The sequence below is a fragment of the Grampus griseus genome, assembly GCF_964374135.1.
Source record: "Grampus griseus genome assembly, chromosome: 5".
Lineage (NCBI taxonomy): Eukaryota > Metazoa > Chordata > Mammalia > Artiodactyla > Delphinidae > Grampus > Grampus griseus.
The window spans coordinates 133,316,104-133,388,192 of NC_138998.1; the positions used below are offsets into that span (position 1 = coordinate 133,316,104).

At 45.9% G+C, this 72,089-nt stretch overlaps 1 protein-coding gene across 1 annotated transcript; it reads left to right on the forward strand.

Annotated features, from left to right (window-relative positions):
* Nucleotides 1–11,884: 11,884 nt before the first annotated feature.
* On the forward strand, nt 11,885–52,858 carry CLIC6 (chloride intracellular channel 6; the record flags this gene model as incomplete). The annotated part of the gene is made up of 7 exons (XM_082655015.1): nt 11,885–12,454; nt 12,695–13,234; nt 44,611–44,720; nt 45,570–45,695; nt 46,298–46,404; nt 46,965–47,146; nt 52,697–52,858. The coding sequence occupies 7 exons, from the start codon at nt 11,885–11,887 to the stop codon at nt 52,856–52,858; spliced, it is 1,797 nt and encodes a 598-aa protein (XP_082511141.1).
* Between the last annotated feature and the right edge of the window lie 19,231 nt (nt 52,859–72,089).

Here is a 72,089-nt window from a genome sequence, read left to right on the forward strand (position 1 = left end):
CAGCTGGGGTTGGACACCATTGCCTTCGTGGACTGAAGGTCTAACGAAGATGTCTTACCTTTGTGTGTCCACAGTTTATGGGTTCTGTTCACACATATGTCTTTTTTAGTCCCAAATAACCTTGCAAGAGCAGGACAGCAATCACTTCCCGAAAGTACAGGTTGGGAAGCCAAGGACTGAAAATGTTAAGGGTTGCATCCAAAGACACCCAGATGCCCAGTGCAAGGAAAAGAGGGGGAAGGAAGGTCTGGGTCTGCCTTTGGATTGTTTTGAAATTTTGTTTAAAGGCAAAATCCTATATATTCATAAATGTCATGAGTGGCATCTGTGAAATCAGGGACTTAAATATGAAATGCAGTTTTTAAAAGAGCTGGCTTTCGTTTACACATGTAGCTGGGAGCCTTCCAGAGGGGTGCCGCGCTGGATGTTAAGGGTGTGTTTCTTTTATTTTTCTTGGTGAGAGAAGCTGCCATCTACGTGTCAGCAGAGGAAGGGCTGGTCACTTATCTTGGACTCACCGAAAGACAGGTGCAGGGGGGTTGCCCTGGGTTACTGAGGAAGGGTAGAGTTGGGCTGTTTTTGTTTTGAGGGTAAAGAAGAATTTAGCCCACCCTAGGGGATGTAGAGTGGTGCTGGACTGCACCCTAACCTCAGGGTCTCGGGACCAGCTTGGGCCCCGGGTAGGGGAAGGGAGTGAAACCTGCTTGGGGTGGAACCGAGGGGGGACTTGCTGAGAGCTGTGATGTGGGAACTCCCCTGGGGGGAACTTGGAGTCTAGGAATGGGGTTGTTGACCCGCGAAGCTTTAGCCCCTGGGGCTGTGTGGGGACTGGTATCAGGCGTCCCTGCAGAGGGGAGAAGGGCCCCTGGCTTGAGCATCAGCATTTGGTGAAGATGGGAAACCAGAAGAGTGTCTCACCCCTTTGGCATGAAGAAACTTCTGCGGTTCTTGGGCAAATCAAATGAGGGAGAGAGGCCCAAGAGGAAGATACTCGACTTCCTTTCAATGAGGCAAGTGAGTCTGTGAAAAGGAAGAAGAGGTGGCTGCATTTCAATGTTGACTCTATAGACAGTTCACATCCACCTGGGCAGGAACTGCAGAGTAACATTGCTAGTTAAAACACATTTGATGGCCCACTGACTGACCGAGGAGGACATTTGCTCCCTAAGAAAAAGCACTGGCTGTGCAAACAATCTGAAAACATTCGGTGGACTTGGATGGCAAGTCAAGCCAGTTCAGTCAAAATAGCATTCATTCATATAACACACCACTATCAAGAGTCTCCTGTATGCCAGGAGCTGTTCTAGGTGCTGACGAGGCACCAGGAGATGAGAGGTAGGCTCCCTGCCCTCTTGGAGCTTCCTGTCTAGGGGGGAGACAGAAGTCCAACAAATAGAACAGAGCTGAGTAAGAGAATGAGAGAGGGAGGGAAGGGAGGGAAGCTGTTTTGCACAGGACAATCAGGGAAGGTGACCTTGAGGAGGTGACTTCAGTAGGGATGTAAAAGAAGTCAGAGAGTGAGCTATGGAGAGACGGGCGTAGAGAGTTTCAGGCAGGGGGCCTGGTTTAGATCGTGTGGGACAGTGATGGGGAACAGTGAGGCAGGAGACAGAGGTCATAGAAAGACTGAGAGATAACACCAGCTTACATAGACCTTCAGAGCTTCTAGAAGAGTTTCAGATTTAGTCCTACGTGTAAAGTGAAGCCATTGGAGGGATTTGAGGGGAGTGGTATTATCCAGTTAACATTTTTAAAGGGTGACTCAAATTGCCAAGTTGAGAATTCACCTGAGAGACAATCCTGGAATCAGGGAGAAGTGTTAGGAGGCTACTGTAGTGGTCCACGCTACAGATGGAGGTGGTCCGAACTATCACGTGATGAAGGTGAAACCAATTCATTCTTTCATTGACATACAGACAACAAATTTCCATGGGGCTCCTACAACTAATAATCTCTGTTAACACCAAAACACTGACTATAAGAATTTACAAATAATAATTAATTTTTAATTATTTAAAATTAATTTGCAAATATTAATTTTCAAATAATAATGGTTAAGTGGAGATGTTCATGAGGCTTTAGTCTGTGTCGGGCATCCTTCTAAGTGCAGTTGATTCTTGTTATTCTCGGTAGTTCTATAAAGTTGCTGTGAACACTGAATTAGCAAATACAGAGCCGTTGATCCTGGAGAAACACAGGGTTAGGTCCCTGCAAGTCTTTGGTCACAGCTCTTTCATCAACTGATCAATATATAACCTTGTTTAATGTGTGTTTCTTTCTAAAACACATTATTGTGCCTGAGCAAATCTTATTTAATGCATATATTTTCTCCAGCACATCTGTAGCCTTCTTGCAAGTAAGAACACTAGACAGCACGTCAGCACTGCGCTTGGGGGCCATTTTAAACAGTGATGTCAGCAAAAAAGTGCAAAAACCTTGGCATTGAATAGACTGTGAAAAAGACACTTGTTTACAGCATGAGAGCTGAAATAAGGCAGAGTGCAGCCTTATTCAACTTCAGATGGATGTGTATTAGATCATTGTAATTGTACACCTTAAACTTACACAATGTTATATGTCAATGATATCTCAGTAAAGCAGGGAAAAGAAGTGGAGCACACAATCTTATGTCATGACTGTCATGACATGGGAACCTACGCGTTGGGCGACTTTTTTTTTGTTTTTTTTGCTGCTTAGCACATGTCTGCAGATGCCCACAAAAACCCCTGGAGTATTGATTTTGGGGTTACCAATATTTACAATGTAAATGGGGTTACAAATGCATACCAATAAAAAGATTTTTATCAAATCTTTGAATCTTCAAAGAATGCAGGTTGACTATGCTTTATACCCATTGACTCATAACATCCTTGCTAGTGGGAAAGAGGAGTCCAAGGCACAGAGGGGTGAAGTAACTTGCCCCAGTTACTCAGCAGCTCGTAAGAAAGAAGCCAGATTACACTCAGGTGCCCTGTGCTCCCCAAAACTCCACCTGCTCTTTTGACATGTTAAGAGCGCCAGGCATCACAGAGGCCTCCCCATCACTTGTTCTTCAAATTCTCCTGCCAAGAATATCTCTGGCATTGGCGTCTTTCCAGAACATCTTTTTATTGTTTTTAGGGCTGCAGTGCAGGGTCTGGGGAAGGCACCGGGGCCTCTCATCACTGCTCACGGTGGGACAATTGTTAACAAGCTGAAGAACAGGACCTCAGATTCTGGGGCTACCAGTGGAAATAAACAAACAACAATAAAAGGAAAGCCAATTGAAAAGAGAACAAAATTTAGCAGCAGTATTTGGAAGGCTGGCAGCGGCGGGGCTGGGATTTGGGCGGTAGCCATCATGGTCAACCTGCGTGATGGCTCTGACCCAAAGCCAGCCGTCTGCACAGAGACGGAGGCAGGCTCCCAAGACAGAGCTCGAGGTAAAAGTGGAGCCCAATCTCACTTATATGAGGAATCTAAAGAAGTGAACTCAGAGAAACAGAGAGTAGGTTGGTGGTTGCCAGGGGCTGGGGGTGAGGGAAACGGGGAGGTGTTGGTCAAAGGGTACTTTCAGTTATAAGATGAAAATGTTCTTCAGAGCTAAGGTACAGCGTGGTGATTATAATTAACAATACCGTATTGTTATACTTCAAAGCTGCTAAAAGAGTAGATCTTAAATGTTCCCACCATACCAGAAAACAGTAGTTATATGAGAGAATAGCAGGGTTAAGTAACCTCATTGTCGTAATCATTTCACAATATGGATGTGCATTAGATCATTGTAAGTGTACACCTTCAACTTACACAATGTTATATGTCAATGATATCTCAGTAAAGCAGGGAAAAGAAGTGGAGCGCACAATCTTACGTCATGACTGTCAGGGATTATTAGCATGACTGTTATCTTTTTTTTTTTTTTTTTTTTTTGCCTGTGCTGGCAGCTTGTGGGATCTAAGTTCTCCGACCAGGGCTCAAACCAGTGTCGCCTGCAGTGGAAGCACAGAGTCCTAACCACTGGACAGCCAGGGAAGTCCCATGACTGTTATTTTTCTACAAGGTCCAAAAGTGATCAAGCTGTCCTCATGGGAAATATTTCAGAAGAAAAGCCATATTACAGAGTCAGTTTTTCACAACTCTTAATTTGATCCAGTTCAATTCCATGTTATTTCACTCTGTGGCATCCCCTGTTTCTACTGCAGGACAGTGACCACCTCCCAGGGTTGTTGAGAGTGTTAAATGATTTAAAAAGGAATACCTATGTGTTGAGAGCTTTCTTTATAGTGGCAAAATGCAAAACATTCTATTTGCAAGAGGGAGCTGGACAGAACAACCTTTAAGGTCCTTTCAATATTTAATATTCTAAGAGAGGGTGAGATCTTTACTGAGCACTTGTTGTGGATATGACATGTGCTTATCCAGCAGAGCACACCTGCATAGAAAGTGTCAGGTGGAAGTTTAAGTGCTATCCCTAGGGACAGGGGATCTCTTCCCTTCCAGTGCCCTTTCGTCTCAGCGTTGGGATCTACTCATTGCCTTTCTTCTGTTTGACTCCATTGACAAGGAGTCTGCTCCCTGCCATTCCTGAGAAACCAACTTTAAATGAACAAGAACTTTGATCTTATTTCTGGCAACCACACCAGCAATAGACTTATGGAAGAATTTGAAACCTAATTTAGACTGCAGTAAAGAAGTATAAGGAGGATAAATTACTGGGCCACGTAAATTTCTAATCTATGCAATTATGCCTTATTTTCAAGATGGGTTATTATAATATATAAGAAATAGTTACGTATAATTTGTTTACGTTAGGTTACTCTACCTGAAATATTTACATTTGGGGTTTTGCCTCAATAATATTGTGCTAATTAGTAAGTAAATATGATAAAATAAAGCCAAATATCTTTATTGTTTTTTCCCCAACATGCATAGTCATCAGTCTGCTTTTAAGACTTTTGTTTCTTGTTGCCAGGCATATAGCGCTCTTTATTTTCTTTCTTTCCTCCCTCCCTCCCTCCCTCCTCCCCTCCTTCCTTCCCTCCCTCCCTCTCTCTGTCTTCCTTCCTTCCTTCCTTTTTTCTTTCTTTCAATCAATAAGTCATTTTCTTGGTTCATTTGAGATGAAGAAGTAAACCTTATCAATAACTGAAGCTTGACTTCCCTCTTTGCTTTTAATGTAATCATTTGTTTCTAATGTATTCTGGATTAAGACACCAGAAAATAGGTTAGATTGAATTTAGAATAAAGTCGTGGGCTCTGAATGAGAGTTCTGTGGCTCAGCCTTGAGGAAAACACTCACGCTTTAAGAGGCCAACTCAGTTATATTGTTTCTGGCTCTGGGAGACCTTCTTTGCTCAATTCCTGATTCCAAGCTTTGTTCTGCTCTGATTAGTGACTTCTAAATACGTGAGATGTTAGATCATAGATTACAGAGCTTGAGTGTTGAAGGAACCCCAAGATCATTTCATCCAAGATGATGCCCATCAAATGAAAGGGATTTCCCAAGGTCACTGAACTCATAACTCACCCATTAAACATATGCATCCCCAGGGAGAATGTGCCAACAGGGCTGAGGCTCTCACCCAGGCAGGCCCTCCTTTTCGGCCCTTATCTCCTTCAAGTCCAATCAGATTAAACCCAACCAAATTATAAAGGAAAATCCAGATGTTAGTAGTATTTTGGAGTGTAAAAATCATGAGCTAGATGATTTTTTTAAACTGTGTTAAATCAACAAATTTCAAACATTTGACTCCAGGTTTTTAAGAAATGTATTTCAATATATGAGCAGCAAAAATATTTTTACAAAGCATGGCCTTGGCATATTTGGGCTTTGAGGGTGTAGTTAAGGATCTTCAGAGTAAACAAATGTATAATCAAAGTTATTGATGAAACATGGCGTGGTACACCAGCAAGAACCAGCGTGAATATGAAAAACTCTATAGCTTAGTAAGCTTTTTCCACTCTGCAGAATTACACAGCAGGGAAGGAACCTTGTTTTGTTTACGTTTATTTTTACAACACTAGCTGAGGCTGTGTCACAAGAAATGTCCTCAGAAAAAGTTTGTGTGGTGATGGACGAATGGATAAATGATGGGTGGGTGGATAGAAGGATGATGGATGGATAGATTTGGTGATGGATAGGTGGATGGATGGGTAGATTTTCTCAGTTCTGTGAGTAAAATGGAGATAGCTTCTCTAGATGACAGTTTTCATGACTACATCACATAGAGATGATAACCCAATTTTGAGATGTGGTACATGTTTTCTTTGTGGATCTGTAGTTACAGGTAGAAGGAAAAAAACAAAGGATTGGAAAGTCTAACAATGGGCAGCTTGTGTTTCTCCTGGCTGCTTAGAACTTACCTAGCTCCTGGCAGGTGACAGGTATTTTTTGGGTATTTAGGAACAAGACGTACTCCAGTGCATCCTTTCTCCTTAGCTTCACCTATCGTTTTCTTTTTTGCGGTACGCGGGCCTCTCACCGTTGTGGCCTCTCCCAGTGCGGAGCGCAGGCTCCGGATGCGCAGGCTCAGCGGCCACGGCTCACGGGCCCAGCCGCTCCGCGGCATGTGGGATCTTCCCGGACCGGGGCACGAACCCTTGTCCCCTACATCGGCAGGCGGACTCTCAACCACTGCGCCACCAGGGAAGCCCCATTTTCATTTTTTAAAAATTGAAGTATAGCTGATTTGCAATGTTGTGTCAGTTTCTGGTGTACAGCAGAGTTGATTCAGTTATATATATATATACGTATATGTATACATATATATTCTTTTTCATATTCTTTTCCATTATGGTTTGTTACAGAATATTGAATATAGTTCCCTGTGCTATACAGTAGGACGTTGTTGTTCATCTATATCTATTTTATATACAGTAGCTTGTATCTGCTAATCCCAAACTCCTAATTTATCCCTCCCCCCCTTTCCCCCTTGGTAACCATAAGTTTGTTTTCTATGTCTGTGAGTCTGTTTCTGTTTTGTAAATAAGTTCATTTGTACCATATTTTAGATTCCACATATAAGTGATATCATATGATATTTGTCTTTCTCTGTCTGACCTACTTCACTTAGTATGACAATCTCTAGGTCCATCCATGTTGCTGCAAATGGCATTATTTCATTCTTTTTTATGGCTGAGTATGTTTTTTGTTCTGATAAATTTTTTCCGTTTCTGGTAAGGAATAGAAGTTTAGAAAATTGAATTTCCTAAATTCAGTCAATGTATCAATGGATGCCCAGGGCCATGAAAGCTGGCTTCCTGTCAAGTGCCAAGGGATTAACATTTTAGAAAAATGTCCTGTGTTCTGCAAGAGTGAGGTGGATTCCAATATCTGGGCAGTACAAAACAATAGGACCAATCATTACCTGAAGGCAAATTAATAATATTAGTTGACTATTGTGCAGAAATTTCATGGCTTACGAAACACTTTACATATTATCTCTTTCAATGCTCAGAAGAATCCAATGCAGTAAGTGTATCACCAATGGCCAGTAAGCAGCAGAATCATGATTTGAAGCTAGATTTCTAGACACGAATCTTATAACCTCTCCATCATTTCAAAAAGCTTCTCATTAGGACTCAGTAAAATGTAGGAGATGCTTTAAGGGGTGGAAGCCCACCCCAACACAGCATAGACCCCCTCATCCACTGCTCCAAGTTCCTGGTGGAGTCAACAAATTGGATTAAGGCATTTTCTATGGCAGATCTTGTAATTAGGGGGCTGGAGGGAGGCTGGATTTCCTCTAACACAACGAGTGACATTATGGGCTGGTTAATTCTTTGTTGTGACGACTGTCCTGCGTGTTGGAGGAGGTTTAGTAGCAGCCCTCACCTCTACCCACTAGACGCCAGTAGCACCCTCCCATCATGACAACCAGAAAATGTGTCCCAGACGTTATCAAATATCCCATGACAAAATTGCCCCTAGCCAAAACCCAGTGTTCAAGATTAAGCTCTGTTCCGTCAGGTCAGCATCCATCACTATAGATTACAGGGTTCTGGAGGACTGGAGAGAAATGATCACAAACTCAGGGTTTAAAAAACTAAAAAGAAACCCAAGTTTCTAAAACTTGTAGGGAGCAAATACAGGAGATTGGACATTTTTAGAAAAACACCAACATGCTAAGAAAAAACTTTACAGATAGAGGTGAAAGGTTTAAAATTGACTTTCAGTCTTAATTTCTGGTATTGTTTCCATCTCCCCCAGGATTGTTACTGATGCTGCTGGTGTCAGAAGGAAAGGAAACAGAATAAGAAGCTCAAACTCCAGTCTCCAGGACCCAGAAACCAGCTTGGCAGGAGGTTTCCATACCCTTCCTCCCCTGCCCTTCTCCCTGGGCTGAACGTGTTCTATCAACACTCCTTCCAGGTTATGGGCTACCTTTCCAGAAAGGCTTTCAGCAGGTGGTTTGTCATAAAAATTTGGGGACTCCTCCCTCTGTCCCTCCTTCTCCTCCTTCACCCCTCCCTCCTCCTCTTTTTCTTGCTTTTTAAAATCTCTTCTATCATCCAAAAAAGCATTTGTTCAAAATCTAGTTTGTTTTGAGAACAGTGCAAAATCACATGGAAAGAAAACAGAAGAAACGCTCACTAGCTAGATGAGTTCGTGGTGGAGTGACCATATAATTCACTGACCAAACTAGGACACTTTCGAGAGCGGCAGAGGATGCTCTTATGATCATGCTGCCGAGACAGAAGGCATAACCTGGACCATCCCATGCTAAGTGGGACAAAGTGTCACCCTAGTTCTCCATGGCTCTTCCAGCCCTGTAATACCCCGTTCTGTCAATATGTGACCGCTCTGTCCCCTGGGACAAGTACAACAGGGAGGCTGTAATGTTAACAAGAAGCGGCGCTGTGCTGAGTATGACACATACGTTTTTTGATTTAAAACGCACAATTACAATGATCCTATTATAACACTCACTGTTCCAGATGAAAAACTTACTCAAGATCACACAGTTAATACATGATAAAGTGGGATTTAAGTCAGGCAATCTGACCAGAGAACCTCCTCGTTTCACACGACATTATTTGTGTTGGTTTGTGTGATGTTCTTATCGGCTTGCAAGACGCTCTATCCATGCACAATCCCTGCCTCCTAGTTGAGGACTATTCTGTGCTGATATCCTTCTCTTAACTGAACTATACCTTTACAGATAACAAAGCCAGGTTTGGGGCCATTCTTAGGTGGGGAGGAAGAGCTTGAAGAGAAATCAGTGCAAGGGGGACTTCTGTTTGGTCATAAGTGCAGCCAGTGATCTGAATGTTCTAGACACATCATCATCCCAAGGGCTCTTCTGAAAGGAGCAGAGATCTGCCAGAGAAAGAGGGGATCTCTGTGGAAATGAGTCTGTTTGTTCTGGGAAAACAGCAAAAACAACAAACCTTTAAAACATTTATTTATAAGAATTTGAGAGATTTTCTTTGTAATCCTCGAGTTACCCTGCTTCATGTTTCCTCGTAAAATATGGTAGGAAAACTCTAAAATTACTAAAATCGACTTAATTATCAGCAGTTTTGACTCCCATCCCTGAATTTGTCACCTCTGTTTAACCCTCCGTGGTATTTAAATAGCTAATCTGGTGCTGGCTGCCCAGTCAACACTGTGCAAATCTCCAAGTGACTTCACAGTGACCTTCGCAACTCGATTTATTTGGTATTTCCTTTGTGTTCCTTTATAGCAATTGACCGGCCTTTGCTAATTATTAAAAGTATTTGCTGAAGTATTCACCACCGTCAGTAGATAAGAATTTCTGGGAACAGCCTGTCTTGTGACATTAGCTTGTCCCCCACAGTATAAAACCAACTGAGAAAAGTCTTTTTGAAAACTGGTTCAGGTTGATATATACCTATATGAAAGCACGCATGCATTCGTTCATTCAGCATATATTTATTGAGTGCCTACTATATGCCTGGTCCTGTTCTAGGCAGTAACACACAAAAACTCCTGCCTTCACAGAACTGCCATCCTAGTGGGGTGGGATGAGGGAGATAGATAATGAGTACATAGAATATATTACATGTCAGATGGAAATACCTGCTATGGAGAAAAATAAGGCAGAAGACGGTGACTGAGAATAAAAGCTGTGTTTTAAAATAGAGTGCCATCCATGTTCATTGCAGCTTTACTCACATGCGTCCCCTACATTGGAAGGCGGACTCTTAACCACTGAACCACCAGGGAAGCCCCTCCCCCCTTTTCTAAGGCTGAATAATATTCCATTGTAAGTACTGGGTTGGCCAAAAAGATCGTTCGGGTTTTTCGTAAGATGTTATGGAAAACCCCGAACGAACTTTTTGGCCAACCCAATACCTACCATGTTTGTTTCATCCACTCCTCCATGGAAGAACATTCAGGTTGTTTCCATGTCTTGAGACATCCTGGTGATTGGCCAAATGTGTGACTCACACACTGTGATTGGCCCTATCACAGATACTCCCTGATTTTTTAGTGATAATAGAACTCTCTGTGGACATGATAGACAAATGAGTCTCAGGGCAGTATCAAAGCTTTTGAGAGCCTGACAAGTTCAATCAGTCTTGATTTGGGAACCCTGCTCGCTCACATTTAGGCTGTGCCACCCTGGGCAACCAGCCCCTTACTGTCGCCCACATGATCCAGCCTGACACATAAACTGACTACATAATTTTCATCATAACTTCTCCTTCTCGTTCCCCTTCTCCCCCTCCTCCCCCCTCCCCTCCCCTTCTTCTCCTTCTCCTCCTTCTCCTCCTTCTTCTCCTTCTTCTTCTTCTTTCTTCTTCTTCTCCTTCTTCTTCTAAGAGGAAAGGTCTGTGATCCTGGGAGATTTCTAATCCAGTGATTTCCATAGCTCCCTTTCTTCAAATCTTCCATTTTCATCTCCCCACCTTCAGCTCCCCAAGCCCTTAACACACAACTTTAAGGCGAAAGCCTTGAACATGGGTTTAGAAAATCTAGGAGAATCAGAAAGATAAGCAGGTTCTTGGCATCTTCAGGGACAAGGGAGATGCAGAATATCACCCCAGAGGGCAGAACCCCCAGTACTTGTCATGGAGAGAGTACAGGACCCATCCCTGGTCCAAGAAGGTCACCTGGCTCCACTTGCTCCTATATCGGGGCCTCTGGAACTTCTCAGCAGGACCCTGGAGAAATTGGAAGGAGGCGGTGTGGCCTCCCCTTCTTTCTTTCAGGATTTACCCCTCTTGCTCTAGGACACTGAGGCACTACAGGGGCATCCGCAGTTGCACAGCTGCTGAGCTTAACCCCTGACCCCTGGGAAGGTGGGAATTAGGTGTTTGGGTGTTGTGTGTGTTTGGGGGTGATTTTAATGGCTCTGGAACTTGAAGCCGTTCCAGAAAACACCGAAGCGGTCAGTAGAATCAGGATCTTTTCACTGAAACCCACAAAGGTCACAAGAAAGACTGTCATTGGCCAGGCTCTCAGGCCACTCAAATAGGCAGAGAAGAGGGGATGCAAACCCCGCCCAAGTCCCAGTGGGGATGGAGTTGGCACCGGGGACTTCTGGTCAACCCCTGGACAGAGGGCCAGGCATTTCAAAGGGTGCAGCAGCTAAGCACCCTCCCCAGCAGCGCACTGCACCTCCGCGAGCGCGTTTCCAGGGAACCAAGGTCGGAATTAGGGTCCAGGTGGGAATCAGGCGCGCAACCAGCGAGAAGCACGAGCGGAGGAGGAATAGCGCAGAGAGCTTAAGCCCGGGAGAAGGGGCGCAGCGTTTTGGAGCGGGAGGATTTCGCCCCGCGCGCCCAGCGTACCGCCCAGGCGCCTCCAGAGTCCCGGGCAGGGGGTCCTCTCGCAGCTGGCGCAGCGGCCCCTGGCACCGCGCCCTTCGCCCAGCGCCACCTGGCTCCTCAGCAGCGTCCAGGAAGGGTCTCTGGTCAAAGACAGGGATCTGCGGCCATGACCGAGGTCGCGGAGCCGGACGGGGGCTCCCCGGGTCCCCAGAGCCAGCCCGAGGGCTCGGCGCTTCAGGCGGAGAGACGGGGCGAGCCGGGGGCTTCCGGCCCTGAGGCGCAGAGGCAGGAGGCGAGAGAGGGCGCCGCGGAGGCGCCGAGGGGCGGGGGACCGGGCGCAGCCGCGACGGCCGAGGTGACGGAAGGAGAAGGGCCTGGGCCGGACGGAGGGCGCGCGGGCGAGGTGGCGCCGGACGCAGGCGGTGGCCCGGGGGCTGAGACGCGGGGCGCGAGCGGAGAGCAGGGCGAGGCCGAGGCGGAGAAGGGCTCCCGGGAGGGAGAGGAGCGGGCGAGCGGCGCGGAGCTGGCGGAGGAGGCGAGCCCGGGGTGCGGCGCGCAGGGCGAGGCCCCGGGGGAGGCCCCGGGGGAGGCTCAGGTGGAGCCTGGGGATCCCGCGGCCCCCGGGGCGAAGGAAGAGGCGGAGAGCGGGCCGGAGGAGCCGGGAGGCAGCGCGCCTGGGCCGGCGGGGGCCCGCATGGACGCCGACGGGCTGACGGGGGACAGCACGGCCGCCGAGGCGCCGGCGGGGGACAGCACGGTCACCGAGGGGCCGGCGGGGGACAGCACGGTCGCCGAGGGGCCAGCGGGGGACAGCACGGTCGCCGAGGGGCTGGCGGGGGACAGCATGGTCCCCGAAGGACCGGCGGGGCTCCGCGTGGACGCCGAGGGGCCGACGGGGGTCAGCACTGTCGCCGAGGGGCCGGCGGGGGTCAGCACGGATGTCGGGGGGCCGACGGGAGAGGCGCACAGGGCCCAGGGTGAGCCCCGGGATGAAGGGGACAGCAGCCCGCAGACCCAGGCCGAGGCGACTGAGGCCGCAGCGTCGGAGAGCGCGGAATGCAGCCCTGGGGAGTGCAGCCCTGGGGAGCTTGCGGGGGAGCCTCCGGGTGCAGCGGCGGGGGCCGCGGAAGAGACAGGGGGCCGGGAGGGAGAGGAGTCGCAGGAAGCGGCCCCCGGGGGCGCGAGGGCAGATGCTGGCGAGGACGAGGACCAGGGTGCGCCCCTGGGGCAGAGAGAGGAGGCAGAGGAGGAGAGGCGAGAGCGGGGTCCAGAGGGGCCAGGAGAGGAGGCCACAGCCGGGGGCGCGGACGAGCCCCTCGACGGCAGCGCGGATGGGGAGGTGGCCCAGCCGACGGAGGCCCGGGAACCCGAGGCCGAGCTGAGCAACCACCTGGCGGAGGGGGACAGCACCGAGCGCGGCGACGAGACCGCGCCGGTGAACGGTGGCCAGGAGGACGGCGAGGTGTCCGAGGAGGGGGCCCCGGGACAGGAGCACGACATCACCCTCTTCGTGAAGGTAAATCTGGCTTCTTGCAACTCCCAGGACGCCCCCTCCCATCCTTAGTCTTGGTCTGTTGAGATCTGATCCCAGAGGGACGCGCAGGGATGAAGCTCTTGGCGCCCTGATGGTCACCGAGCACTTCTATCCGCGGGGTGGGGGTGGGGGGTGCGGGTGGGGGGAGAGGCGGGACAGCTTGGGTTTCAGGGAGAAGAGGTAAAGGAGCGTTACAAAGAAGAACTGAGGGTTTGGAAGCAAAAAGTTTGGGGTGAGAGTGGTGGGAGATGGGGATGCGGGTCCAGCGTCCCCCTGTCCTTTGTACTGAAAATCCTAACTAGCCCTTCTAGTCAGGAGGTTATTAAAGAATTCACTTTAAAAAACAAAAACAAAACCCCACCCAGCCCTGCTGATGTTCAAAGCAATTTCTGCCAAAGGAAACGTTAATACCTAAAGTGAATAAATGCAAACAGGTAGGTTGTCATGTGAGAAGTTATCTCCGGACTCAAACCTCAGAGACCCAGAGCGGGCCCAAATTTTCAGCTCCAGAAAGGTCTTCCATTTCTGTAGAATTGATAAGGTATGTTTGGGAGGAAAGTGGAAGTTTATTTAAATACTGTAATATTTATTGAACATTTAACATTTACTTTGGAAGAATGCAAGATGCTGACGACTTGAACATCGTCTGCCTTTATGTTCTAGTTTCAGCCTTACTTCAAAGGTTCAAAGAGGACAAGGATTCTGTAGCGACACAAGTGAGGAAGTTTTAGGTTGAAATAAACATTCCTACAAGACATCACAAATGAGGAACTAGGTTCCGGGGGCAGCTCACAGGAGGATCTTTGTTGAAAAAGCCCTTCCCAAAGACCTTTGGCCAGATGGGGAAAACAGCAGATAATAAGGTCAAGAATGTGCATTGTATGTTGAATCATAATCCTTCCAAAATACTTTCAGGCTTATAGAGGCCGGTTATGACCTAAACCTCCTTGGGAGAAATATAAGCAAATTTTAATAAGCCAAAAAAAAAAAAAAAAAAAAGAAAGAAAAACAGTTCCCAAAGTGATTAAGATCAGAATTTCAGGAATTCTTTGGGTGGCAAGAGAGTTTGGGAAGAACAGCCTTGCGTTTCTTCACTGTGCTGTTCTGAGCAAATTTTAAGATGCTGAGACATTTTAAGATTATGTATTGGGACATAACCTGAGGGTACAATCCCTAGGAGGGTCACTGGGAGCCAGAAGACTTCAGGGAAGTTAGGGGAGGGGGAAATCCGAGCAAGTGTTGCTGTGTGTGCCCCAAATCTGCTCCTTGGTTTAAGAAATTTCCCCTTGTTCTGGTCGCCTGACTACATAATTCCAGCCTCTTGTTACAGCTTGGAAACACAGCTTCCTGATAGTCTTTCTGCTTCCATCCTCGGCTCCCTCGAATCTAGTCCCTTGGTCATAGCCAGTGAGCTAAGAAAGAAAAGATCTGATCATTTTGTTTCCTAGTATAATCTTCAGTTGTTTATTACAGACTTTCAGATAAATCCACACTCCTTAGCCAGGTCACAAGGCTATCCGCGGTGTGATTCCTGTCTCCTTGGCACTGCCTGAGTATCCCTCCCACCCAGCTTTGCTACCCATGGTACCGCTATGCCAGCCTTGTTAGACTACTTACTGGTCCTAGAGGGAACCACATTCTTTTCTGCCTGGAAATTTTGCATGTGCTGTACCTGAATCGAGTTTCCTTCCCTTCACCCCTCCCGGTCTTCCCTGCCTGGCTACCTGCTATGTGTCCAAGATTCAGCATGGCCATCATCTCCTCTGGGGAGACTTTTCCAACCCCAATTTGGGTTGGGTATCCCTCTGTCTAAGCTCCACTCACACATGGCACTACCTTCTGCGTGCTATCTCCAACGTGGAGCACAGGTCTGGAACGTGAAGGTGTGTGTGAACGGGTGGCTGCCTGTGTGAGATAGTAGACTGTAGTGATCAACAGCACAGAGTTTAGAGCCAGTGGGTCTGGGACCAAATCCTGGCTCTGCTCCTTTCTTGCTGTGTGACCTTGGGCAAGTTACTTGATTTTCTGTGCCTTTGTTGCTTATGGATAAAACAGGAACAATCATAGTTCTTACTCCATGAGTTTGTGGGACATTCAAAATTAGGATTGTATAAAACACTCAGAACAGTACCTGACTTGAAATAAGCCTGCTATATATAAATGTGACTTCTTATTGTTACATCTGCTCAGCTCTGATAAACTTTCATTGATTTTGCACAGGAATAATCCCTTTCCCATTCCATCCCTGCCATTTTATTTATTTATTTATTTCTGGCAAATATCTCTAGTTTCCTAATTACCTCCATTTTCTGGGGAAAAGAATATTATGAAAGGTAAAAACAAGTTGTTTTCTCAGACTCTGCTCAGTAGTTTGTGAAGGCAGAGGCAAGGGGGCATGTCGTGGACTGCTTAACCAGAATGTTTGACTCTGATGATTGGTTTGGTGCTCAGTTGTTGTTTTCCTTTCTTTAAGGAAACAAATGGATCTCCAAACAGTGAAATTGGTTTTCAAGCAATTACTGCTTGATACAGCTTCTGAGGGTCACCTAGGATGTGCCCCGTAGGATTGTTAAGGCATATCTCACTTTCTTCTTCTTCTTTTTTTCGTTTTTTGGCCATGCCACACTGCATGCGGGATCTTAGTTCCCTGACCAGGGATCGAACCCGTGCCCCCTGCATTGGAAGCATGGGGTCTTAACCACTGGACCACCAGGGAAGTCCTTACTTTCTTCTTATCCTTCTGATCATTCCCTTGAAAAACAAAAGATCTCAAACACAAATCAAGCAAAAACCCTTTAGACTATTTTAGCTCTTGAGTTTGTAATACTCGATTTAAAATCCTTAATTTAGTTCAGAATAGGATTTCTTTGCCAGATTTAACCTTCTCTAGGTTCCTTCTTTGGGCTCCACTTTATCTGGACGCTGTATTCCATAATGGACGTCTGACCTCCTGGGTTTTATAAACATGTCAGGCAAGTGTGTCTTGGTGGGTTTTTGATTCCATGATTGATGTGTAAAACTGTTCTTTAAGGAGAGAACATTCTCCTAGGCTTCATATGACAGCCTACTAAACACAATTTTTAAAATTAACTAGCCCTCATTCTATTTGGGAACTTTTAACTTTTACATTTCTTCCTGTTTAAAAAAATAAACGTATTGGTTACAAATAAATGTATTGGTTACCAGAAAGTAATGACATACGACCCAGTAAAATGTAATAATAAAATCTGCTTCTAATTTTAGCCACCTGGTGGTTTATGTTCCCCATCTTTGTGAGAATTGTCATTTTATTAGTCATTTTGTTTTATTCTATACGTATGCAAGAATGTCTTCTTGGATGTAAAAGCCAGGAATGTATAGAACAGGCCACAGGAAAGCCTCCTTGAATTACTGTATGGTAAATGAATTGCTGACTATGCTAATTTTTAGTTCTGTTTTCTCAAAGAAGTGTTCATTATTTACCATCTAATTATACGGCAACCCTGCAATATATTTAGTAAGAAAGATTCTTTTCTTCTTTGTTCGTGAAAAGGAAGGAGGACAACATAATAACACACCAACATAGTAACAACAAACGACAAACAAAATACTAACACCATAGCGTAAGGTTAGGACTTCAGCAGCTGTGGCGGTTTAGTCGCCAAGGAAGTCTCACTTACAGGTTCGGTTCATCTAATACTTTGAGGCAGTGTCTAGGGATGGGATAGTCTGAGATATGGATTTTCTGGCAAATTCAAATGACTTAAAAAATCTTAATGTGACCAGTGAATAATCCTGGGCCAGACTCTAAGAAATTCTTAAATTACGTTTCGGAGATCATTCATATAACCACTAATACACAGCTAACGCTGAGCTTGAAAACTTGCATTTGCCATCACATTTGGGTTCTCCAGGGAGATGAAACTGAGGACGGAACAAAGTAGAACTTGAGAAAGACATGGCCTTTGAGGATAACCAGCAAGGACCTACTACTGTACAGCACAGGGAACTCTGCTCAGTGTTATGTGGCAGCCTGGACGGGAAGGGAGTCTGGGGGAGAATGGATACATGTATATGTATGGCTGAGTCGCTTTGCTGTGCACCTGAAACTATCACAGCGTTGTTAATCGACTATACTCTAATATAAAATAAAAAGTTAAAAAAAAAAGACAAGGCTTTGAATGAGCATTGTCACCTGGAGATACCTCCCCTCCCCAAATAAATAAGTAACTAAATCAAGCCTCCCAGGCATTGTCATATCACACGGGGGGATGGGAGCGGGGCGGGGGTCTGTGGGGACCAACATCTGAGGCACTCCTGGTGGGTCAGAAGGCTGCAGCTGTCTGTGCATCTTCAGCCAGGTGTGAGCAGGCTGAGACCTGCCCTGTGGGGTTTGGTCTCTGAAGAGCTTGAAAGGGAGATGTTATTTTCATAACTAAGTATGAATTGTGTGTGTAGAAGGGAAGTGAGCAAAAATGCACTTCAGGGACTTTAATGTTTCCCCCCAAATGACATTTTTTTGTCATTTGTTTTCTGAGTGTCAACACCACTTACTTACAAATGACGTCTATGAAATCATACAAGGTTCGTTGGGGTGGAAACCAAGGTGGAACATCATGCTTTGCTAACTTCTTACACACACATGTGCGCACAGTGCATGCGCATGAGATCCACAGGGTGTCCTTACTGCCTGGCACGGTGGTGGGCTCGTGGGAGGTCCTCAATCAGTGATTTTTGGTAATGGTAGGTAAATAACCAGATGGATGGATGATTGGCTCAAGGTGACTTGGCTAGTGAGAAGCTGGACTCAAGCCCCATTCCCCACTGCCCCAGTCTAGTGTCCCTTGTGGAAGAGCCAGAGACACTCTTCTCCCTGAAGATGTCATAGTCTGGCACAGGGTCTGGTACATAATGGGCATCCTGGTAATGCTGGTAGGAAGAGAAGATGGGATCAAGGATGAGTAGGACGCTATGAGAGTATATATAGGACGACCTGCACATACAATGGTGGTCACTAAAGAGTTATTGATTCAGTTGTATTTGGGGAGACACAGAGAGTGGGACCCTTTGATAATCCCAGCACAAATTCTTCAAGATTTTCTAAAATAGGCTGGCTTTGCGCTAGCCATTTTCTGAGCTCCTTTGATATTCAGCAAAGAAAAGTTTTCTCTGAGAGTTGGGGAGGTGGATGCTTAAATCTCCTAAGCGTCTCCTTTTCCGTCATTGATTTTCTCTGCTCTTTTTCTGACAGAGTGATGATTTGTAAACTGGGGTCTGTATCTGGGCAAAGTTGAGGGAGATATCTTCTAAAATATTTCAACTTTTATTTTACTATTTTCTTCTACTTTATTTCAAAAGTTGAGTAAATTAAATTTTTTAAAAATTGAAATAAAATAGAGGTTAAAGATATTTATGCACAGTTTGGTCATTCATGTAATCCATGAGATTCTTTTGTAAAATGTACTTTTTTAAAAGAAAAAACAATATATTAGGATAAGAAAAACTTATAAAACAATACAATGTGATGAAAAATAAATCTTCGTCCATGTCTGAGGCCCAGCCTCTCAGTTTTCTCCCTAGAGATATTCTGTGCATATTCAAACATATATGTAAGTATCCTCACTGTTTTAGTTACTTACTGCTGTGTAACAAATTACTCTGAAACTTAGCATCTTAAAACAATAAACGTTTATTATTCACAGTTTCTCTGCATCAGGAATTTGAGAGCAGCTTAGTTGGGTAGTTCTGGCTCCTGAAGTTGTAGCCAAGATGTTTGCAGGGCTGTGGTCTCATCTGAAGGATTGATTGTGGTTGGCTCCACTTCCACAGTGGTTGACTCACATGGCTGTTGGCAAGAGGTTCAATTGCTCATCACTTGGACCCTCCCCATAGGGCTGCTTTAGTGTCCTCAAACATGACATCTGGCTTTCCCCAGAGCAGGGGGATCCAAGAGAGAAGAATGCCTTTTATGACCTTGTCTCAGAAGTCACACAGTCATTTCTGTTTTATTCTCTTAACTAGGTCCAGCCTTCAGGGAGATTGGAATTCCATCCCACCTTTTAAAGAGAAAGTCAAAGAATTTGTGGACTATTAAAAAAAACACCACACCTACTTTTTTCTTTTTCATAAAAGTAGTACACTGGAAATACATTCGGTTATATCTTACATTCTTTACTTAACATCATATCTTAGAAATCATTCCCTATCAGTGCCTGTAGCTCTCTCACATTCTTGTTAAAAATTTTGCATTTTTCTAGTAATGGGTGTATTCTACAATCAGTTTCCCACTTCTTACATTGTATGAATTCCTGTTCAAAACAAAGCTTAACATGTATAGATAGCAGCGTCATTTCATACCCCACCCTGCTCCATCTGAAAATGGAAGGTATATCACTTTGATCTTGGCTTGCCGTCTTCCGAAACGGATTCGTGATCAGTAGTCATCTGCGATAAAGTGATATCAGTATTGTTTCCAAGGTTGTGTCTCCTAGCCAGATGTTCTTTTTGGATTCCATGCGTTGAAAGAATTGACCAAAATGTGTACAGATTGATCACAAATCCTATCTGTAGAGGACCAGTGAATTGTGGAAGCCTACCCATAGCTTATGTTTGATGAGAGGGAGGATGGAAATATACAAATATCAAAGATTGTTTGGAAAGATAATTTTGAAGCTTCTGGAAGGGTAGCTTTATGGAGAAACACAGACCATGTTGATATATATTTATTCAGTCTGTGAAGGAAAGTCTGATTTTATATATGCGTGCAAGATCATCAGATTAAAAAAATTCTCCATTTTTACCCGTTTTATGGACTCTACCCCAACTTACTCTCTCTCTTTCCTTCTTCACTTGGTCATCCATCTGAAAGTTGAGTCTTGATATGGGGCAAAGAAAAGCTGCTTCTCAGTCTTTCAAACTACCAAGTGGTATTTTGGACCCAAGTAGGCTATTGAAAGGGAATGTTTATTGAGTACCCACCACGTACCAGACACTCTGCATGGGGCTGGGGGTACTACAGTGACAAACAGTGATGAACACAGCTCCTGCTTTTCTGCAGCCTTAGCCTTAGAGAGTGATCCGGAAGGAGATAATTACGATGCTGTGCGAGGGAGGAGAACATGGCGCGGGGGAGGGGTTGGTGGGACAGGTGGGCAGAGCGGGACGGCAGCCCGGGTGCTGACGGACAGAAAGGAGAGATTTGGCCTCTAGATCTCTGACCGCAAGGGCTCTGCCCTTCTGCTGTACTCCCCTCTATCTGGAAGGTTGTGCTGTGTACAGTGCACGGATCAATGAATGATGGCAGTGAACAAACGTGGCTACTATATCAGATGGACTGAATTGCGTGGTCAGCTGTGATTTTTATTTTTGATTTACAATGTTGTGTTAGTTTCTGGTGTACAGCAAAGTGATTCCGTTATACATTCTCACACACACACACACACACACACACACACACACACACAGTTTTGCATTCTTTTCCAGTGTGGTTTAGTACCGGATATTGAATATAGCTCCCTGTGCTATAGAGTATGTCCTTGGTCCTTGTCGTTTATCTATTTTATATGTAGTAGCTTGTATCTGTTAATCCCAAACACCTAATTTATCCCTCCTCCCTGCTTTCCCCTTTGTTAACCATAAGTTCATTTTCTATGCCTGTGAGGGCGTGGTCAGCTTTTAATGGTACATTTTGCAGAATGTAAATTTTATGATTTCGTAGATTCTTTCCATCTAAGCCAGCAATGCCTCAACTGTCAGATTGCATTTACAGACGTTGGCTTTTGTCTGAGCACGGTAACTGACCAACTATTAAAGTACTAGGCCTGTTAAAAATCATTTTTACCTTTCTAATTCCATGGCAGGAGACTATGGTAAGGAATACAGTTGACGACCAAAATGGGGGAGTGATGCAGGTCACTCAGCGGTGTTCAGCTGGTGAATGGGCTGGTCCCAGGGGTTCAAGACAGCTTCACACACTTATCTGGTGTCTTGGCAGGTTGGCTGGAAGGCTGTGCAGCTGGGATGGCCAACTGGAGCGCCTACAGGCAGCCCCTCCAGTATGCTGGCCTCAGGGAGGGTCAGTGGACAAGGCAGAAGGTACATGGCCTTTCCCACCATATTCTAGTGGTTACCAAGTAGTCACAGAAGTCAGGCCACATTCAGAGGGAGGAGAATCAGACCACTTCCCAATGCGAGGAGAGTCAAAGGATCTGTAGCCTTCTTTAACCCACCACACTATCTGATTTCAGGGTATGCCAAAATGCTCACATCATTTATTTAGATCCAGGTCTTTGCTAACTTGAACTGGTTTAAGAACATTTTAGCAGTGCGTAAAGCACTGGAGTTATTATTATTTTTTATATTCAGTGATGAGCAGAGCAATGTAGCTGTAGTACTTACCACAACAAATCTCAATTCCATAACCTTAATGCACAAGCAAAGAGGGTCTCGAGCCCCGATCTGGGCCACTCCATATGCCCTTTTTACAGTCATTTCTTTGTCATATCTAAGAGACAGCCACTTATTCTTATTGATACAAAGGAGAAGCAGTACGTGCTGGTTAAGTAGCTACTAGTCTCAGTGCCCCCTTTTTGTTTCGAGTGTGCAAGTTTAGAGCTGTTCTGGAGAAGCGAGAGATTGGGTTCCCTTTTAAACCGGTGAGATTCTGCCTTCCGGCCAGTGAGACTCTTTGCTGGGGAGGGTGGCCAGTAGGAAGCCCCTCATTATGCACACCTATCCATCCCCCTACGGTGCCGCTGGCCCACCTCCAGCCACAGTGGGCTGTGGGGATGAGGATCAGGGTAGGGGGGCACCTGTTCTCTTCCCTGGCTGGGGGCACACGAGGGGTTCTGATGGGGCCCTTAGGACAGTGGCCACAAGCATGACCAAGACATGCAGCACATCTCAGCTGTCATGTGCTGTGAAGATCACCCAGCATAAAGGTGTTATTGGAGATCCGGAGACATAAGGCTTTCTTCCTAAATGAGGATGATTAACACTTTTTTTTTGGTGCCTTTGGTGTCAGGGCGTTGGACACGGTGAGTTCAAAGAATCTTGGAAAGATTTAATCTCTCCCCAACTTTGTTCCTTTTGCTTGAACTCCATCCAGGCTGGATGCCTTCAACTCTCTTCCCATAAATGGTCAGACGAGATGAAGTGTGGGTTGCACTCAATGGCTTTTTTGGTGTCATTTAACTCTCTGAACAGAGAAATCCATGCTTAAGAAAATTCAGAGGTATTGACACATCAGGTATGGAGGGAGACTTTTTTTGTTAATGCCATTTTAACCAATATATTATGATTATTCGCATCGTGGACAGCAGCAATAAAGGAAGATTACTCTGTTATTCTCCAGCTAGTGAGATATGCTAGTGCTCAGATACAGTGCTCTGCTCATCACTGGGTAATACAAAACAACACCATTGCTTTTAGGCACTGCTAAAAAAATTTTAAACCAGTTCAAGTTAGTCAAGACCTGGATCTATAAGTGAATGATTGGAGCATTTCAGCACACCCTGAAATCGGATAGTGTGGTGGATTAAAGAAGGCTACAGATCCCTTGACCCTCCTGCCATTGGGAAGTGGGGTCTGATTCTCCTCCCTCTGAACGTGGCCTGACCTCTGTGACCACTTGGTAACCAGTAGCGTATGGTGGGAGTGATGCTGTGTGGTTTTTATTACAAAAGGCTGTGCAGCTTCTGCCTTGTTCAGTGAGGCCCCTGAGGCCAGCGTACCGGAGGGGCTGCCTGTAGGCGCTCCAGTTGACCATCCCAGCCGCACAGCCTTCCAGCCAACCTGCCAAGACACCAGACAAGTGTGTGGAGCTGTCTTGTACCCCTGGGACCAGCCCATTCACCAGCTGAACACCGCTGAGTGACCTTGTCAACGTCACATGGAATAGAATAATCATTTAGGCAAGCCTTACCCTACCCAAATTCCTAACTCACAAATCATGATCTATAATAAAGCACACAACTTAGGCTGCTAAATGTGGAGTGATTTGTTACCGGGCAAAGGTAACTGGGACATGTGACTTATGACACTTCTAAGCCGGTGAAATCTGAGTGGGTGGAAAGATGGCCAAGGTGAGAGGTGCAGAGCGGGTTAAAGTAGTTCCAAGCGGGGTGGGGGGCAGTGCAGGTAAAAGGAGGGCCCCGTGTGGCCAGTTCTTCTGTTTGGTGCACGCGTTTTCCCCTTTGGAGTCACTCTAAGAAATGGAATACGCTCAGTCATTCAAGAACGTAAACCACCAGGGTATAGAGAAACAGGCTGCGTTATTAAGCTGGTCTTCCAGAACAAGGTGTTCCTTTGTTGTAATAATTCCTTGTGAGAATTTTACAAGGAAATAAGCTTTTCATCTCTGTGTAAAAGCTTCAGTTGGTATCAGGCCATATTATTAAATAAGGATTAAAAACAGGCCCAGAGTTTTTAAAGCAGAATTCATATAGGAGGATAAAAAGTAGCAAGTTTCATTTTGTTCGTCCGTGTGCTTCTTATGAGTTGATTCCACCCACTGTGACAATGAACGCCGACATATCTAAGCCTGTGGCCAGAATTGAAAGCTAAGAGCAATTGGGTTCAGTGATTAAGTTTGTGGGTCAAGGGTGATCACCCACCTAATCCACCTCATAAGACATTGTTACGGCAGTCGAAAAGAATAAATACTATACTTTCTTGGGAATGAATTTAGGTTTCATAGGCTTTTTGTAAAGCTCAGATCTGTTTCAAAGTTTTAAGATCTAAAATATATTCGTTAGGATCTAGGTGTAATGAGGAATGAAATCGTCCCTGAGTTCTAAGGTTATGGAGGAGTGAGAAGAAGCATTTTTCAAGACAGAGCATAATCCCCTTTGTGGCCTGGACCGAGGACTCTAATAGACACATTTTACTGATAAAGGGCAGCAAAGCTTTCCCTTCCTTGGGTGTGCAAAGTCAGTCTAGAAAATATCAACGGTGTAGTCATTTATTTCTTTAAGAAGAAAAACACTCAATACTCGCTGCACTTATGATACATTTCTCCTTTATAGGCTTACAAGAAGTGTGATGGTAATGTTTGTGTCATGGGATGAGCTAGTATGATAACAATAAACGATACCAACAAAGGTATGAAAATGAGGGCCACGATTCTTATCTGCAAGGAGCGTTGTTTCTGGTGCTGGGTTTTATTGGTGGTTGCTGTTCTCGCTGGCTCCACCAGAGGGCAGAAGAGGAACCAGAAGGGGCGTAAGTCCAGGGAGCCAACTGGGCAGTTTCCTCTCCAGTTAGCGTTCCCTCTGCCTTGCAGAAAAGTTAAAGAAACCGAGAAGACCTTCAGATGGTCTGTGCTACACAGTAGTCATGGTGATCGTACAGCTGGAACCGCTGGCCTTTTACCTGCAAGCAGCCTCCTACAGCCCTTCCTGTTGACCGTGGCAGAATAATGGGTGGTGATATGGGAGCCCAGCTGCGTGGTCCAGCTTTCTGTCCACCTGCCCACGGACCCTCGTCCCTCCTAACTGCAGAGTGTTCTGCTCTCTGGAACCACCCCACATGGCTCCTTCCTGCCCTAACCAAGAGGTGGGGATAAGACCAGTGGGGACGTTGCTGGCACAGACTATAGAGGAAGAAGGGAGATGATGATGCTGTGCTGAGAAAAGCCTGGGCAGAGGGTGCCGGAGGAGAGGTTATCGGACCTCAGTAAGTGGTGTGTCTCATGAATGTGGGTGTCCTTCAGTCTCTAAGGGAAACTCGCAAGTAGGAATTCCAGAATTTGAGCTAGGATATCAAATTCCGATGACTGCCATGTCACAATCTCCCCAAAGAAAGAAGCTTTCCTGCATTCCTTGCCCCTAACAGAAATTGTGAAATTAGTTAAGAATTTAGTACTTTAAGGGACTCTATCACTTTTCTATTGGTTTCTCCTCATGTCGTCTCTGTCACCCACTTAAAGGGTTTATATACCCTTTAGAACACTTTGTCTTTCATTGGACACTCCTCCCCCAATTTTGTAGTTTATTGGGCATTTCTACAAAAGTTGTTCCTTTAGTTCTTGGCAAAGAAAATAATCTTCTCTTGTATCATTGTTTCCGTGGGAAAATCAGTGAATATATCAGTTCAACTCCGTCATCTTTCCCAGGGCCACTTATTATGCACGTCTTTCCACCAAAAGGTAGCAGCGGGTGATATCTCAGTAACAGAATTATGTTTTAATCTGCAGTCCAGATTTTCAGAACTATACCTTATTCTGGAAAATTAGGTGAATTGGCTTTTCAAGGTTTGTAGAGTATGACTTATTAAGTTCTTACTTCCTGCACCAATAACGTCAGAATAAAAATGGAAAGAGTTAAAAATCCCCTGAAGTTATTAAACCGATTCACAGAGAATAGTAATGTGAAGTGAGTTTACGGCTTTAAACTGTATCCACTGTAGGTGGGATTTCGGGATGTTCTCAACACAATGGGTTCCCCAAACTGGGTCAGGAATAGAGTAAAGCATGGGAATTCTGGAAGCTGGCTCTTCTCTGGGGGGTGGAGTCTCTCCTTCTGCCACATTGTCGCCGTCCTGTCCACCTTGAGGATGTGTTGACACATCAGACACTGAGTATTTCTGTTCACAGTGCGGTGGAGTGCTGACCGTCAATGTGTTTTGAGGGGGTCATTGATTGACTCGTGGATTCATCGATTCAGCAAACATTCTCAAGCATTCTTAAACATCCCAAATTCCATAAAATGAAATCTTTTATTATTTTTGCACAATTTTGTCTCTCAGAACGAGGTTTTGTTTCCTGGTTTGGGGCACCCAGTGTTTTGTGCCATTTTTACCCTCGTGCCAAACGAGATAGTGCCAAACCAAGCCCCCTCAGCTGCCTCTTCTCCTGGTGTTGTTGGAAGGTCTCTATGACCAGGGTCTTGCAGACCATTATCAGTTAGTGTGGATTTGAACACAGTTGGGGTGCAGGGAACCAGAGCAGGTCCTGTTTACATGGTGCCCGTGGATGGACTGGACAAGCATGGCATGTAGCCCCTTAGGATACCTAAGACCTAATAAGTCCTTTCCCTCGCCCAGTAAATCTCCTTGACTCTCTCATTTTCATATCTGTGTGGATGCCTTTATTTTGATGACAGATAAATGAGAACCCTCACAAAATCTTCACATTCTATTTTCTTCCTGAAATACAGAGCACATCTTTTCCTATTTAGTTAATTACCTACAGGCACCCTAGTGTACAGTATTTTCAAGTTATTCTACACAAAAAGTAATATTTTGTTGTTTCATCTCTGAATTCCAGTTTTCCAAGCCTTACAAAACTGAAATAAGACACTCCCGTAAGAAACTGGCCTTGCCCAGATTGGATTTAGGATAATAAATGAACATCTTGAGAAATCCCCAGCCTCTTCTCCTGTGGTGTCGGTGTGTCCTTCTCCACAAGGCAGATGAAGGGATCCATTGCCCTGGAACTGGATTGCTGGGGCCACAGTAAGATTTGCAACAAATTAGGGACACCAGTTCCTAGCCACTTAGCATAAATGTCGTTTTTGAAAACAGGAGCCCTTGAACTGTTTGCTCATTGGCTGGTTTGTGAACCACTGCGAAGCTGGCCCCAGGGTCACTGTTTTTTTTTTTTGACCTAATAGGTCAGGGTTAGGGAATCTTGAAACAGGATAGCACTCCCTCTTTCTTCTTCCTCAGGGGTGAGGGTGGGGAGAGAGTTCACCAAAAAAAGCTTGTGGCACAGAAAAGACTTCTGTATAATAAAGCCAGGGCATTAGCCTTGGCCTTGGTCAGCCAGTTAGGTGTTTCTCCAAATTTGGAACTTGGCTGGTCCCTTTTGGTCTGAGACCACAGACCTTCCCCGTTGCGTGGGTCAAGCCAAGCCAGAGAATATAGTCATATAACTAACAGTGGGAAAGGGGGGAAGGTAAAGCTTCCAGATAATTCTGTAACGTCTGAAGTCTTCTAAAATCGCTCCGTTCAAATTGCTAACATCAAGGTTAACATCAAGGTTGGCACCTTGTAGTACCACTACAAGGTGGTACTGTGTGCCTCTGCTCACTGACAAAGAACTTTCAAGTTCAGCAAGTTAATTATCCATGACCTAGGAACCCCTGACCTTGTAAGAATTCTCAGATTACAAGGAAATACAAAATGAAATCTAATTGTTAAAATGGGAGTAGTTACCCTGTCGAGCACAGTTCCAGGACAATTTTGTGATTTTCCTAAACTCCATATGTTTTTTTGGGGGGGGGAGGTTCTGACTCTGACTTTCCTGCTTTTGAAGCATAAAGCCAACTTTTCCTATTTTATACACAATGTGATTTTATGTACTCCTGGTTGATTCTTTTGTCTCTTTTCACTGATACAAGATGACAGGCTGGTTTGAACCTAAACTTGTGAAACCTGAGGTTTCTGGTTAGTAATGCAGGCTTACCTTCAACTCAGTGGTCAGGAGAAAAGGGAGCAGCGGGGAAAATTAGCAAGTTGATGTAGCTTAGGTTTCTTAAACATGAAGATGTAGGTCTGAACTGAATAAAGTTGCATTTAAATTAAAAAGTGCCTTCCCACTCTACCATTGATCTGGCATCTCCCATTGTGCATTACATAATTGCATTATACACATTGCATTATACAATATATATACAATATATACAATATGTATACAATATATACAATATATATACAATATATACAATATATATACAATATATATATATACAATTGCATTATACACATTGCATAATTGCATCTCCCATTGTGCATTACATAATTGCCCCTCTCCTTTACGAGAAGTTTTGTTTGTGCTGGGAGCTGTTCATTTGTTTGCTCTTCTTGTTGAAGTTGCCAAAACCATTTAGGGATAATTCCACTATTTCATTAAACAAGACACTGGCAGGAGAAACTGACTACCTGATCGACTAGACATTTCTGTTTGTTCTTTAAAATGAAGCAAAAATTTTCAGTGAATATGTCATCCATGAGATCTACTACGAACTTTAATTTAGAAAACCAAATCTATTTAGTACCTAAGGTCGCTACTTTTCAGTATACCTGATTTAATTAATTAATTAGTTTTTATTGAGGTATAATTGACAGACACCATTATATTAGTTTCAGGTGTACATAATGATTTGATATTTGTATTTATTGCAAAATGATCACCACAGTAAGTGTAGTTAACATCCATCATCACACAGAGTTACAAATATTTTTCTTTCTTGTGATGAGAACTTTTAAGATCTACTTTCTTACCAACTTTCAAGTCTGCAATATGGTATTATTAATTATAGTCGCCATGCTGTACGTTACATCCTCATGAATTGTTTATTTTATAATTGGAAACTTATACCTTTCGGCCCCCTTAACCCATTTCACCCCCATCCCCACCTCTGGCAGCCATCAGTCCATTCTCTGTATCCCTAAGCTTGTTTGCTTGTTTTTTCTTTTTTTTAAGATTCCACATATAAATGAGATCATATGGTATTTGTCTGTCTCTGTCTGACTTATTTCACTTAACATAATGCCCTCAAAATCCATACATCTTGTCACTAACGGCAATATTTCAATCTTTTTTAATAGCTGAATAATATTCCTTTGTGTGTGTGTGTGTATATATGTATGTATGTGTGTGTATGTGTGTGTATACATATATATACACACATATACATATACCACATTTTCTTTATCCATTCATCTGTTGATGGACACTTAGTTAGTTTCCATATCTTGGCTATTGTAAATAGTGCTGCAATGAACACGGGGGTGCATGTATCTTTTTGAGTTAGTGTTTTCATTTTCTTTGAATAAATACCCAGGAACGGAATTGCTGAATCAAACAGTAGTTCTATTTTTAATTTTTTGAGGAACTTCTATACTGTTTTCCACAGTGGCTGCACCAATTTACAGTCCCACCAACAGTGCGTGAGGGTTCCCTTCTCTCCACACCGTCTGCGACACTTGTTATTTTTTGTCTTCTTGGTAATAGCTATTCTAAAACAGGTGTGAGGTGATGTCTCATTGTGGTTTTGATTTGCATGTCCCCGATGATGAGTGATGTTGAGCATCTTTTCATGTGCCTGTTGGCCATCCGCATGTCTTTGGAAAAATGTCTGTTCAGATCCTCTGCTCATTTTAAAATCAGATTGTTTGAGGTCTTTTTGCTGTTGAGTTGTACAAGGTCTTTATATATTTTGGATATTAGCCCCTTATTGGATATATGATTTGAAAATATTTTCTGCCATTCAGTAAATTGCCTTTTCATTTTGGTGATGGTTTCCTTTGCTGTGCCTAGAAGCTTTTTAGTTTGATGTAGTCCCACTTGTTTATTTTTTCTTTTGTTGCCTTTTCTTTTGGTGTCAAATACAAAAATTGTCACCAAGACTGATGTCAAGGAGCTTTCTGCGTATGTTTTCTTCTAGGAGTTTTGTGGTTTCAGGTCTTGCATTCAAGTCTTCAATCCATTTTGAATGAATTTTTGTGTATGATGTAACACAGTGTCCCAGTTTCATTCTTTTGTATGTTGCTGTCCAGTTTTCTTAACACCATTTATTGAAGAGACTGTCCTTTCCCCATTGTATATTCTTGCCTCCTCTGTTGTAAGTTAATTGACTATACATGCGTGGGTTTATTTCTGGGCTCTCAGTTCTGTTTCCACTAATCTATGTGTCTGGTTTTATGCCAATACCATATTATTTTGATTACTATAGATTTGTAATGTAGTTTGAAATCAGGAAGCGTGAGCTTCCAGCTTTGGCCTTCGTTCTCAAGATTGCTTTGGTTATTCAAGGTCTTTGGGATTTAATTTTATATTTTGAATACCTTTCATAGCTATAGTGACCAGCTGTAGTAATTAATATGGCTTCTTAAAAGTGCCTTGAACTTTTTGGAATGAGATCTGACAAGCATACCTTTACAAAAGGAACTTTTAACGACTTTGCCACTTCATCAAACACCTGTAGGAAGGCGTAGAAAGTGTTGCCAAAATGGACCCTTTCATGCTGTGTATGAGGAAATGGACAAACAGTGCCAGCTTGTGGGAAGGTTAGAGGTTTCTGGGACTGGTGTCCTCCCCTAGGTTGGCCCTCGGGAAGACAAGAGTAACCAGCACCATTTCTTAACAGACAGTGGCTTTTTTTCTAGACAATTCTCTGAGATTCAGGCTTTTGTGGAAGGATGATGTGGGCATTTTTAGACAGGTGGATTCTCCCAACACTCACATATCATACCATACAGGTGATCCCTGCCTTCTACCTGGAAAGTTAATCACAAAGCCTCTGATTTCTGCCATCTTTCAACGTTAAAAGGAAAGCATTCTAAAATCCACAATGAGAATTCCCTCAAAAACCTTTAAGATATTTCTGATTAACTGACTAGTTTCAGATTGAACAAAAAATAATATAAAATTCCCAGTCTCCTCCTTCCCTGACCCAGATCTATACAACTTTCATAAGTTGGCCATTGAAACCAACATGAGTGTCTTTAAGGCACTGGACTTTCATCTTTGTAAGTAGATAGTTTCAGACCTTTGGCCTCCTTAAAACTTATGAACATTACAAAGAAAAATAGAGAGGGAGTTTGTTTATTTTTCAGGAAACTACATGTTTCTAAAGAATTTTGCAAAAGAGCTAGAGAATTCTGAACAAACTGAATCTGAACACTTTTAGAGAAAGTCAGAATTTCGTTTTCATGGTCTGCTCTGCCCAGAATATGGGGTGACCCTACTCTCCCACCCACCACGATGAGAGTCCAGAAATAATTTGCAGATCTTCAGTTGTTATTTTCCTATCATGAGCAAAGTGCGTTCAAGTCAGCTGCTGTTCTCACAGAGAGTTGCATTAGTAAAGGCATTACCGTTTGGGTCCCAATTGTGTTTGGTACCCGGTTATTGCAGTGCCAAGGACAGGAAGACAATGCCCTCTTTGGGTAGTTTTCCTGTGGGGTCTCAAGGGGGTCATGGGTATGGAAACCAAGGCACTCTAGTCTTTCCAGGACTTTCCTGGTTTTAAAACTGACAATCCTGGGTAGCAGGAAACCTGAGTCCCAGGCAAATTGGGAAGGTTTAGCCTCCTACCGGGCCTAAAAACTTATTTGTGACATTTTCCACCAGACCCTAATGAGGAATGGGTGTGTTTAAAGGGAAGGTGAGAGTCAGAAAGTGCATCTCAAGACCACTAGGAGGCGCTAATAACTTCTTGAAGACCTTGCACACCTGATGCCAGCGTCCTTTTGAGAAGGCAGGTTCTAAAAACCATAGTAAGGAGCCAAGATTGAAAAGAGCAAAGTGTCATCTTGAGAGGATGATCTGTAACTGTGCCTTGTCATATTTTTGGCCAGATGTATCCTCAGATCGGTTTTACCAAATTAAAAAATTGGGGGAATAGACAGCCTGCTGAGTCAAGTAGTCAAGCCCCCTGCGTTAGGGGCTTGTCCGCCAGACTCTGTGGCCCCACAGGTGACGTGGAGGAACGAGCAGGCCTCCCCAGAATTCAGATCAAAAAGGCTATTGTAATTCACAAGTCCACACAGAGGAGCTGTGGTCTCGGCTTGGCTATCGGTGGGCTCAATACAGAGCTTCTTCAAATGACAACATTGCAAATCCCTGGCACATGAGGAGAGGCTCATGCAGGAAGTTTCTAGAAATAGGCTAAGTGCCGCCTACTTCAGGGTTCACCCTTCTGTGTGACTGCTGTGCGGTCGATCCACTGCGTCGTCTTAGGAAAAGGTTTAGGATTCCCATAGGGAATCGTTAGCTATGTTAGTCTTCTATTGCTGCTGTAACACATTACCACACACTTGGCGGCTTAAACCAACTCAGATGTATTATTTGACGGTTCCATCGGTCAGAAGTTTGACACAGGTCTCACTGGGCTAAAACTCAGGCTCCAGTGGTCCTCCATTTCTTTCTGGAGGCTTTAGGGGAGGTCCATGTCGTTGCCTTTTCCAGCTTCCACAGGGCACCTACATTCCTTGGCTTGGGGCCCCCTTTTCTTCATCTGCAAAGCCAGCAACATTCATCTCTCTGACCGTTGTTCTCTAGTCAAATCTTCTCTGACCACAGCTGGGAAAGGTCCTCACTTTTGAGGATGCCTGTGACCAGACTGGGCCCACCTGACAACCCAGGGTAGCTTCCCTATCTCAAATCCATAACCTCTGTCACATTTGCAAAGTCCTTTTTTGCCATTAAGGTAACATATTCACGGGTTCTGAGTATTAGGATGTGGGCCTCTGAGGGGCCATTATTCTGCCTACTGCACTGGCAAATAGACTTTGAACTTGTTCTTTCACATTCTGTCATTGTCACCCCAGGCCACGGCTAGAATGAGTTGAGGTCAAGCCTAGACCTACTTGGAAAGTTAATTGGTGGTTATTTTCCTGGCGGCTTCTGAGATCGCCCACCGGTCCTTAACCAGTGCCTTCTCGGACTCTGAAATGAGAAGGGCAAGTCCTAAAAGTCCTTTTTCTACGGCAGGCAGTGGTCTTGCTTTGTGCTCAACACTCTGCTGTTTTTATTGAAAGCTGTTTATGGCCAAGATTAGGCATTTGGTTCTACCTGCCTTACAAATCCCAGACCCAAACTCTTTTGGCCACATGCCAAGGAACAGGCTACGTGGGCTGTGTTGGACTGGATTAGAGTGGTTTTGACAGGATCTTTCAAGGAGTACCTTGACGCTGCCTGCCCTGCTGGAAGAAGAAGTGGGCTGTCTGCACAGCTTTGCTGGACTCCCCAGTTCTCACAGGGGGATGCCAGCCCTGCATGGCTGTGTGCGTCTGGGAAGGGGGTGCTCTGTTGTTAACCTGGCAGGAAGACTGTTTGCCTCCAAGTGCGGGGCTAGGGGATGCAAGACAAGCTCACTGTCGTCTTGACTTCTAGCACAGGTTTCCTAGGGAGGGAACAGAACATGTAGCACCCAGCCAGAGGCTCCCTCCACGCCCCCAGCCCACTTGGCTACCAAAGTTGTCCCCCAGGACTGTGAAATGTCCCAAGCACTGTTTGTCCTTTGCACTTTTCACTTGCTTCTGCTGTGTGTTTTATTACAATGGATTCCTGCAAGTCGCCTCCAAGTCACCTTACTGAAAGGAGGTGGGGTAAAACAAACAAGCAGACTACCCAGCCAGTGCCCTTTGTGCTGAGGAGGGGCCCTGCTGGCGCTGGAGCCTCTCCATTTGGACATGGGCCAGGGTCCAGAGTGGGATGAAGAGGACAGCCTCTAGCTGATTCCTGGGCTCAAATCCGACTGTGAGACCTTCTCACCTGCGTAATGAGATAGTAATGGCACCTACATCTAATAGGGTTGCTCTCAGGATTCATTGAGTTAATAAAAGCAGAGTGTTTAGAACTACAGCTTGCAAAGAGCAAAGGCTATGTAAGTGTTAGTTGCTATCATCATCATCATCATCATTTCATAAAATAGCCATTTTGTTTCTAATGACATTTGTAAGTGACAGATCTGAAATCTGTGAACTTCTTAAGGCCTTAGGTGAGCTATTTTGAGAAGATGAATCTACTTATGTGTCTTTTTTTTTAGAATGAGAGGTGGGAGCTGAATTCCAAGCTGATACTTACTAATCACACTGATCTTTCCAGCCCTAAGTTCCCCAGAGGAGGTGTACACGCAAGTCTGTCAGGTTTTCTCCCAGCCGATGACCTAGGGGGTACCTAGAAGGTTTTCCTATTTGACTGGGACAGAAGTTCTTGCTGTTCTTTTTGACCCAAAGGGTAATATGGAGGATCAAACAGAAATCGTGGTCTTTGTTGAGATCAAGTTAAGGATTTAAGGATGAGCAGGTCATGGTTTCTGGCCCACTAGTGCGGTGCCCTTTGGTCTGGAGTGTCTGTTGCACCCGGAGACGGGCTATTCTGGGGTGGGTTTGCCACCTGAATTGCACCACCAATTTGTAAGAGTTTTTCATCATTTTATTTCTTAGATCTCAGTGATACTCTGCCCTTTTCCCTCTCTTTGTGCACGTCATGGTTATGATTGTTAATCTTAAGAAAGCGCTATGCAAATATACGTATATCCACATGACAGTTTTTTAAAATCTCAGCTCTTTATTGACGATACTCAAATAAGGTAGGTAATCTGATAAGGAAAAAAAAAACCAGAAACAAACCCCAAATCAAGCAAGAATACCGAAAAGAATTCAAGGTTTGCATCCTCTAACTTAAGAAGAAGGGGAAGGCACTTAGTCGGTCTTTCCTTTTGCTGGTGTCCAGTCTCTCAGGGCCCCCTCAGTTTTCTGAACCAAGCGCCACTAGAGGGAAACAGGAAGTTGACACATATTAATACGTGAAGGTGTGGAAAGGTGAGTCTCAGCCTCCGCACGTGGATGTGTTCTGATTTCATTTCAGGTTGCTTATTTTCTTTCTTACCTAGAGCTTCAGAGGCTGAACCTAACAGTGTAGAATCGATCTTGACTGAAATACTAAACGATTCTTCCAGCGGCTGTGGTTTAACATGGGCTGGTACTCAGCCTCCGGAGTATCCACAAGGGAGGACAGTTTCTTTCTTTATCTGTTAATTAATTTAAATTAGTTTTTATTTATTTTTAAAATGTTTAATTGAGGTATACTTGACATACGTTATATTAGCTTTAGGTATACAACATAAAGATTCAATATTTGTGTATATTTGGAAATGATCACCCCAAGAAAGTGTAGCTAACATCCCTCACCACACAGTTATGACATTCTCTTCTTTCTTGTGGTGAGAACTTTTAAGATCTACTCTCTTAGCAACTTTCAAGTACAAAATACACTTTTATTAACTATAGTCACCATGCTGTACCTTACATCCCCAGGACTTATTTATTTTATAAATGGAAGTTTGTACCTTTTGACCCCCTTCACCCATTTCGCCTCCCCCTGCCCCGCTGGCAACCACCAATCTGTTCTCTGTAACTCTGAGCTTTGTTTTGTTTTAGATTCCACGTATAAATGAGATCATATGGTATTTGTCTTTTTCTGTCCTCAAATACCCTCAGAGTCTATCCATCTTGTCACTAATGGCAGGATTTCAATTTTTTAATAGCTTAATTATATTCCATTGTGTATATATACACCACATTTTCATTATCCATTCATCCACCAGTAGACACTTGGTTGTTTCCATATCTTGGTTATTATTGATAATGTACAGTGAACATGGGGGTGCATATATCTTTTTGAGTTAGTGTTTTTGGGTCTGTCACACCCAGAGCTGGGCAATTCTGGGGTACAGTTGCTACCTGAACTGTACCACCGATTTTAACTGCTTCTCTTTCCCGAAGGTGGCCTGACAGCCGGGAGGGGAAATGCCGTTCCTGTATTAGCTGGCTCTGTGCAATTTGGGGAGTTTGCCAGGCTTGTCTTAAATTCCCGCGTCCTTTCCTCACCCCAGAAGGCCTCAGCCTCTGTTCATCTGTTCTCCCTCCCGGGGAGATGAGAGTCCCAACTCCTCAGCATTCAGGAGATCAACTACCCAATCTGATCAATCGGTTATGTTCATCTGTGCTGTTGGTCTTCTGATGAAGGAGGAACAAAGCCCCACTTCTAGGTTACTAGGAGGTCGTTAATAATGTTTTTGACCCTCACAAAAAATAAAGCTCTCACCTGGGTGGACAGTAGGGTGACCAGCCGTGCCACCTTGCCTGAGACTTACTGGGGGGGTTGAGGGATTTCCGACTTTAAAAATCACAGTCGCAGGCAAACCGGGTCACCCAGCGATTGTCCTTTGGGGTGGGTGAAGAAAGCAACCCCAGGACAGGCAGGCTGGGGAGGGGATGGGACCGATAAGGCTGGGCTTGCTGATATCATCCTCAGGGGTGAGGCGTGGTTTCTCTGTGTTTAAAGGAACTCCTCGTGACAAGGAGCTTCTTAGAACTTTTGAGAACAGTGACCATTGGCTCCACAAGGTGAGTTTTCCTGGAGTGACTTCCGTGGGCCTGACTGTGCTGCCAGGGGAGCTGGAGGAAAATGAATGTGTCATGGGCACTGCCGGGGAAAAGACAGTTCATCACTGGCTCTACAGAGGCTGATGCGGTCCTCCCTGAAGGGATGGAACCAACAGAAAATAATTAGGAGACAGTTTGGTACTAAACCAGGCAGAGCCGACTGTATTGTCAGTGAACTTCAGAAAAAGCAAAAAGAAATGCCGACCAGAGAGTCATAGAAAAGGATACAGAGCTGGAAAAAGTCACTGACCTGACCTGAGCAGGAGTGAGGTGGTAGCAGGTGGATAAGGGGGATTTCAGGAAGGTGACGTGGGATATGTAAGGACAGCATTTAAGGGGAGTAACTAACTGGCTTGACAGGCAGGCATCTATTAGATGGTGGAGAGGAGGGGAGGGGGAGGGGGGGAAGGCAGAGGAGGGAAGGAGGGAGTCAGAAAGGAAGGGAAGGGGGAGGCAGGTGGGGGGAGGGAGGAAGGAGGGAGGGTGTAACAATGCTTCCGCATGTCAGGCATCGTTCGGTGTGTTTTCTCTTAACGTCTAATTCATTCTCACCCAACATGCAGGGGCAGGTAAAATTAACCTTATGGTGTAAATGAGCGAAGAGCTGTGCTGGAAGGTTAGGTACTCTGCCCCGGCCACACTGCTCGATAGCAATGTAGCTGGAATTTGCACTTGAGCAGCATTCCAGCAGAATGCGCTAAGGACAGTGGCGTCCGGGTTAACCTTATCCAGGATACGGGGAAAGATCGGAGGGGCTAGGAAGCCCAGGCAGAGAGAGCCGGCAGGAGGCTGCTGCAGGAATCTGGGTGGGAGGCTCGGAGACCCGGGCAAGAAGGATTTCAAAGGAGGAAGGCTGTGCTGGGGTCTGAGTGAAGTTCAGGAAAAGGGTGAGAGATCTGGTTTTCATCGTGAGGACCTGGAAAGAAGCTGGGCCCATTAACTGGATCCAGTTTACAAGAACTCGAGTGATCTTTGTTCACCTAATCCAGTTTGGGTTTGGGGGCAGGTTATTTATTAGTCTCTCTGTGCCTCCGTGTTCTCATCTGTAAAATGGAAGTTGAAATAGGACATCTTACTCTCCAATGGAGTTGGAGAGGATTGACTCTGATCACGTCCATAAATAGTTTGGAAGGGTACTTGAAATCAGAGTTGGTCTTCAAGAGGTGTTAGTTTTTAAAAATCACCTTCAAAATCGCTGATTTGGGAGGACATTTTCTTCAAAAACATTCTTATTGGACAAGGAAGAGATGGGATGGCTTGTTTCTCCCCCAGTTAGTTAGCATAGCCTTTCTCCACGTGAATCTGCAATTCCAGCGTGTTGAACGCCAAGTCCTGATGGAAGAGTGGTTGCTTTCTTCTCTCATTACACGGAACCCACTCTCCCCCAGGTGATCACAAAAGACAGAGGCCTTTGGTGTCACTTCTTGAAAAGTAAGCAGCTTCCCTGGGCTTGTCAACCCTGCCATCGGTCAGGTGCACCCAGTCCTCCTGATGCCCTTTCCTCTGGACTTTTCCCCAAGAGGTCTGTGTAACTCCCAGACACGAATGCCAGGCCAGGGCCCTCCTATTTTGCCTCCTGGCTAAAGATCTGTTTGCTTTTGCAATTAAGAAAAAGACTTCAGTTGTTAATTTTCACTTGGAATAGATACAGGAGGTGTTAGGTTTTTTGGGGGAAAAAAAAATCAGTGCTCCTTTAAGGCCTATACGGTTTGGCATGAAAATCACACTAATTGAACCTTGTTAAAAAGTACCCTAAGTCCCATAATTGTCTGTTCTGGGGCTCTCAGATTTGGAAGAGTAACGATGATGATGGAATAGCTGCCTTTATTGGGTGCCCAGGAGACTCAAGCGTATCACACAGAGATCTTACAAGGCATAGGGATTTTTATCCCTATTTTTTAAATGGAGAAACTGAGGCTCAGGGAGAACAAATGAATTGCCCGAGGCCACTCGATTAGTAAGTAGTGGGGCCCAAGTTCACACTGGCTTTCCCTGGCCCCGTACCCATTCCCCTGGACCATGTTGTCTCCAAGAGACCTCATGTTGCTCAAAATGGAAACTTCAATGTGTCTGGCAAGTGGAAAGAATTATACGTTTTTTTCAACTTACAGATTATTCAAAATCAGGAAGTCTCTGGGGCTTCCCTGGTGGCGCAGTAGTTAAGAGTCCGCCTGCAGATGCAGGGGACACGGGTTTGTGCCCCGGTCCGGGAAGATCCCACATGCCGCGGAGCGGCTGGGCCCGTGAGCCATGGCCGCTGAGCCTGCGCGTCCAGAGCCTGTGCTCTCACAACAGTGAGAGACCCGCGAACCGTAAAAAAAAAAAAAAAAAAAAATCAGGAAGTGTCTGACTGATTTAAATACCGCATTTTAAGTCAAACCGCTAGTCCAGAAGGCTTGGGGGAGACTTTGCTGCCCATGACTTGGGCCCTTTGGGCTCTCTCAACCATCCCCCCTCCCTCCCTCCTCTCCTCTCCTCCATCTCCATCCCCCTCCCCTCCCCTCCCCTGCCTCCACCTCTTCCCCTCCCCCTCGCTCCTGCCCACCTTCTGTTCTTTTCCCTCCAGTTGGATGCCACTCTCCTTGGGTGATCTCTTAGTAGTGAGAAGTTGTGAGCTTCTAAAAGGGAAAAGTTCACGGACATTGGCCCAGCAAAGAAAGAGGAGAGAGGCCCAGGGAGGCACTTTCTGAAGTGGACCAGGCTCCAGGCGCATGGGAGCAACAGGGTTCAGGCCCTTAGTCATGCTTGGAGTGTTTACTGTGTGCCAGGAACTCCGCCAGGGCCGGCAGGAGCCGCCCGGATGAAGGAAGATGGGTCCCGGGCTCCAGACCTGTGTCGAGGGTTAGGGACATCCTGGCCTTCCTGCCTGCTTCCACATGGGAGCAAGAAAAGACCCAGGAGGAGTGTCCCCCACCTGTCCCACAGGCCTTGTCGCTGGGTTGGGACAGTTTCCCTGGTCCTGACCTGCTCCAAATGGCAGGCGGACATGGTGGGTGCAGGCTGGGGGGTACGTGCGCAGACACTGCACCCACATTTCTCTTTACAAGCACTAGCTACTCCAGTGCCCTGAACTCATGGTGGTCCCCCTCCCGTCCTCCTGGGGTTGAGTTTAGAGCACACACATTCAACGAGAGGTGCTCATGCAACCCTGACGTCATCTGTAAAGAGGCGTGTGCATGGGAAGGACAGCATCTGTGGACTGGGGGTGCTGGCTGACTGCCCAGCTTGGAGGCCGGATCTCTGTGCTTGGCCGTGCTGGGCAGTTTCCATCGCCAGGCCCCAAAGCACGCGAGACTGTCGTGCTTTCTGCAAAGGACCCAGGAGGAATTCAGGGAAATGTGTAGGTGGGGCTCGGAGGGCGGGAGTCGGTCCCACCTGGTTGGCTGCAGCTGTTTCTCTCTGGCTGTGCTGTGTCCCGCCTTCAGCCGGACCAGCTGCCAACAGAGGAGCATTCTGGCCGGCCCTTTGGACCACATTGTTCTTCCTGGGGAAGGACTGATTCGGGTGGCTGCCCGTGGCCTCCCACGCCAAACTGTCTTCTGACTCTGGCCTCCTCAGATCAGCTACTGATTTCATTCAGCCTCGAGTCCCTCCAGATCATTGGAAACACACGGCCCATTATTACTCACCAGTTTTCTCTGGGTCCCTGGGATGGAGCCAGCCAAATTAGCTCTTTGCCCCCAGATCCCTCCTGCTTTTCTGCAGGGACAGGAACACTCCCCCGCACACAGGATGGACATCCTACCTCCTTGGTTGAAAGCCAGTTCTCAGAAAGGGGACAATTAGAATATTTCCAATTTATTGCCTCTTCCTTTATCCTCCCTCCATCCGCAAATCACTTTTTCATGACATTTACATAGAGTAGGGACAAATGCTTCCTTCTCAGAATGTGTTTACCATTTAGGCCCTCATGGAATTTTCTAGAGAGAAGGTAGGGACCAGAAAGAAGGTGGGGAATCAGGTGGTGGGTGCATGACCTGTTCTGGTGGGAAGGTCAGAGAGGGGTGCTAGGGAGCCACCAGGAGTATCTTGAGGGGGTCATCACCCCTTGGTCAGGTCTGGCGGGGGTGGGGGTGGGCGGGTCCCTCAAAGGGAGTGGCGAGTGGGAGTCATTTTAGTGGAAGGTGTGGTGGGTGGTCCCCTTCCGTGTAACTACAGACCAGCCCTGGAAAGGTCGTCTGGCGGAAACCGAAAGCACTGAGAGGAAATTTAAAAAAATGCTCCCCACTGATTCTAAATGGAGTGAGCGTGCAGAGAGTAGGTGGGAGAGGCTCTGATCTGAGGAGGATCTGCTGACCTTTGTAGCGACATTTGGACCTTTACACCTCAGGCCGTGAGTGGGGACCCAGCAGAATCACCAACGTTCTTGAACGCCACTGCTGGGCTCAGTGGCGAACGGAATTTCTCAGAACGTGTCAGAGGCACCAGTGTTTTTCTTTTGAGAATGACCGTCATCGTAGGTGCTCAACAAAGTTGCATTTGAAAGGCAGACCTCCAAATCCAGGTTATCCAAGTGCCTGGGTCTTCACTGGAAACAAAAGACACTCTGATCTCTTAAACTGCCTCATTTGATTTTAATCAGAAGTGTATACATACAGAATTTCCCCGTAGGTTGAGAGCTCTGCTGAGAAATCTTAGCCCAGAGTGTAATTAGCCTGAGAGAATTAGCGGCATCAGAAAATAAAACTGCATACGATAAAACGTCCCGATTATGGCAACAGTGTTGGTTATTCACCCCTGATGTCTATGTGTGTACCCCATCATCTTGTCTGGTGATGACTGTGACCAGAGTGACACTCTCCCATTGTTGCCCAATAATGGGCAGTGGAGATGGTATATCTTTGCCTTTTGCTAGCACATCCCAGCACTGAAGCACATTAAAGTAATACAATCAGGCAGCGAGGCGTCCTAGTCCCTCCCACCATGTTCCCGTAACCCCCACATGTACAACAGGCTGAGACAGCAAAAAAATTTATTTTAGAGCAATTTAAGATGAGGCAACACTGGTTATGTAAATCCTGTTTTATGGGCAGTCGTGGCAGCTGGCTAATTCTTCTAAACTGCCTAACAGCCTTCAGTCCAGCAGCTGCGCTGGCTTGGAACAATTCTGTTTGAAGGCCACACGGGGGGAAATGTACAATCATGGCTTTTATCACGATCTTCTGGGCTGTGGGCGCTATGGCTGTGCAGACCGTTGTCCCACCTTCCTGGCACCCATGTTAAGGACCAGTTGCAGTTCTGGGAAGGAGCCTGTTAAGAAGGCTAAGTTTTGATGGAGTGGATGACACAGGCCATTGGTATATTTTAAAATATGAATTGCTCCTACCCCCTTTTTATTTCTTCTAAAGGGATAGCTGCCAGGACTCAGGAAAAGGTGAGAGCAATTACAAGGGAAAACACTGGCTTGAGTTTGAGACCGTGAAAGAGACAGAGTGAGGCAGAGAGACCCGTGCAGAGTAATTATTCTCCAGATGCTGCTGTCCCAGGCACAGGGTTCTTGGTCAAGGTGAGTTTCATCAAGAAGCCCGGTGAAGAACACCTGGGCTCAGCGGGGATCTTGCTGAATTCAGAATGAGTTATTCCAGGATTTCCAAGGTCAGAGACACAAGGCAGAAGGAGAAGAACAATTGCCCCACTCTGAAGAACTTATCTCAGACTTTGCTGAGCTTAGTGTAACTACTATAAAAATAAGAGGTTTAAAAGCTGCAGAACAAGTCAGGACTGGCCAAACTATGTGCCTTTGTGTCCCAGCGCTTTCATCCCCCCTTGGCCCCCTTCTTTGGCATGACTCTGCCCAAACCTACAGTGGTTAAGAAGGCACCATGCTTTAGGAGGGCTCCCCAGCAGGAAGCCGCTGGGAGTTTTATGTAACTCAGCTCTGCGCTGTTTCTTTTTCCAGGACAGAGCCGAGGACGAGACAGGGCAGCCTTCAAAATGGCCATAAGGCTATGGGACCAGGTGGCCAGGGGGCCGCCTGCAGGGCAGTTGTGATGACTACTTGGATGCTTGGGTCCTAGCTATGCACCTCCCCCACCCCTCAAGCTCCAGCAACTTCAGACTCCAGCTGGGGGAATTCTCAGCCCTTCCCTCTACTGGGGGGGGGGGGAAGGGAGAGCTGGAGGGGTTGGAGGGGGTGAAGCAAGTACCCAGAGCTTAGGGGTCTCTGAAGTCACTTATCTGAATCTGTTGGTGCCTCTTCAGGTGTATTAAGTTCACCCTTTATCTTTACACTTATGCAGCTGTTTTTATCAACTAGGAGGTCTTGCAAGTCTTCTTATCAACAGATCATCCAACTGGGGGGTTTGAACCGTTCTGTCCTATGCATTGATCATAACACTGGGCCAGCCTACCCTCTTGTCCAGGGTGGGGCTGAGACCACTGACCACAGGCATCACATCACCTTGGGGGAGCTTGTTAAAAATTCAGATCCCTGGACCCCATGCAAGACCCACTGAATCTGACTCTGTATTTTTAAAATTAATATTTCTGCTTCTTTTTTGTATTAAAATATAACATGCAGTGAAGGAAACAAACCTTAACTAAGACTTAGTCAATTCAGTATACCCACCGCGTAGCCACCACACAGCTCAAGCTGTAGAATGTTGCCACCACCCAGAAGCCTCCCTCTCAGCCTTTCCAGACAATACCTAGCTTCCAAAGGCAACTGCTCTTCTGATTCCCGTCACATAGAGAAGTTTGCCTGTGTTTGAACTTCATTGAATTATGCATTGAATTATGCAGGACTCTTTTGAGTCTGGTTTCTTTCCCTCCACATTATGTATGTGAGATTCATCCACATCGTGGCTTGTAGTAATAGCTAATTTTTTCCACTGTGGCGTCTTGTCCTACCATATGAATGTACTATCATTTATGTATTCATTCTATTCTTCATGGTGTCTGAGTCGTTTTCAGGTTTCGGTTATTACACTAAAGCTGCTAAGAACATGCATATAAGTGCTTTTTGTGTTCCTAAGCACTATTTCTGTTGGGAGTGGAATAGCTGTGTCATAGCATAAATGCATATTTATCTTGGGTAGATAATTGCCAAACAGTTTTCCAGAGTAGTTGTAGCAGTTTGCACTCTCACTGGCAATGGATGGGAATTCAGTTGCTCTGCATTCCTGTCTGCACTTGATATTGTCCGATCTTTTCACTTTAGCCATTCTGTAGGTGTGTAGTGGAATCTATTTGTGGTTGTAACGTGCATTGCCCTACTGGCTAGTGATGCTAAGAGTGTTTTCATGTGCTTATTGACCATTTGGATTTTGTCTTTTGTGAAGAGGCTGATCAAGTCTTTTTAACATTGGGTCTGGGGTCTCTTATACTCTCCTTTTATAGGGACATCTTGTTATTAACAACCTCTCCGGGTGACTTCGGAACCTAATGCCAGAGAAGCACCTCTGAAGTTCTCTTTAAGTTGTCCAGTTTTCTTAAGGCATCATTTTCCTTTCTTCAATTCCCAAACCACAGCTCACCTTCTGCCTTGTGTCCTTCTGTTATTCAGGTTATAGATTCACTGCTTTCCTCTCAACTTTCCTTGAACTGCATGTGGCAGAAATGGACTTCCTGGATTAAATATGGCTGTGTTTCTGTCATTGCAGTCTGTCTGAGTCTCCTGGTCTTTCCGTCAGCATTTTGTTCTCACTGTAACCTTGCCAGAGACGCATGGGGTGGAGAAAGATGGGAAGAGAAAGAAGAGTGTGGGAACTCCCCCAGGAGGATGAAGCCCCACGGCTCCCCTCTCTTCTCCAACGCCTGCCTTTCTCCTCTCCCAGGAGCCCACAGGAAGGAGGATGTCTGTTCAGTAATTTTCTGTGCCTGTGTCTCAGGGATGTGTGTGTGTGGATGTGACCTGCTTAGGTCATCAGGGAGGCACTGTTTCCTATCCTTCCACCCTCAATGTCTACTGTGCAACAATCTACCATCTAAGTACAAATGCTCCCCAACGGATGAGGGGACCTAAAATTTTTTACAGTGTCCGGGGGTCTAAGAACTCGTATAATCCAGCCTTCATTCTAGAGATGAAAATAGTAGAGAATACTGGGGATGGTGTCTCCGTGGGAGAACCTGCTGGTCTGTTTTCACACATGATCATCCTGGAAAGAGAGGTGTGTTCCTTCTGAAGGGGATCGAGAGATGGAGGGAGGGAAAGAGCATGTTTTCCTTTTTTGCCTTTAGTAGCAAAGGGGCTTCCCTCTTGCCACTCTTTGCCTCTGTGTACTGCTATTCAGAGGCCCAGCGTGGCAGGAAGTGGTGAGGTGTGGGAAGGAGAACAGAAAATGCTCAGTGAGTGCATGTGTGTCCTCCCTTCCCCTCCCCAGCTCCCACTTGGAGGCTGGTGGAGGGGGCCTCAGAAGGCTATTTACAGTATCATCACCATTAACGAAAATTCATCATGGTTTTGTGTGCATTGCATAGCAGAGTCTGGCATTTCTAACTGTGAGACTGGCTCTGATAAGGATTTCTTTTTCCATTTGTAGGCTGGTTGTGATGGTGAGAGTATTGGAAATTGCCCATTTTCTCAGCGTATCTTTATGATTCTCTGGCTAAAGGGCGTTATATTTAATGTGACAACGGTGGACTTGAAAAGGTACGACAGGGTTTCTGCAGTATTTAAATAACTGTACCTAATTCCCTACACACACACACACACACACACACAGATGGAGACACACACACAGAGACAGACACACACACAGACACACACAGGCATACAAACAGACACACATGCAGGCACACAGAGACACAGACACAGAGGCACACATCGACACACACACACAAACACACACACACTTCTAGGACCCATGGGCGATATTGCAGGCACATCCACCCCGGGTCAGGACCCTTGATTGAAGCGGGAGTAGTGTGGGCCACACAGTAATTACAGAACGGGATCAGACGTAATCCAGGAAGAGTGGGGGTTGAGGGTGCGCCATGAAGAGCCTGCTCTGCCAGTTACCGGTCAGCTGTGAACCTCTCAAAAGCCTGTCCGAGGGCTTCCCTGGTGGCGCAGTGGTTGGGAGTCCGCCTGCCGGTGCAGGGGACGCGGGTTCGTGTCCCGGTCCAGGAAGGTCCCACATGCCGCGGAGCGGCTGGGCCCGTGAGCCATGGCCGCTGAGCCTGCGCGTCCGGAGCCTGTGCTCCGCAACGGGAGAGGCCACAACAGTGAGAGGCCCGCGTACCGCAAAGAAACAAACAAACAAAAAAACCCAGCCTGTCCGAGCACCACTCCTGGCTGGTAACGCTGGGGAGAGTTAACGTTTCACCTCCGTCTCCAGATAAAGGGCCACACTTTCCTCGCCAGTAGGACAGTTTGTAAACCCACAATCGCCTTTGAAATTCTCAAGGGTGGTTTCTCTTAAACTGGGGAGGACACAGTTCAGCCTTGGAAATGATCCAAACAGTGGCGCTACCAACGCTGCCCTTCCCTCCCACCCAGGAAACCCGCGGACCTGCAGAACCTGGCTCCCGGCACCAACCCGCCTTTCATGACTTTTGATGGTGAGGTCAAGACGGACGTGAATAAGATCGAGGAGTTCCTAGAGGAGAAGTTAGCCCCCCCAAGGTGGGCCTCATCAAAACCCGTGTTCACCACTCGCTTGTCACTTCTCCCCGTTCACAGACAATTCCGTGTGTTGGTTTTCTCTGGCCACGGTACCTACTTCCCGAGTTGTACCTGTGACGTGCCACAGAAGGCACAGCGAGATTAGAAACGCTGAGCTTAGGTGGCTCGAATTTCTTTGCTCCGCACCTGCGGTTTGGCAATTAGGGGTTGACGGCAGGAAGTGGGGAGGAAGTAGGCCGATGTCACGTGGGTGGGTCGCTTCTGCTGGAAGGTAAGGAGCGGGTGTTAGCACGCAGCATCACAGCGGGCTGGACCTGGAAGGGAACCTTCTAGTCCATTACCTCTATTTCAGGAGGGAGGGAACTAGACCAGTAAGGCCAGGTGGGGCCCCGCGTTCCAGGGTGAGAAGAGTCCGTCCAGTGCTTTTCCCCTGGACGGCGTTGCTCTCAACTTTGAAGATGGAAAGATTAGGCAAACATTCAAGGGGCAGTTTTCATGTTTATATCCACTCAGAGAAAGTCACTTCCTCCCCCTGCCTCACATCGTATTCTCCTAACTCAAACGTGGCTGATCTGTGATCCTCTCATTTTGAATTTTTCAAGGTACCCTAAGCTGGGGACCCAACACGCTGAATCTAACTCTGCTGGAAATGATGTGTTTGCCAAGTTCTCAGCATTTATTAAAAACACCAAGAAGGATGCAAACGAGAGTGAGTCCCTCCCATCTTCCTGTTTTCTGCTTTCTACTTGGACCTCCGCTCCGCCTCTAGTGTGGCTTCTTATAAGATCTTGGGAATTCTGACTCGTTTCACAGTGGGGAGGGACCTGTACATAGAAGTGAGGAAAAAGTACCTCTGACCTTGACACATGGGTTTCAAGAGATTGAGTGCTTCTTCTAGAGGCGGGGAGCCCAGAAAACCACATTTTTAGGGGAGAATAATCACCACCAGGGATTCCTTGCCGCACCATGGGACTCAGTATGAACGAAGCTTCTACTGCTGCTTACTTCATTATGTGATTTCCATAAAGATTTTTGAAGAAATGAATGAGTTCTAGAAGTAGCAGTGTTGTCTAGATGGCAGAATTACTTTCCAGGGAGAAGTGAGTCCTTTATTCAGATCTCATAAATCCACTTCTCTCTTTCCCAAGTCTCCAATGCTCACTGGCCGTGTCTCGGGAAGGAAGGGACAAACTCCTTCTTCGGTATCTAGAGAGAGGTGACCCTAACTCCCATGGCTCACGTTAGTCATTTTCTGCCCTTCTGTTTTAGTTTACGAAAGGAACCTCTTAAAGGCCCTGAAGAAGCTGGATAATTATCTAAACAGTCCTCTGCCTGATGAAATAGACGCCTACAGCACCGAGGAAGTTACTGTTTCTGGAAGGAAGTTCCTGGATGGGGATGAACTCACGCTCGCCGACTGTAACCTCTTACCCAAGCTCCACATTATTAAGGTTTGTCCTTCCTCTTACCTCAGGTGCTGAATACATGAATGGGGCTTTGTTTCATTTTGTTTTCACTTGTGTTTTTGCCAGACATCGAAACGATCTAAAATGCGGACTCTTGCATTTAAAAATCTAGCTTGTTTCTGTTTGGGGCAGGCAAGCGCCAGGTTTCAGATCTGTGGATGACATTCTCAGCTGGTCCTCAGAGGTTCTCAAGAAGCATCTGAGAACGTGGCTCCCATCCTTCCATCCTCACTGCTTCTCTTTTTGAGTCTCACCCCCAGAGCCTAAAGAAAAGCTATGTGAAAGCAACTTGAGGGAATACATTGATTATACCTGGTGTTTCATGAAGCTCCAGGATTGGAGATGGTGTGTGGAATCTGCTAGTATTAAAATGTGAACTTGGGGAATTCCCTGGCTGTCCAGTGGTTAAGACTTGGTGCCCTCACTGTGGTGGCCCAGGTTCAGCCCCTGGTTGGGGAACTAAGATCCTGCAAGCCGAGTGGCCAAAACAAAACAAACAAATAAACAAACAAACAAAACAAAACAAAAAAAAATGAGCCAACCTGGAAAAAAAAAAGTGAATTCAGTCAATTGTTGGTGATGGGCAGGGTAAGCCTAGCCCTGTCTAGGGACAAGAGGGCGTTGGTTCCTATCACCGACCCCTACAGCTGGGGAGCAGCTGACAGCTCCTTGGCTGGACCTCTGCCAGGTTTGGCATCCTGTCTTCCCAGGTGGTTGACTTGGACTTGTGACAAGTCCACACTTGGACTCCTTAGTTATGGCTGCTCTCAGAAGTGCCCCAGCCTGTCTATCACTTACAGGTGTTAGTTGTTATTATCATTATCACTGTTGATATGTCCTTGGTCCTCAGTAGCCTCAGATGCCCCAGGAAGAAACTCAACCCCTGTTCTGGGGCATCTTTATTATTCAAATCCTACCAGCTCCAGAGCTAGGTCCTTGGTATAAGCATAGGGGAGATGGGAGAGAAGACACAGGGAAATACAAGTCAAGGACCCTGTGTTCTAATAACACATTTAATTAGCACTTAGAAATTTACAAATTAGGTTCACACAGTCTGTGGCATTGATGTCCTGGGGGCTACTAGCCACCCCTGGTTACTGCAAGTCATTCCCTTGCCTTTCTCTTCCTTCCCTACTCCATCCCAGTCCTTGCTACATTTTTCTTCTTTCTTCTGTCTTCCTTGTTGCGCTCAGAGGGTACCAACTTGAAATTCCAGCCTTGAAGACACCGTTGATCCTGTAAGTGAATGTTCGTTTCCGTAGCTGTGCCAGTCCTCTGACACTTAAAATTAGCGAAAGCATCTCAACCCCTCAAACCTGCTACATTGGGGATATTCTAAATTGGACATTTGGGAGCCATTTTCCAACGAGTTATTTATGTAGTTTGTGTTTGGTTTAGTCCCTTTACTGAATGTATTCTAATCATTGCTATGACCAGTGCGGCATGACAGAAGCACATGGAGGTTAGAGAAGGAAAGAGAAATACACACACACACACACACACACACACACACAATTGCCACTTATTTAGCCCCTATAAAAAAAGAGAGTTTAAAATGTCAGTAGAGGGGGTAAACTTCAGAGTAAAATAAAGCAGTCCAGGGCTCCAATATAAGACCTAACTGCAAAATCTTCAAAGCCAGTTAGCACTCAAAATACCAAGCAGCTCAGTAATCTTCCAGGATGGAGCATTTCTGAAAGGAAATGAGAATCAGTGTGAAGGAATTTATGGTAAAAAGATGAGAGAATAGAGGAATTTATCATCTATTCCCTTCCTGAAACCCAGCAAAAACATTATGAAGGACTAAAGCATTATCTCCACCTTTTATAAAACTAGACTTAGAAACTTCAGCCAGTGTGAGAGCTCACAGAGCCTAGGCATGCTTCTCTAGATCTTCAGCAAGGTTCAGATGTCCCTAAAAGTAAATATTACAGCCCTGAAATGCCCAACCCAGACTTCTTTGTTTGAGGACAGGGCATGGAGTGGGCCACGAGAGAGGCAGGACCATCCCTACAGAGCTGAGATCTCTGTGGAGGCAGAGTTGAAGGCGGAACTGTTCAGAGGCGCCATCTGTAGGTTCACCACCGTCCTCTAATGCAAAGGTACAGGGAGGGGAGGTGAAGACAAGTGGCATTCTGCTTTGTGACTGCTGAGCGGAGAAAAGAAACAAGCTCTGTACAAGTCAAAAGAAAGACTGTAAATTATCTGAGCTCCACTTTTAGCCATGGTGACCGCTTCCTAATCTGTGAGCCTCAGAGTGGAGGATGCACTAACCTTGACTCTGACCCTGACTGTAGCCCTAACCCCTAACGTGTCCCTGGGACAGAGTATAGAGCAGTGTTTGATGAGCGGGTATTTGGGGGTAAAATCCATATTGGTCTACCTGCTGCGCTGCCTCACTCCCTTTGCCCACCACACTGTTTTTAAACAAATGGTAGGTCCAATAGATCCGCCCATTAAAAGATGGTTAATAACCAGAAAGAATCCAAGTGGGATTTCTATGTGAACAGAGATGATCCAAAAGGAGGGGGGAAAGGTTAAAGAAAGAACAAAAGAGGAAAAGGCAGATGAGAAACACGTATCTGATAAAGGTTGCTCCAGGAAACCAAAGAATTTTTCAGACAGATACTTCTCTGTGGCCTCAAAAAACTGAAAGAGAACCTTTGGTGAAAATGCTCAAAGACAAGTCACAAGGTACCAAAACATATAATGTCACAAGGAAGATGAGAATCAAGCTGGTAGAACTAAAAAACACGCTTAAAGAAAATAATTTCAGAAACAAAAGTGATGTTAGAAGTAGCAAGAAGTGGAAAAAGACATTGCAGAAATTCATCAGACATCAGAGGATGGGCCTGAGAAGATTATCCCAAATCGGATGGAGAAGAAGCACGAGGTAAAGGGTCATTAACGAGACCCCATAATCAGAAAAAAGAGAACAGGAAAGAAAAAAGAGAGAAAAAGAAGGCTCAAAGGTAAATTATTTTGAACTAAAGGATGACCTGAACCTTTAGTTTAACATGCCATGATTAGAAAAATATTGCCCAGAACAATCAACACACTATCACATATTTGGTAAATTACTGAACTTTGAGGATAAAAAAGAACCCTTTGGGTGTCTAGATGATGATGATGATGATGATGGTGATGATGGTAATAATAATAATAATAGTAATAACAGTAATAAAAGATAAAACCACCTACACAAGGAGGGAATTCAGACTAGCCTCATATGTCTCTAGGACCACATTAAAACCCAGGAAACAGTGGTTTAATAGTTAAAGGATTAAAAGAAAGGATGTGTGATGTAAGAATTTTATATCCTTGTAAATTGTTGTTTTTACCTAGACTTCTGGTTTCAATGAAATAAGCACTCCTGAGCCAATTTAAAAAATAAAATTGCTATATAATGAAATAATAAAAAATGATAATAAAATAAGAATCCAGGAACAGAGAAGGTGTGTGATATAGAAGGATTGATGCTAAACATAGAACCTATTTAAATCTAAAACCAGAACTAGCCTAAACAGCAGTGGGAACTCTAGCTACTGGAAAGAAACAGAATATAGTAAACTTGGATGTTTTACACCATTGAAAGGAGGGTAAGGGAGCAGGAAAGAAAAGAAGTGTAGGTATACTAATTTCCTCATTTGTCATTATCAGGAGTAAGTAGAGATCATCTAAAGTTGATAAATCAAGAAATAAAGAATTCTTATTATTTAAAGTTATAGAAGAAACCACTGGTAGAGTTAAAACAGACCATAAACCTTCTAAACCACCAGAAAGGGAAACACATACACACACATGAACACAAAAATACTCACAGGAAGTTGGAAAACAAAGTATTACATTCATAAGATATAATACAAATACAAGCTTATGTCTATGAAAGGCATATAGATAACAAACTCACTCAGAAATGCTAAAATAAAAAGAGGGGCAAAGCTAAGCCAGGCAAGTGCAAACGAAAGGAAAGCAGAATTCTTGACATCAACATCAGGAAGTTTGAATTCAGGCAGAAGATGTTAATTTAGGAGGCTCTCTGAAAGTTCTGTGGTCTTGTTTTACTGCATCAGTAGCTCCTGGCCTCCAAAATCAGAGAAATAAGTCCCGAAGTTCTTCTTCTTTATTTTTATTTATTTATTTTTCCGGTACGCGGGCCTCTCACTGCTGTGGCCTCTCCCGTTGCGGAGCACAGGCTCCAGACGCGCAGGCTCAGCGGCCATGGCTCACGGGCCCAGCCGCTCCGCGGCATGTGGGATCTTCCCGGACCGGGGCACGAACCCGCGCCCCCTGCATCGCCAGGCGGACTCTCAACCACTGCGCCACCAGGGAAGCCCCCAAAGATCTTCTAATTGGTGATACATTCCATGCTCACGCCATCCAAACGTCCCAGGAGCCAATGCAATGGAAAGGAACAAAGCAGAATGGGCCGTTGTAACCCTGGGTCCTTGTTATGGGATGAATCATGTCCCCCCAAATTTATATGTTCAAGTCCTAACTCCCAGTACCTCAGAACGTGACCTTATTTGGAAACAGGGTCTTTGCAGATATTATTAGTTAGGGTGAGTAGGATGGGCCCCCTAACCCAACATGACTGGTGTCCTTATAAAAGGGAATTTGGACACAGACACACCAGCACAGGGAAAATGCCATGTGAAGATTGGAGCTGTGCTCCCACAAGCCAGAACCTGGGGGAGGGACCTGGAACAGGTCCTTCCCCAGAGCCTTCAGAGGGAGACTGGCTCTCCTGACACCTTGATCTTGGACTTCTGGCCTCCAGGACAGTGAGAGAAGAAATTTCTGTTGTTCCAAGCCACCCAAGCTTGTAGTGCTTTGTTAAGGCAACTCCAGGAAACTCATACTATCTCCAACAGTATACACCCTCCTTTGTGATGAATTCCCCAACGGTACCCTTCCAGCCAGAGGAAACATCTCACATCATTGTGTTTTCATGATGTTCATTCTCAGCTACCCTGTCCGTACATCCACTATTTCCACGAGAATAAGAATAAGGATTTTTTGCACACGGTAGACCCACAGTGAAATGATCCTGTCAGGGGCAGAAGGATAGAAATCCACAGGAGTAACATACACAGCTGTTTGGGATTTCAGGAGGTGAGGCTCAGCAGATAGGAAAAAGAGAGGGCACTCCACGGTGATCCTGGCACAATCTAAACTGAAGATCCAACATGGACCTCAGGCACCAGATAACACAGCAGCAGAACACAGGGAGAGACAACTTCCAGCAACACAAAGAGAAATCCACTGGAGTGCGGAGCAAATTCATGCCAGTGCATCACAAGGACTGTGTGATACATTGGTGGGCACGGTTGTGTAGCGCCTCTGTTTTGAGTCCCACGCTCAGTATGCCCCGTGCAAACTCAAAATGCACCTCCAAGCAGCCCAAACGGCTGTAGGACGACATGGCAACTTGAGAAGCAGAATATATTACACGCCTCAAAAGAATGGATTGTCTGATCTAACTGCCTATGTTGGTGGGTTGTCCCTTTCTGACTATTTCCTCTTCATTTTCAGATTGTGGCCAAGAGGTACAGAGATTTTGAATTTCCTTCTGAAATGACTGGCATCTGGAGATACTTGAACAACGCGTATGCTAGGGATGAGTTCACAAACACGTGTCCAGCCAACCAGGAGATAGAACACGCATATTCGGATGTCGCAAAAAGAATGAAGTGAAGTCGGGGTGTTTTCTGTCTCATCTCGGTCGTATGAGCTAGACTATGAAAAGACTGTGTCCTTTGTGTTTCCCTCCCAATAACCATCCTTTGCAAAATAATGCCCATATTTTAACAGTGCACAGGCCATAGCGTGATCCACTCAACACCAAATGATACAGAGTCTTGTAATTTGTCAACTCGTGTATCTGAATAATACCAGTATCTGTTGTTATACACACCAATTATCCAGTTTATATTCATCTATGTCTTTAACATTCTGGGAGCTGCAGCACGTGCCCTGAATATCTGTAATCTACGATATTTAGGGCATGTGTTTTGCAGTTTAAGTTTCAAAGCAAACAAGGTTCGGTTCAATTCCGCCTTTATTTAAAAAATTGTATCTGTCTCTGATCGTTTTTAATCATGCATAGCCTATGTTTTTCTGCTCTAAAATAGTAGTTTAATTTTTTTCAGAACGAAAACTTTGTTTTTGTAATTACAAAGTACACGCTTATTTTAATATTTTAAAACAATGTCAGAGGGTATAAAGAAGAAAGAAAAAAAATCACCTAAACTTTCACTACACTTAGATAACTCCTGATAACTTATTGGTGAACATCTTCCAAATCCTCAGACTCTCTCTTTCTCACACACACATTCACACCGCACATAAGTTCATGCCTCCGTGGTATTGTGTTAGTTTATTTTCAAGGACCGGTGAGGGGACCCCTTGGTAATGCCTTGATGGTCAGCCATAGAGGACCTAAAACAACAGATTCAGCAATGCAGAGCTCAAGAGGGCGCTTGTGACCAAGTTTCACAGGGATGGAGAACTGTAGGGTCACATACCCACAGGGACTTGCAGGGACAAGCGGGGACCGGAAGCCATGGAGTGTCCCCATCTGCCTTGTTCCTGCCTCCATGATGCCACTGCCCCTGGTTCCAGGGAGGGGATGGAGGAGGGTGCCTGTCAGGGGCCTTCTCTTGCTCCCCGCCTCTCACAGAGACCATGCCTTCAGGAGGACTCTTGACATCAGCTGTGTGTTGCAGAATCTCCGTGCCCTGTGTTGAAATGTGGACCAAACACACCTTGATCCCTTCTGATGGCCGCTCTCTCCAAGACATAACAACACTGCGCCTCTTGGGCCATGATGCCGTGTAGGGCTAGCCCGGATCTGGTTGCTTCTCTGCTCTCTCTAGTGTCATTTCGAGGTCAAGCAAGGAAAATCCAGAGAGATTAGATTCATGGCGACTCCTCTTGGGCAGTTCTGGCAAATAGTCATGCTGGGGAGGAAGTGGAAACTGCTGAGTCAAAAGAGTTTCTGGTTCATCTGTGACTTGCCCTGCCCCATCCGTGAGCCAGTCCCTCAGGCGCAGCTCCCTGTGGGCTGGGGCCCGGCTCCGAATCAGGCCTTGGAGCACAGAATGGGAGGCTGTTTCCACACTCATCGAGACTCACTGGGTTTGAGTGTCATCTGCCAGGCTGTGTCCCTTTGACATTTGTACACACCTTCCGGAAGACCTGCTTGTCCAGCAGGTGACAGCATGTGGTTGATGTTAAACGCTCGTTAGAAAAAAAATACATACACCTGCTCACCGGGCGATTCATTTGGAAGAGAGGAAAATGCATTAACAGTAACCGTTCTGGGATTTAGTGAAAGATGTCTAGTGAGAGAAACAAAGTCCTTGAGATGGTGGCCACTTTCTCTCCCCTCTTGCTGGATGCTGCGGTTTCACCGGGGGCGGCCGACACCAGCCCTCCACTTGCTTTGTTAGCCATGTATTTTTGGAGGTTGTGTCTAGCATGTGCCACCATGATTCCTGTTTCACATCTGTTTAGGAGTCAGATTTTTAAGGTGCGTTTTACCGTGTTACCTTTAAACTTAGTAAATGAATTGACTACCCGATGTTACTAGTGCAAACTTTGTATTTTTAGAGGTTAAAGTAATCTACACAAACTCCGTGATGTCTTAAAAATTAAATGAATTATAAAAATGTTTACATGGAACCAATATCTTTGATTTTTCTTTTTTTTTACTTTGCATTCTCCACTAAGATGTCGTGTGTGTGTGTGTGTGTGTGTGTGTGTGTGTGTGTGTGTGTGTGTGTGTATCGTTTCACCTGATCCCCTGCCTGATGGGAAAATATGTGGGGTAAGTCCCAGGATATGATTTGCCCCAGGACACACATCACTAAAATCACCCTGATCCACGCCACCCTAGGGATAGTCCTGTACTATAATTCTCTTTTAAAAAGGTAGGATGGGATAGGAGTTAATACTTACAGGAACTTTAGAAAAGGGACCCCACTGAGACTTAAAGACATAAAATGAATGGGAATGAGCTTCCTTTAAAATGGCAAGAGCAACTCTGAACCAGAGATAATCAGTAGTTGAATTCGAGATTATCTGTATTTGAATTGTGACCCACAAAGACATTCTAATGGAGCCTTAAAGAGGTCTGAGAAAACACGTGTGACCTGTCCTTGTCCAGGTGGCTGAAATAGAAGCCCTGCGGACTGTTCCATTTTTAAGTGTATTTGTAGGAAATCGGCTGGTTCCTGGCAGCCTTCCCCTCCCGGGGGCCCTGCCCCGCACACCCGCTTCAGAGGCCCCTAAAAATCTATTCATATGTGGGAAGGTGGGAAATATTCCAGGGCTGTTCAGTGAGCTTAAAGTCTTTATTAGGTGTGGGTTTCTTCCAAACAACATGCATTTGTTCTTCCAAACATACCGTGCAGAATGCAAATACAAGTTGTGAGTGCAACACTCCTTTGAGGCTGATCGTGGGAAGGTTCTCAGGCTGAGGGGATTCTGTTCTTGCTTTTAGTTGCCCAAGAGGCTGGACAATTCAGAAAAAATTCGCTTTACTTCTGAACATAGAATCTCCAAATGTAGGCTAAAAAAGAATATGTGTCACAAAGTTGTACTTTCTGGTCATGGTCCAGCAAGTAGGGATGGAACGATAGAATTTAGCTCAGGAAAGACCTTTCAGAGACCAGAGTTCTCAGTAGGTCTCCTGTGATCAACGGGACCATCCCCAGGAATTCAATGTATGCCCAAGCCCTCCTGTCCAGACAGACACTTGTGCACATACTACATACGTGCACACTCACATACATACACACAGACATACTCTCATACACTCACAGTCAGAGACACACATTCACATATACACACAGTGACCACACGGCCACAGCACTTTCACACATGTCCAAACGTGTAGATATACATTCACACACATATACACAAACACATCCACATTCACACACGCAAACATACACGTTCATGCAGTACACTCACACACTCACACACTGGCATACACCCATGTACCTACATATGTACACACACACACGCACATACACACAGCCTGCAAGGCGAGGTCTGGGCTCCCTTCCACCCCTCCTTCAATCACTGACCAGAAACACACTCTTAGCAATATTCCACCCACGCCTTCACCCCAACTTCCAGTGGTTCATAGTTAGGCTTTGGAAAAAAAAAATTAAAGAATAGCTTTTTTTAAATAAGAAAAACCCAATCTTTCTTTTACAGTTTAGAGAACCAAGATGTGTATCATTCTAAGAACATATGATTCACAAAACCCTGGACACATAAAATGGATCAATTAAGGGATGTTTGTTTGTGTCACAATTCTGAATTTTTCCATATGACCAGTTTCCCTTCGCATGTTTGATTTGAGCTTTAACACGTGAGCGCATTTTGGGGTGCCAGAAGACCAGATGCCTGTGGTGTCTCCCCGTGATTCGCCGGGGCCTCTGCAGGTGGTGGGCCTTGCGGGGGTCCCTGCCCCCTGCCCGTGGGCTCAGGGACCCAGAGGAGCGGCTGCCGGCCATACGGCCTGTGCTTGGGCAAAGTCACCCTCCCACTGAAGAGGGTACCAGCCATGTCTCCCTTGCCTTGAACAGGCCACTTCGTCAGGGAGAAGGCCTGAGCTGCCATTTTTGTGTCAGGCCACAGTCCAGGGGAAACTGTGTTCAGAAGCAGGGAGTTACAGATTTGGGGATGGAAACATCTATTTAGGGAGTAAGGCCTGGTACTGGGTCGCCAGTGGACATTAGAGCATCTGCTGTTCATCTCTGCCCTGTCAGGGACCACTGCCCATGTTGCCCTGCCTCTCTCCCGCGGCCCCTGGACCTGGCAGCCATCCCAACAACCCTCTTGAAGCAAGGCCAGTTTTCTTGACGACACACCCACTTCCATCTTTTCCTCACTTCCCTTCAGTAAGGGGCTCCCTGTCATACCCCTGGATGAGTGGACCAAGACAATGGCCATCCATTGTGACTGGCCAGGGGATCACCCACGGCTCAGCTGACCTGCCGAGCTCTGTCCCCTGCAAAGCCATCTCTCCAGGTGGCTGCTGTGAATCTGAATCAGGCCCCTTCCTGAAAGCCAGACCTTCTACTACTGCTACGCACTTAACTAACACCTACTAGAACCCGGGGAAGCCGGTCAATATTTCAGATCCCCTCAGGCTCCAGGAGAATCACTCCAGAAGGAGGGGAACCATCCTCGCTCGGGTGAAAGGGGGTGTTGAAATAGCATGAAGGGGTTTTGCTTGCTTGCTTTTCTCTGACATTAAGTGCTAACAAGTTAGACATGTTTCTAGCCTCATCCCCATAAGGCACTTTGAAGCAGTGGTGATGTTAAAAAAGAAAAAACAAACAAGAGGACACATAGGGTCCTAAACTGGCCCTCAGTACCTCTGACACATCTGAATGATCATTGAATCTCTCTGAGCCTCGCTCTTCTCGACTGTCAAATGGGAACAATATCTCACAGTCGTGTAGAAATTGGTGTGTTTAGTTCTCTGTGAAGACTGCCAGGCAGCTGGCTGCATACAAGTGGTATTTGCTCTTATACGGGTTGTGTCAAAAGGGACAGAGCACGCGATGACACGTTTACAGGACCTTGAACCTTTCTTACAGAGGAGGAAAACAGTTACACCCTGACTTCCTGGTTCCCTACAGTGAAGCACCACCTGGGGGTTGGTGGTGGCTGACTGCCCAGCTTTCCCCTTTGGTCAGTCCCTGTGAGCCGTCCAGGGCTGGGCCAGTCCTCTCTCAGGCCCCTGTGAACTGGGTGGGCTCCACAGTGGACGGTTGGCTCTACTGGGACCCCTCGCATTTGGCTTAGAGACAGTTTTCAGCTGCATGGCATTTACTCGAGGCCCTGAGAAGCGGAAAGGCAGGTACACCCAGGGGAGCGGTCTGCAAGCCAGAGTCCAAAGCCCACCTGGGCAGGATGCCCCTCTCACCACTAGGGGGCGCTTCTTCCCATTCCCCCCCCCCCCCCCCGCCCCGAATGGGGCTTCTGACGGAACCTGTTGGGTTAACCACCCCGGCCTGAGGCAGATTCAGCCTCAGACCTTCATCCAAACCCGGTCCAGCCTTCTCGGTGTCAGCTTGGGGTGGCCCACGGGTCAAAGTGTGGCTTTTCCGGGCCAGAGAAGCAAAGTATAGAAGGATCCTGCAGGTCTCAGCCAGCTTGCAGGAGGTCCACACCCACGACAGGCTGTGTGTTCTGGTGCATCGAAGGCTGTCATGCAGGGGTTCTGTAGCTTTCTGCCTTCTGTCCTCAAGGGCCGGAAGCTCCCTGTTACCCTACCTCAGGCACAACTCCCTCTAGATGGCCCCTCACCCATTTCCTGTTGGTGAAAACAGATGCGGGTGGAGGCGTGTCCTGCCTTGTAGACTTCAGGGGCTGAAAAGAGCCCTGGAGTCCCTCCTTGGCCTCCCCCACTCCCAGCGCATGAGCCCAATGCTCCGATGGCTCAGAGACGCACGAAGATCTTAAGGAAGGGCCAAGTCCCAGGATCCTGAGAGGCCTACAGTGGTGGAGGGTCCCACTCCCCACCTCGCAAGCCTGGGCTCCTGGAGCCAGCACACCTGCCTAGCAGACTTGTCCTCATGGCCCCGGGCCTGGAGGAAGGTGTGAGGACACCTGAATGGGTGGTTGCGTGGCTGGTAGGAGGATGCACTCTCCTGCCTCCATCCTGCGGCCGCATCCCCAGACGTCCTCCTGGCCCCTCACCGGCCCCTGAGGGGAGGAGGGGCACCACGTTGTGGGGTCAGAGGATGGGGAATGAGGTTCCTGCTGTTGGTGGGAGCCCTGGGGTTACCGCTGGACGACAGCCTACTCCATCGCTCCTGAATCAACGGCCAAGCAATGGAAAAATCCGTCCATTTGATTTCCCTGTAGGACTGTATTAAAAAGCAGCTGGGCAGTCTGACATCTGACCTTTCTGCCCAGTCCACAGTCCTCAGACTGCTGTCCAAACTGGGCCTCAGCTATTTTGCTGCCGGAGAAGAAGAAAAAAGTAATGAATGTCTTGTGGTTCGTTTGTGAGTGTATTATTATGCCACGGAGCTCAGCTTCATTTGTCACCAAAGCCCACCTCTTTGCTGGCTCTTTCTGGCATCCAAGTGGGTTGATGTCTTGAGCGTGTTCCTTCGTGAAGGAACCTGGCCTCCTTTCATCAAACCAGAAGGCGGCTGCTCACAACCCACAAAAAGCAGAAGATGGAGACAGATCTTGGATGTTCCTGGAAAGAGACTCAAGGCAAAAAGGGGCGGGCGAGGGCTGTAGCATACGCCACAGGTATGTAAGTACTTTCTTGTACCCACGGGCCTTTCGGGAAGCCCATGAAACTGACACAAAAACTGAGTTTAGCTGCAGCTACAAGCTGCCCAGTGTTGAGGTTTGTGACTTGGGGGGAGGCCAGAGGCCCAGAGCTGCCCATGAGCCCTGGGCAGTGTCATCCGACCTGGCCCCTGCTGGTCATATCATGTGCCAAAGTATTTGAAAGGTGTGTAGGAGTGTCTGAAACACTTGCACGTGATTTTCCAACGGTGTGGACTGCACTCAAAAAAGTATAAGAAACACACAGGTTATTCTAACAAGGTTCTTTGCCTCTTGGTTTTTAAATCTGGAACAAGGATGAGAGGCTTATTTGCGGGGTTCCCTTTCTTCATGATCTTGGGCTCTCCCAAGATTGGAGCCAAGAGGAAGGAGAAATGGATTAGGGAGGCACCTGGAATTCTAAGGGAGACCGAGTAGCAGGATGTATCCTGCCTCCATCAAAATTGTTCAACTTTTATTTTATTTTAGTTTTTTGCAGCTCACGGGTCCCAAAAGGGAACATTGTTTGAAAGAAAATCTTAGGGTTATTTGGTGGTGGTTCAGGTGTTGGGCAGGCCATTTTGGTGCATATTTTGGTATTTTTTTCCAGCTCAGGCAAGGGAAGGAAGAATTTGTTGTATTGAGTATGATACTAGAATACACAAAAATTAAAAAGAAGTAAAAAAAATATGTCTTGCTTTTAAAGACTGGGTGGTGATAATGACAAAATAGAACAGCAGCCAGAAAGATGCCCCAGAACATCTGGTATAATGGAAGCCAAATGGGTGAGTGGCCAAAGTGCACACTTTTACCCTGTAGCTGAGGTGACGCTACCCCAAATGACGTAATAGAGTGACCAAGCACATTTGGGTAGCCCTTTACAAAGCCTGTAACAAGTGTGTGGTTCCATACGTCACGGGTGTGTGTCGGAAGTTGAGGAGGGCATTGTGACAGCAGCGAGGTGGCCGCCATCTTGCCTCATGGTCCTGGAGAGGCCTTACTGGCTTACTGGGTTCTGTCAACTCTGGGGCCTTCTACCATCTAGAGGGGGCGAGATATTCCAGTCAGAGAATCGGCAGCTTACAGGCTTGGAGGTGGCAATAAATGGAGGAGCGGGTGGGATATTGGCTAAAGTTTTGTTTGCCTCGTCTTTCATGTGAAAACTAAGGGGTGGGCTAGACTGGTAGGTTTCAACCTTGACTGTGTATCAGAATCATCTGAGTAGCCTTAATAGCTACCAATGCCCAAGGCACACCTTAGATCAGCTTGAATCACAGTCTCTGGGTTTGGGCTTGGACATTGGTGTTTTTAAAATCTCCCCAGGAGATTCTCTTGTGCAGCTGGGATTAACAGCCACTGGCTAGATGCTCTCTGAAGTTATTTCCAGCATCAACTCTCTAATTTCTGGGTCCTGGGTTACACAGTCCTGGTGGGGGTGGGAGAGGGGTAAGAGTGAGGGAGGGGTTGCCCATACACATTATCTCTACCCCCAGGGCAGTTGGCTGAGCTAGCCATATAAAACCAGTGTACTAGTCAACCAGTGGTTGAATAGTGACCCCCCCCGCCCCGCCAAACTCTGGTCCACTTGGGGTCTCAGAATGTGACCTTACTTGGAAATAGGTTCTTTGCAGATATAATTGGTTAAATTAAGATGAGGTCATATGGGATTAGGAAGGGCCCTAAATCCAATGTGACTAATGTTTTTGTAAGACAAGGAGAAGATGCAGAGTCCTACACAGAGGGAAGAGGCCATGTGAACATGGAGGAAGAGACTGCAGCAAAAAGCCAAGAGATGCCAAGGACTGCCGGCAACCACCAGAAGCTAGAAGAGGCAAGGAGCGATCTCCCCTAGGACCTTCAGAGGAAGCTTGCTTCTGCCGACCCCTTGACTTCCGACTTCTGGCCTCCAGAACATCAAGAGAGTCCATTTCCGTCCGTTCTTTTAAGCCATCCCCTTTGTGACTGCAGCCGCAGGAAACTTATCTACCCGGTGAGCTTTGGATCTCAGAATGGCTGAGTCACTTGGTCATTGCTGAGCTACCAGTGACTCGAGCTGACGGCACAGCTAAGGAGACAGGCAAGTCGGCTCGTCAGGAGAGTTGGCGTCACGTTTCCAGCCGCGCAAAGACAGCCGGGTGCAGACTGAGCCGGGCCTGTTTGAGAGAGCTGGCGATTTAACCAACAGGCAACGCCGGGGTCATTTTTCACTAGAGGCAGGGTGACAAGATGGGAAATTGTTGAAAGCCCTGAGTTTTGGTCCTGCCCCTGCTGTGTCTGGATGGAGAGCTTTGGGAAAGACATTTAACCTCCCGGGGCCTCCGTTTCCTTGTCTGTCAAATGCAGGGATTGGATGATATAATCTTCCATGTCCTTCCCAGCTAGTAAGTTGTGAACAGTGAGGCAATGGAGTGCCAGTCTTAATGCTTTGGGAACAGGCCCCCCTGGCACACACCAGCATTATGCTGCCTACAACCCTTGACCCAGGTCTGCGCTTCAAGTTCAGATCTGTTTAGCTATTTGCTTTAGGGATTTGGGGTGGGTGTTTTGCTTTGTGACGGAACCGCTCCCCAAATTTAGGATAGCAATGCAGTCTGACTGAACTAGCAATATCTAGTCATATCCTCCTGTAATAGGAAGGAAAGATTAATCCCCCACTATGGGTCTAAGAGGCTACCTTTTCTCAGAACATGTTCTACATGGTCAACCAGGCCTTCAGTAACCCAAACAGCCAGGCGTAGAGATCTTAGGAGCTGCTCCAGTCTTCACCCCGCCCCCATCATGCAGCAGTCTGCTTTGCCCTCATATAAAATAAGCCCTGACTTTGAACATTCACCTTGACAGGGAAAAGTGGGAACGGGAAACATGGATATGGAAATGATGAAGAAATGATGGAGAGAACGTGGGCACATGTTCTCTCTGCAGTTCCTGGGTTGATGTACAGTCATCCCTTGGTATCCGTGGCGGGGATTGGTTCCAGGACCTCCACAGATACCAAAATCCTGGATGCTCAAGTTCCTTATATAAGATGGCGTTGTAGAGTTGGCGCTCCATATCTGAAGGTCCTGCATCCGTGGATTCAACCCACCATGGACTGAATCCACGGATGTGGAGGGCCAGCTGGATTACTCTTCTCTGCTGCCTAACAAATTTGCACAATCTTAGGGGCTTAATACAACATATATTTATCATTTCACTGGTTCCATAGGTTAGGGGTCCAGGCATGGCATAACTGGGTTCTTGGCTCAGGATCTCACAGGCCGAAATCAAGGTGTCAGCTGGGGCTGTGATTCTCCTCTAAGGCTCAGGGTCCACGTCTAAGCTCACTGGCTGATGGCAGAGCTTGGTTCCTTCCAGTTGTAAGATTGAGGCCTCCAGCCACACAGCCCTCTCCTTAAGGCGCCAGTGTGCTTCTTCAAGGACAACAGAAGAATGTCTCTGCTGCTTCAAATCTCTCCTACATCATCTCCCATCCCTGACCTCCAGTCCCTCTTTTAAGCAGCTCATCTGATTAGTTCAGGCCCACCCAGAATACTCTCCTTTGCAATTAAAGTCAACTTATGAACTCAGGCCCACATAGGATAAAGTCCCTAGTTGGAGTCAGCTGACCAAGGGCTGTAATGAAATATGTAAGATCCCTTCATCTCTGCCTTATAAAGTAACCCAATCCCAGAGGCCATATTTCATCATATCACAGGTTCTGCCCCACCCTAGAGGGCAGAGGGGTTATAAAGGGGCTGTACACCAAGGTCTGGGGATCTTGGGGGCCGTCTTTGGATTCTCCTGTCCCAGATGAGTTTGACGATCTGCAATGGCCATTCCAAAGGAAGTCTGCGTCGCTGCACAGAACCCACGGGTTGAGGTCAGCTGAGATGCCTGGTGTGATTGCCACACCGTAGCATTAAGTGTCTGCTGCCTGTGTTCTTGGCAAGCTGCCCTGAGACTCTTCCACTTCTAATCGTTAGGCTCCAACACCTGGGGAGCAAGGCGGTATGGCGTTTCCGTGAAGTCCTCTGACTTGAGTCCCAGCTTCCTCTGACAAAGCAGGAGCCTGTTGACCTTCAATCCTGGCACCAAATGTACCTATTTACTGAGGCTCTCGCCAAAGGGTGGGGAGACAGGGTGGAGCAGAAGGAAGGATTCTTTTGCAGTTGGTCAATGCACGGCTTTGTTATGATTTTTTTCCATGGTGTACAGGTGACCAAGTGTCCCACGTACGAGGTAGATGGGTCCCCTCTCCAGCTCCACCCCGGCCTTCCCTGCATTCAGCCCAAAAGCCAGCTGTAAAGATTAAAAATAAGGAGGGAAAAAAGGCCCCTGTTTCTCCTGTGGTAGGAAAAGCTATGTTTAGAAAGAAGTAAAGAGCCTGAGACGTTACACGGAGTTTGAAAAAACAAAACAAAAGATCCCAATTCTTCTCTCTTCTCTTTGAGCTTCATTCTGTGTCACTTGTCAATGTCTGCCGGATGGTTTCACGTCTTGGTGCAGGTTTTATTGTCTGTTTGTCTCAGGGATTCTCCCGGTTTAGCCCTCCAAGACAGGCAGGCTTTCCAGTGAAAAGAGTTGTCTGGGAAATGGCTTTGCTTTCTCTTACTTGTGTCGTAAGACACTGGGGAGGCATAGGCCCATGGACTTTAAACCACGGGAAAGTGAAATCTCTGTCAAAATAGGAACGCTGAGTTGGGGAGCGGAGGCAAAAGTGTAACCCTACGCTTGAGTGCACACAAGAATCAAAGGAGACCTCCCCGGCCAATGGAAGGTCACGGACCACAGCTCATGTGGCTGGAACCCTGGTCCTCAGGCTTCAGGCTTACTGCCTAGGGAGGAATTTGGCCTCTGTCATCTCCAGGTGCTTTTAGCAGTAAAATGCTCTGATTGTGTACAGCACACAATCTTCATTTAGTCTGTGTAGCTATGACACGGCTGTCCAACTTTCACAAGAAGCCACCTCCAAATAAATCATGATTATCTCACCCTGGGAAGAGCTGGAAGGTGACAGCTCTCAAGTTTGGGTTAGTTTGTTTATTTGCCCTGAGGGATCACCTCCTCGTGAGAGATGTCGAATAACACGTCACAATTTTTAAAAATAAATAAAAAATAATTTTTTTTTTTTTTTTTTTTACTATTCTTATTCTTGCATTTTCATGTTCTGGGAACAAAGTGATTTTTTTTTCTTTTGAGAAAGATTAAATACAAACAATCAAAACATGCTGGTTTTGTTCTCAGCAGCTCTCTGATTCAGTCAGGTTGAATGAGATAAAAGCAGTTTCTCTGGTAAGAAATGAATATACAGTTTCAACCACAGACAAAATGATTTCTATCTTTATTAATAAGCACATTGTCTGAGGGCTCTGGGCTTCCCTGACAATGTGGTCTTTAGGGAGAAGCATGTTCCCGCCGTGTCCTCAGGACCAGATCCCGGAAATGCTCTCCATAAGCACAGGAGGGGTTTGCCTTCAGTCTGTAAAGTGATTCCGGGGAGTAATCATCTCTAGAAATGGAAGTGGCTGTGATGGAGGGGGTGTGGCAGCTTCCCCAGGAGATCTTGACAAAGGAAACATCTCATCTCTCAGAGACATCTTAGGTGGCCCTGTCTGGCAGCAGAGAATGGTTAGCTCTCCTATCAAAGTTACCCCAAATGTCAATGATATTACTGTTCTTGGTGTTTCTGAGAAGTCTGAAGATCCATTTCCATTTTTAAAGAGGAAACGATTTTAAAATATGATAACACTTACACATAAAATTTGAAGTGCTACCTTGCAGGGACAACTACCTTAACAACACCAGCGTAGGGGTTTTTAGCACCTGGAAGACTGCCATGAGAACCCTGTGGTGTTTGCTGGTGGTTTGGAGTTAGGTGGCACTGTATCGATTTGACACCCCAGGAAATTCAATCTTTACCTACCATGATCACAGGAAACCCTCCCAGTTTGCTCCATGGAGGCTGGCTGGTCCTGGCCCTCCTGCACACGGTGTGACCTCCTAATAAAGGAAATTGGGATCTAGAACCCAAAGCCTGGTTAAGGGTTAATGCCTGAAGCTCATTTTTGTGGAACCAAGTAATATCAGGAGAAAGGCAACTCTTAACTACCCTGCATTCTCCTCCCCTCTCTTCCGTCTGAGGACTTCTGGGCTACCATTGGTATAGATACATGTGTGCACGGCAAGATCACGCAGACGTGGATTTCAGACCCACATCTTCATAAGGGGCCTGGAGGGGGAAGCTGGAGTGGATGAGAATCAAGGACCAGGGAGAGGGTTTAGAATGGGTGGGAGCCACAAGATTACCCAACACTTGGATTTTTAATCAAGGGATTTTAGGAAAGAACAACATGTCCTTTGTTGGGCAGAAAATACAAATGCAAAACAGAAGCCAGTAGAGATTTAGTAAACAGACAGATCAGTAGGGCCCTTTCAGGGGAGCCTTGTCTCGGTGACGGCTTTAACCCTGCGGAGGTGAATTTGGGTGTCATGGTCAATGTCGGTCTCCTCTGGCATGGTCTTAAGTTGCCCCAGTGATGAATGCAAGAAGCTTCACGTTAATTTGGACACTGATTTTCACAAGCAGTAGGCCCCGGTATTTAATGATTTTGATGAACTTTTAAGATAATAGAAAGATTGTGCAGGGACATAGCGTTCTCCCTTTTTAAAATGCTTTCAGAAGGGACTCAGTTTACTTGGGTGAGGAACATAAATGTGTCCAGTTTGGGTACTGAGACTACCAACCACTGGTAGATGTTTCTTGAAGACCAGTCTCACACCTACCTTTTTCATCCCCCATCAGCATACCCTCAGTCCGTAGTTTCTTTCTATGCTGGGCCCTCCACCTTCTTTAACTGGTCTTAAGATAACTGGGCAAAGAGCTATGTGGCTTTAGGCAAGTCATTTAATTTTGTGGAATCACAGTTTGCTCATCTGGGAAAGACTTTTCCTACCCAGCTCCTGGAACTGTTATGAGAAAGTATAGGAAAAGGCATGAAAGGTTAGGTAAAAGCAAAGATTAATATGCTTTTTTCCTGGTTAAATGGACTAGGCCTCACAAGGCAGGGCAGCCTCATAGGCAGGGAGCTGGGATGGGGGTCAAATCACTCTACTGGTTGGGAGGCCCTGAAGAAGCCACTTGTTCTCCCCAAGACCAATAAGGATCATACTTGTCCTTTTGAGATTACAGGAAAAAATGGAAATGAAATCATTTTGATTTTGTCTAAAAGACAGTGTTAAGAGGAGCTATATCACTCCAAAACATTTTTAATGTGAACTGCTTAGCTCTGTTCCAGCTGCCCTTTGTCCCTGAAGAAACTCCTCCAAAAGACCTCTTGACCTGGGATCCTGCAAGGAAGTCCCCTCTGGGTCCAGGTCACCTGTGAAGCTATAACCAAGCCCAGGGCCTCCACATCTAGTCTGATCACTTCCTGTAGTCAAAGAGGCATGTGGGGGACCTTGCAAAGTATCAATCACATTTCCGCCTTCCCAATTTTAGATGCTCCCATTCTGTCATCTAGATTGTGAGCCACCCTTCAACATGACCCCGGATCTTTAGAGAAATCAATCACCACAGAGAAGCTAGGATTCCATGAGATAACTGACAGAAAAGCATTTGAAAACTGCAAGGTACAACGCAAATGTTCATTACGTTGATAGTTTTCTGGTTAGCCACTGATTCTTAAATCACTTTAACTGAGAAAAATTTTAGAGAGGCAGAGGTGAGATGAACAGTGTCTAAGAGAAAATGCTGAAGACCAAAGACCAAGCATCCTACTTTTAACTTGCTCACTGGTGTTTGAGAGCCACAACACATTCACCTCCCAGGGATGGATGTTTGCAAAGACGTGCTTTTCAAAAAGCGTGCGTCAGGAGCTCCAGGCCTGAAGGATGTTGACTTTTACTTATGAAGCAAGAGTGGCCAGCTCCTCAATGGTCAATGTCCCAAGAACAGCAGAGATTCAGTGTCGGAGGCTGGCAGGGCCGGAAGGCAGGAAGTGGCTGAAACGCTGGAAATTCTGACTCAACACAAAAGTGAAGTGAATATTTTTCTTTTTAACATCATTATTGGAATATAATTGCTTTACAATGGTGTGTTAGTTTCTGCTTTATAACAAAGTGAATCAGCTATACGTATTCATATATCCCCATATCTCCTCCCTTTTGCGTCTCCCTCCCACCCTCCCTATCCCACCCCTCTAGGTGGACACAAAGTACCGAGCTGATCTCCCTGTGCTATGCGGCTGCTTCCCACTAGCTATCTATTTTACTTTTCGTAGTGTATATACGTCCATGCCACTCTCTCATCAAGTGAATATTTTATACTTGCCCTTCCCTTTGAGGATATGAAACCAGTCTTGGTAGTTCTCTCCCCTTGAAGACACTCAAGGACTGATACCTCTTCACATACTCAGTCACAGGTAGAAATACCATTTTTGAGAGAGACCCCCAAATTAGTGATGCCAAAAACTGAAATAGATACCACCTATCTGGGAAAGTTTTGATCCATCCTAAAAGCAGGGAAGAACCAGTTGACTATGACAGCTGGTCATCCTCTCTCAGGGCACTGGCCATTGAGCCAACGTTGGGCTCTGTGGAGCCTGCCACTCCAGCTTCCTAAGAAAAGCCAACATCCTTTGGGGCCTGGAGCCCGTAGAGAGCAACCAAACTCAGATCAGGCTCTAATTCCTTAAGAGAATCTGGTCTGGCTTCCTTGGGGCTTTCTCCACCCCTGTCAAATTCATAAGTTTCCATGATGCCTGGTCTTAGTTTCCACCTCTTTTAGCTTTTCAATGGAACACAGCATCATTTGGGGTTGAACTCTCATGGGTCCAAGTTTTGATAAGCAATCGTTGTTTTGACTAGTGCCTTTATTGCCTAAAATTTCGTGAAGATTATAGCATTGTAGATGACACAAGAAAGGGTAATTTATACCTTTTGTACTCAGATAACATTAGAGCTAGAAGTAACATTAGCAATCATACAGGGAAAGCTTCCTTTGAGGAATCCCAGAGAACTTAAATTATTGCCCCAGGTCCCTCAGCCACCTATGGTAGAGCTGGGGCTAGTATCTAAATCTCTTGATTCATAGCTGAGGACCATAAACCAAGAAGATGCTTCTCAAGTGTGATCCTCAGACCAGCAACAGCAGCATCACTGTGAACTTGTCAGGAACGTGCACTCTTGGGTCCTACCTTGAACCTACTAAACCAGAAGCTCTGGAATCCATATTTTAAGAAGCCCTGTGACTTCCCTGGTGGTCCAGCAGTTAAGATTCCATGCTCCCAATTCAGGCGGCCTGGGTTCGATCCCTGATCAGGGAACTAGATCCCGTATGCCGCAACTAAAGATCCTGCATGCAGCAACGAAGATCCCGCGTGCTGCAACTAAGACCCGGCGCGGCCAAATAAATAAATATTAAAAAAAGAAGCCCTGTAGGGGATTCCGATGCTTGCTGCTAAAGTTGGAGAAGCACTATTCTATGGTATGCATGTCAAACCTTTTGGGGGTCAATTCAATATTTTTCATTATTTGTACACAGGTTGAGTGATGAGCAGCGATTTCTCTCACACTATCTTTTATTCATTTGTACAATCATTCTTGAGCACCCATTCCCATATTAGGTACCACGTGGATTGGAAAGACTTTGGACAAAGATTCTTTCTTCAGTTAGCTGATGGCAACATGGCATAGACAAAGGGAACTTTTATATTGAGACGTAAGGCAGAATATGATTAAATCCTTGAATGATACAGACATCAAGGGCAGTACAAGTTTGGGAACACTTTGGGCTGCAGAGGTAAGGTTGGGAACGTCGATGGGGAGAGAGAATTAGCAGTCAGATGGTAGAATTGGGCCTGGAGAGTCCTAGAAACAGCAACAGTAACCTGAGACCAGTCAGGCTAGGGGAGACTGCTTGTTCTAGGAAGTTTCAAGATTGAATTTCTCCATTCCTTTGAGGACCCTAGAGATGATGACCTCCACAACAGAGGGCAGTGGGTGGCTGGCCTTAGGTCCATGGCTCAGTGACGGACTCTGCAACCTTCTGTCTGGGAGGATAAGAAGAAATATTTTCAGCTTCACTACGGTACAAGCCTTAAGCAATCTGGCATCACTTAGGTGATTGGGAAACAACTGTGTAGCCTCACATGTCTCTTGAGCAGCCTCCTTGGGCTGAGCTGCTTTTTTTTTTATTTTTTAAAGAAAGAGCCTTTGGCTGAATCTGAACTTGGAAGAGAGTCCAGCAAACAGCAAGTGGACACAAAAGGTTGAGTCATGAGTTCATGCTTCATCAAGGCCCGTCTTTTCTTCTGAGCATGAAGTGGGATTGAAGTGGGATTGGCTTCTTCCATCATTTGCATTTTCAAATTGTAAATTCGCTGTGAGCGATTTCTCTTACCTGGATCACTCTATATACCTGTATATCTGCATGAAAATAAAATTGCTATTCATAATGAGGTGCCACTAGATTCCCAAGACCTGCTAGATTGTCCAAGAAAAATATCTAGTTGAGTATCCAGCTTCAAGGAATTTTATTATGCTTTAATTTTTAATTTTTTTGGCTGTACCGTGCAGCATGTGGAAACTTAGTTCCCCAACCAGGGATTGAACCTGTGCCCCCTGCAGTGGAAGCGCAGAGTCCAAACCACTGGACCGCCAGGGAATTCTCTGTGCTTTAATTTTTGAAACCTAATCATCCATTTGCCATCTAAATGGTAAATCTAGTTATCAGAATTTATTAATCAGAAAACATCGTTATCAACCAAATTTATTTTTTGCTGTTAAAACTACTGATATTTTTGAAAATAACACTAGCTAGCATTAATTTAGTAGACTCAGGCATTGGACTGCTGCTTTAAATTCATTATTTTGTCTCATACACACAATTATCCTATGAAGTAAGCATCATTATCGTCTCCATCTTACAAGTGGGCAAACTGAGTCACAGAGAGGATATGATATCTTTAGCATCCTGCAGCAAGTTGTGAAATCTGCATCACACACACCCCTGCCCCACACCATTCAAATCCTGGTGGGAGAGGGTATTGCATCTTGGAAAGAAGTAAGGATTTCAAGCTAAGGTCTGGTAATTGAGTTTTGACAGGCGGAGAACCTTGGGGAAGCCACTTGTAAACTCTTAGAGTGTTGGTTGTCTATTCAATAACACAGAAAGAACCCCTTCCTCACAGGTTGGTTGCGAGGAAAAAATGAGAAAATACGTGGAAAAGTTCTGCTCTATAAACTACCTCCCCCTTTCCCTTGCCAACCGTGTCCACAAATTAGGTTTCTCTGGTAGGTCATGGATATAGATGCAGCCTTAGGAGCCCTGATCCAACTCCCTCATCAACTTAAATGGGCTGATTCTGTTCCTAACCTGTCAGTCAGTTTAGTTCATCATAATCATCTGTCTGGCCAGGTGACCTGTTAAGGAGTCAATTAACCACCGGTTGAACACGGAGCTCTTTGGCGAGCCAGGGATGCTGACACGGACTTGGACCTGCTCAGCGCTCTGACAGATGGATGGCATGGATGGTGGCATCCCTAAAAATAAAGATGTCTTGTCTGCGGGTCTGTGTGTTCGGTTGCCTAGGCACTCTTCCACTCTGGGGAAGTCACATTTTCCTTTGCTTCACCCAGCAGCCCCGGCAGCTGGTGATTTAGGGCCCCCAGTGGCACGTAGACCTTTACATCCCTACTTTATCCCTTGCCCGGTACCTCAGGAAACTGCTAACTAACCTTCCCCCCAACCCACCCCAAACCTCCCTCTCACCTACTGTTGCTCTTCATCCACTGGATTTTAGCTTTTGATTAATTAGTGAAACACGTGTTCTTGTGAGCTCGTGTCTCTCAAGCGCTCATGAAAAAGCTTTATGTCTGGAACAGAAACAAATATTCACACTCCATCTTTCTAGAATGAGTGGAACTTGGGAAATATTTCTTGAAGTAAAAAATGATCTCCAAATGAAGGCCTGTGAAATTGGAAAGGTAGCTGTTATGATAGATAAGGTTTCTTTTTTTTAATTGTGGTAAAATAGACATCACATAAAATTTACCACGGCATTAAGTACAGGCGCAATGTTGTGCAACCATCACCTCTATTTATTCCAGAACATTTTCTTCACCCCAAGAGGATACCCAGTACCCATTAAACAGACATATCCATTTCTCCCTCCCCCAGCCCCTGGAAACCACTAACCTGCTTTCTATGTCTAGGGATCTGTCCATTTTGGATATTTTCATATAAGACTGATGAGTTTGTTAATTAAAAATTTTTAACATGCTATACGTTCACACTCAAAATATAAAAGTCTAAAATATCTTCCTTTTCTGTGTCTCATCCCCCAGGAGCCCTCGTCTCTCCCTGCCCCTCTTCTATGTCTTTGTAGATTCTTATCTATTCTTCTAGAATATGTGTATCCCTATACAAGCCAATATTTCATCCCCACACTTTATCACACAAAAGGTAACATTCTATACACAACATTCTCTACCTTGTTTTTTAGTCACATAACAAAAAGTCCTGGAACTTTGTCCATATCAGACCACAGAGAGCTTCCTTGTTCCTTTTCGTAGCTGCATAGTTTGTTGTTCTGAGGTTCCACACTTTAACTAATCCTTTCTTGATGGTCTCTGG